Raw genomic sequence first — 60,948 nt, 5'->3', positions numbered from 1 at the left:
AGCATCATGTATGGGATGATATCTACACGTCTTGACGTGGCTTTCGCACTAAGTGTAGTGAGTAGATATCAATCGAACACTGGTCTTCCACACTGGAAAGCTGTGAAAGACATCCTCAAGTAGTTGAGAAGGACCAATAATGTGTTCTTGGTCTATGGGGTGGAGAACTAAAATTGGAAGGCTATACCGACTCTAGCTTCCAAAGCGATATCGATGACTCGAAGTCAACCTCTGGTTTTGTATTCATGCTCAATGGTGCTGCAGTCTCTTGGAAGAGTTCCAAGCAAGACAATATTACGGATTCCAGCACAGAGGCCGAATACGTTGCTGCATCAGATGCAGCAAGGGAGGCTGTTTGGATAAGGAATTTCGTCCAAGAGTTGGGCGTCATTCCTAATGGAGTTGCTCCTATCCCGGTGTTGTGTGACAACACGGGAGCTATAGCTCAAGCAAAGGAGCCTAGGTCTCATCAGAAATCCAAACTAGTATTGAGAAAGTACCACATCCTCGGAGAGATTGTGGAAAGAGGAGAAGTGTCTTTTGACACAGTCGGCTCCGCCGATAATGTTGATTGATCCACTAGCTAAGCCTTTACCTAGACCATTATTCGACAAGCATCGCGAATCAATGGGTTTAAAGCATGGGTAGTTGGCTCTAGTGCAAGTGGGAGATTGTTAGACTAGGTGCCCGTCGAGCCAAGTGTTGGCCGAGTGTTCACAATGAAACTCTATGTATAAGCAATCTTTATTTTAATAATATTTGAAATTATTACTTTGGCACATCTTTATCTGTATACCCATGCTAGTTGCATAGATAAAGCCCTTGAATATACAAATAGTAGAAAGAATATGAGATGCTCATATGATGAGTATCATGAAACTCATATTTGTAATACTGTATATTCTAAACGGTTCCTAGTCGATTCAGCCGCCACTAAGAAGGATATAGGCCGCTCGAGTTAGAGACTAGTATCTGCGATGTGAGTACCATGTTTCATTGGTAGGGGACATTGTGATGTCCGAGCATGCAGATAGGTGCTCCTTGTAGAGTGCACTGAACAACCCTCCATAAAAGGACTTTCCAAGTGGTTCTCACTTATCGAGTGGAAATGTCCTAGTTTATGGTTGTACAGAATTAGTCCTTATGACCCGGGACAACATTGAGACTCTATGTGCTAGAATTACACTTTGACTTGTTTACCGACTCTCATGGGGTCATTAGGTGGCAAGGTTGGGTGTTCTGTCGAAACGCATAGGAGTCGATGCATTGTAGTCGGGGATTCACCGCTTACCTTCGGGTATGGATATCCTATGTGTTATCATGTGTATGTAGATCGAAATCTCTGGCCAGAGTATGGTGGTAATTATGAAAGGGTTTCATAGATTACACCATCGATGCAACTACGACATGACACATAGTATCGATTCATTGACAACTCTCGATAAACCAATGGTTTTCGAATCGATCGGGATATATGAGTTGAAGGTACCGTACTGTACGCTAACCATAATTGAATAGTTCTTGCAGGCACTATCATGTGATACCTAGGGAATCACGTAAGCGATGCTGCTAGGCGTTTAACGTGATTGGTTGGGTACTATCAGACTTGAGTTCTGACGTTCTTATTATCAAGGTGTTGATAAATAAGAATGGAGCAATTGGGGTATGCTCATATCAGGACATGTTTAGTCCGAATCACATAGAGATGTGAACCCACGGCTAGTTGTATCAATGAACCATTGAGGGCCACACAAGTACTAGCTTTCTAGATCCCGTTGAGAAGTAAAAATAGTTCAATGTGTTGAACGGCTTATAAAGGAGTTTATAAGCGTGAGGAAAATTAGAAGTATGACTTCTATAAAGGAGAAATTAGTTCAATGTGTTGAACGACTTATAAATGAGTTTATAAGTGTAAATGAAATAGAAGTATGACTTCTATGAGAAAAATGTAAATTTTAATTTATGGAAGTGTTCCTAAATTAAAATTTGGCCAAGTAAATAATGTATTTGAAAATTGTGATTTTCATAAACATTATTGTGGACTAAATTAAATTAATTCAAGTGTTGAATTAATTAAACACTAGTGGACCTAGTAGAGTCCAAATAATTAAATTAATTCAAGTGTTGGATTAATTAAATTATATTGAGTCTTGTAGAGCTCAATTAAAATAATTATTTAACTAGTGTGACTTGGGTAAATTCAAGTAATGTTTAATTAGTCTCAAATATATTTGAGATAATTAAATTTAGTCCATGGTTTTTAATTTGTTAAAACCATATATTATATGCATGGGGAGGTGAAAGGTTGGGAGACAACTTTTGCAAGAAACTAGGCATGTCTTGCACATGCTAGAACACACTTTTTCCTCAACCAAGAAAATGCTCTTCCCTCTCTCCTCCCCTCACCATGGCCGAAATTTCTTCCCCCTTTCTCCTCCAATTTTGTTCTTCAATTTGTTGAAGCAACAACTCACTTCTCAAAGAAAAATGCCCTACATTTTCTAGTGCAAGTGTAAGGTGGATCTTTTAAGTTGGTGGTGGGCTTGATGGGAAGAAAGGAGTCCAAAAGAAAGGAGGAGCTTGTAGATCTTCATCCATCAAGAGCTAAAGTGTATATACTTTAGTTGGAGCCATAAAATCAATCCTTGTGATTGATAGGTAATTTTCTCAACACCCTATGCTTGAAAGTTGAGTTTTTGTATATGCTACACTAGTACACATGGTGGCTGAAAATTTCCTTGCAAGAAAATGTGATTTTCGAAAATTTTATAGCTTCCGTTGTGTTTTTCGGTCACCTTATTCGATCCCTTTCACTATCAGACCAACTCCAATCTCATATGTTTTGGTCAACAAGGTACTGCCATGTTTCAAGATCTTTGAAACCAGTATTACCTCTAATAACTCTGGATTACCGCAGATTGATCCAAAAGAAAAAGGCAAAGGTATTCTAGTGGAACTAACTAAGCCATTGTCAGCAGTACAAACTGGAATGCAAGAAAAAGAAAATACAGTACAAATTCAACCAAAGAAGTTTGACAAATGGGTAGACAATAAAACATTTATCCATTATTCAAATATCAAAATGTTGGAAAAATTGGATAAATTTCATAACAATAATATCAAATTATGGAATGGAATAAGGCGAACGTGATTCGAATAACAATCAAGAGAAGAGAATTTTTGGAAATAATAGTAAGAGAAAGCGGTCTAAAATTGATACTAACCGAGAAAGGGAAAACTTCAATCCACATGGTCCAACAGCTTATGATGATGTTTTTGTGATAATTCAATTGGAAATTGATGCACTTAAGTTGTCCATGAATGTGAAGGCCATGAGAGAATATCTGTAAGGACCGTGTATCGTATTATCGTAAATCCTACGTGATTATCGATAGTTTATGAAATTGTTATATGATTATGTAATTGATGTATATTATGACAATGAATTGAGAAATGAATATTGAATATGAATTGACGTTATATGAGTTGAGTGGATTGGCCGAGCGCCAAAGTATGAAAAGATAGTGTTCGGGCAGAACACTCCGCGCCCGAGCGGTAACTTTTGACCGCTCGAGCGCGGCGTAAATAAAATCCGGGGGCAGAATGTCTCGCGCTCGGGCGCAAGAATTCTACCGCCCGAGCGCGAGATCGGTGGAGATAAGAATAAGTTCTTTTCCTCTTTTTCTTCATTTCATTCGATAACTTCGAGAGGAAGTTCGAGATTTTGAAATTTCTTTCTTCCAAATCGACTTTGAAACGCCGTCTAAACGCGAAACAAATTATATATTTGTAATCTGCGCGTCGAGGGCTTCAGACTGAGGTAATTTTCTTCTAGTTCCAGCAGCTTGAAATATTAAAGTGCTGGAATAGCATGTATTTGAAGTTGAATTTCTGATATGTAGTAGAATAACCGACAATAAACGTATATTCGAAGTCGGAATTGAATTATGATATGATTTGAATTTGATATGAATTATTGAAGTTTCAAATGATTTTTGAAACTCATATTATTGATTTTGGACCATGTTATTGATTGGAATGAGTATGTTATTGATGTAGATAAAGTGTCATATCAATATCTTCAGGCTACATCAACTGGAAACGAAGAATTGAGGTATGTTGCGACCGGGTAACATACGATAGGTATCTGTATTATATGATATATGATTGGATTGGATTGGAATACGTGTCTATGTGCCTATTTGATGATTTGATGTGGCATACATGACATTGAGATTTGAGTATCGATGTACAAAATAAATGTTTTGTTAACACACATCATTTTATGCATACATCGATACATGACATGCATGTTGAGCTATGATCCTTGGATACCCTGATATGATTGGATTGGATTCCGGGGTTTGTGAACACAATCGCTATGCCGGTATTATATGACCCGTAAATCATAGACAATTGTGACCCCATATGATTGGATATGAGATGTGGGATTGATGGCGCTTCGTCGACGCTATCATATGTGTATTCCCATATCGGCTGGTGTGCCAGCTCGAGCATTGATTTGATTTGATAGCGAGTCGATTGATTCTGATATGTGCTCAGTGGATGGGCATTTGACCTGATACCTCCACGACATACATGCATTGCATACCATATATCATTGTTTAGATATATGTGGTATATATGATTGGTTGTTCCATACGGAGCTTTGCTCACCCCCAAGGGGGGCTGTTGTTGTCTTTGTGTGTGGACAATGGCAGGTACTCCAGGATTTCAGGAGGCCAGAGAGGGTACTTCTGGAGGGAGCCAAAGCTTGGGCTGATGTTTTTGTTTATGTATTGTTCCCAGTATATATATGTATATGTATCTATATACCGGGGCATTTCCCGAGGATATGAGATGTTTGTATGTGATTGGTTGTGATTACGTGTGGGCGTGTTTTATGAATTAAGATTAAATACTATTTTTAGTATTATAAATCTAGAAGAGATGTTTTGGGCTCGTCGTAAAAGAAATTTTAAACCCGTTTTCCGCTGTGATTAATTAAACCCTAATCTGATTGCATTGTAATAACGATTAGGAGCTAAGGGCCCCACACAGAGTGGTATCAGAGCATAACTGGGAATGCTCTATTGAGTCTTGTGTACACTGGAATAGGCACAAATGAATTGTGCGTATGTGTTTGACTTATTTGTATTACTTGCTCTTATGTGATTTGATTTGAGTAAGTATCTGATGAGATTGATGATATGAGGTGATGATATGAGACGATGAGATTATGAAATTGATATGAAATTGTGATATTCATCTTTTGATTTGTAGATGGACCACACAAATGAAACTGCGAGTAGCAGTACTGAGAGGATTGTTGGGCAATTTGAAGGATTGTCCATGGATGTTGTGATGGCTCGATTTCAGGATTTGAAACCACCGAAGTTCTTTGGTACTGAGAGTGCTGAAAGAGCTGAGGTCTGGCTAAAGGATATCGAGCACTTGTTTAATATTGTTGAGTATTCCACGGCTCGGAGACTGAAACTTGCTTTGTATTAGCTGAAAGACCGAGCTAAATCTTGGTGGGAAGCCGCTGAGATTGGATTGAAAGAGGCCGGGACTGAAGTCACCTGGGATGTCTTCAAGGCCCAATTTCTGGAGCAGTATTCTCCTCCTTCTTATTATACTGCTCAGGAGAATGAATTTAATAATCTGCAGCAGGGAACGATGACTGTTGCAGAGTATGCTTCTAAATTTTCTACTTTGTTGAAGTATGCACCTCACGTGGCTGGGAATGCGAGGGCAAAATATAACAGGTTTGTAAATGGTTTACATCCTGTTTTATATACATATGTTGTTTCTGGATTGCCTACCAGCTACGCAGAGGCAGTTGAACGAGCTAAGGCAGCCGAGGCTGGACTTAGACGGGGAGGTCCACAGTATACTCCTCCACCACCGGTGTCAGCTCAGCAGCCTACCTTGCGACCGAGGGGTAAGAAGTTCAAGAAGACTGGCTCTGTTTCTTCGTCTTCTTCGAGTTCTAGTGGATCCCAGAGAGGGAGTCCTGTGATTGCTCCCTACTGTAGCCATTGTGGGGGTAAACATACTATCGAGCAATGTCGAGGTATGTCTGGTACTTGTTATCAATGTGGGCAGGAAGGCAATTTCTCTCGAGTATGTCCGAACAGGGGTACGACTTCTGCTCAACCCCAGTCAGGATTTAGAGGTGGCCCTGGTATGATGAGACCTGCTGTTCCTGTTCCATCTTTTCAGCAGTCGAGTGTCCCACGATATCGAGGACCGGGTGGTCAGAGTGCCCAAGTTCGTCCTCAAGTGAGAGTGTATGCCATGACTGAGGATCAGGCAAGAGAAGCTCCTGGTGGCGTGATTGCATGTATTTGCACGCTTTGCGATTATCCTGCACGTGTTTTATTTGATACAGGAGCATCTCATTCATTCATATCTCATGCATTTGTTGCATATCACGATATTGAGTGTACCCCGTTGTATGATACTTTGTCGATAGCCACGCCAGCAGGGAAGATTATATTGTCTGAGAAAGTTGTGCATAATTGTGTATTGATATATGAGGATAATGTGATATTTCTGAATCTGATTGTCCTCCTTATGCACGACTTTGATTGTATTGTTGGCATGGATATCTTGATGACGAATAGCGCTACTGTTGATTGTTGTCATGGAGTGGTTCGATTTCGACCGATTGATGGACCCAAGTGGAATTTTTATGGCAAGGGTTCCCAAGCCAAAATTCCATTGGTATCTTCCTTGGAGATGTCTCGATTGTTGACTAGCAGAGATGAGGGTTATCTTATCTACGCTATTGATATGTCGAAGAAGGAGTCTTCCTTGTCTGAGATTCCTGTTGCGAAAGAGTTTCCAGATGTGTTTCCCGATGAGATTCCTGATTTTCCTCCTCATCGAGAAGTTGAGTTTAGTATTGATCTTGTGCCGGGGACTGCACCTATATCTAAAGCTCCCTATCGCATGGCACCATTGGAATTGAAAGAATTGAAAGAACAATTACAGGATCTTCTCGATAAGGGATATATTCGACCGAGTGTATCACCTTGGGGAGCTCCAGTTTTAATTGTTCGAAAGAAAGATGGTACGATGCGAATGTGTATCGACTATAGACAACTGAATCGGGCTACTGTGAAAAACAAGTACCCACTTCCTCGTATTGATGATTTATTTGATCAGCTTCAGGGTACTTCTGTATACTCGAAGATTGATCTTCGTTCTGGGTATCATCAAGTACGTGTTCGAGACGAAGATGTACCCAAAACTGCTTTTCGTACGAGGTATGGCCACTATGAATTCCTGGTTATGCCTTTTGGTCTTACGAATGCTCCTGCTATCTTTATGGATTTAATGAATCGTGTCTTCCGAGATTATCTGGACCGATTCGTTATTGTGTTTATTGATGATATTCTTGTCTATTCGAAATCGAAAAAGGAGCATGCTGAACATCTGAGACTGGTACTTCAAACTCTTCGTACTAGTCATTTGTATGCCAAGTTGTCCAAATGTGAATTCTGGATGGACAAAGTGGTATTTCTGGGCCACGTCATTTCGAGACATGGCATATCTGTTGATCCTGCGAAGGTCGAAACTGTATTGAATTGGCCAAGACCTACGAATGTTCCTGAGGTCCGTAGCTTCATGGGTTTAGCTGGATATTATCGTCGTTTTATTGAAGGATTTTCGAAGATAGCTAAACCTATTACTCAACTGACACAGAAGAATCAACGATTCATTTGGTCAGATGAATGTGAAGCTAGTTTTCTTGAATTGAAGACGAGATTGACCACTGCACCTATGCTTACTATTCCCTCAGGTACCGGAGGATTTGTGGTGTGTACAGATGCGTCTGGTAAAGGTTTGGGCTGTGTTCTGATGCAACATGGCAAGGTGGTTGCTTATGCGTCTCGTCAATTGAAATCTCATGAAACTCGTTATCCTGTTCATGATCTTGAATTGGCTGCCATTGTGTTTGCTTTGAAGATTTGGCGCCATTACTTGTATGGAGAAAAGTTTGTTATCTATTCGGACCACAAAATTCTGAAATATCTCTTTTCTCAATCTGATCTGAATATGAGACAACGCAGGTGGATGGATCTCCTGAAAGATTTTGATTGTGAGATTCAATATCACCCTGGATCGGTGAATGTTACTGCGGATGCCCTGAGCCGGAAAGTTTATGATTCTGTTCTAGCTTCTGTTAGTGTCGCCAAGGTACATGATGATATATGTACTTCTGGTTGGACTTTTCACTCGAATTGGAATTCTGTCACTGTTTCAGCATTGCAAATTGAGCCGAATTTGATATCGAAGATTCGAAAGGCCCAACGAAGCGATGCTCAGATTCAAAAGTCGAAAGAACTTGTATCTGCAGGACATCAGTCTGGATTTCAGATTTCTTCTGATGGTTCTTTACGACTTAATGGTCGGCTGGTAGTTCCTGACGACTCTGATTTGAAATCTGCCCTTCTTCGAGAAGCACATTGTAGCAAATACAGTATTCACCCTGGAGGTCGGAAGATGTATTTGACATTGAGACCTCAATTCTGGTGGAGACGTATGAAGAAGGACATTGCTGAGTTTATTTCTAAATGTATTGTCTGCCAGCAAGTGAAAGCCGAGAGAATGAAACCTGGAGGATTACTCCATAGTCTTGAAATACCGAAATGGAATTGGGAACATATCGCTATGAATTTTGTGACTCATTTACCTCGTTCGCCCAAGGGCTGTGATGCTATTTGGGTGATTATTGATCGGCTTTCGAAATCTGCACATTTTATTCCGTATGAGCGGACTTATCCTTATAAGAGAATGGCCCGTTTATACATTGAGAATGTTGTGAGACTGCACGGTGTGCCAGTCTCCATTGTATCTGATCGTGATCCCAGATTTGCTTCTAAATTCTGGGGTAGTTTTCAGGAAGTGATGGGTACGCGTTTGGCTATGAATACTGCTTATCATCCTCAAACTGATGGCCAGACTGAGCGTACGATTCAGACTCTAGAGGATATGTTACGTGCGATTGTGATGGACTTCAGAATGGGATGGCAAGATGCCTTACCATTGGTTGAATTTTCGTATAATAATAGCTTTCAGACGAGTATCGGTATGGCACTGTTTGAAGCTCTATATGGGAGACGATGTAGATCACCGCTATTCTGGGATGAGATTGGTGAGAGACAATTGACTGGACCTGAAATGATACAGGAAATGAACGATAAGGTTCAGCTAATTTGGCAGCGGATGAAAGCTGCTCAGGATCGTCAAACGAGTTATGCGAAACGACGACGACCCTTAGAATTCCAGAAAGCTGACAGAGTGTTTTTGAAAATATCTCCCTTTAGAGGCACTGTTCGATTTGGCATGCGAGGAAAGTTATCTCCTCGTTATGTTGGTCCGTATGAGATTCTGGATCGAGTTGGTGATCTTGCGTATCGATTGGCATTGCCACCAGCTTTATCTGCCATTCACGATGTGTTTCATGTTTCTATGTTGAGGAAATATGAACCAGATCCATCACATGTACTTGCACCTGATGAAGTTGAATTGGATCCTTCTCTTTCCTATGTCGAACAACATGTTCGTATTATGGATCGGAAGGAGAAGATATTGAGAAACAAATCGATTCCGCTAGTTCGAGTGCAATGGACACGGCATGGTGTTGAAGAATCAATGTGGGAGTTAGAAAGCAAAATGCGAGATACATATCCGCATTTATTTGATATTGATCCATCTGTTCCATTGTACTCTATGTATTCGGATTCCTATTCTGATTTTAGTTTTGATATGTACTATAACTGGTGACATATGTATGTTTACCCATGTTATGTATATAGAGATGTTTGAGATTTCGAGGACGAAATCTTTTAAGAGGGGGAGAAATGTAAGGACCGTGTATCGTATTATCGTAAATCCTACGTGATTATCGATAGTTTATGAAATTGTCATATGATTATGTAATTGATGTATATTATGACAATGAATTGAGAAATGAATATTGAATATGAATTGACGTTATATGAGTTGAGTGGATTGGCCGAGCGCCAAAGTATGAAAAGATAGTGTTCGGGCAGAACACTCCGCGCCCGAGCGGTAACTTTTGACCGCTCGAGCGCGGCGTAAATAAAATCCGGGGGCAGAATGTCTCGCGCTCGGGCGCGAGAATTCTACCGCCCGAGCGCGAGATCGGTGGAGATAAGAATAAGTTCTTTTCCTCTTTTTCTTCATTTCATTCGATAACTTCGAGATGAAGTTCGAGATTTTGAAATTTCTTTCTTCCAAATCGACTTTGAAACGCCGTCTAAACGCGAAACAAATTATATATTTGTAATCTGCGCGTCGAGGGCTTCAGACTGAGGTAATTTTCTTCTAGTTCCAGCAGCTTGAAATATTAAAGTGCTGGAATAGCATGTATTTGAAGTTGAATTTCTGATATGTAGTAGAATAACCGACAATAAACGTATATTCGAAGTCGGAATTGAATTATGATATGATTTGAATTTGATATGAATTATTGAAGTTTCAAATGATTTTTGAAACTCATATTATTGATTTTGGACCATGTTATTGATTGGAATGAGTATGTTATTGATGTAGATAAAGTGTCATATCAATATCTTCAGGCTACATCAACTGGAAACGAAGAATTGAGGTATGTTGCGACCGGGTAACATACGACATGTATCTGTATTATATGATATATGATTGGATTGGATTGGAATACGTGTCTATGTGCCTATTTGATGATTTGATGTGGCATACATGACATTGAGATTTGAGTATCGATGTACAAAATAAATGTTTTGTTAACACACATCATTTTATGCATACATCGATACATGACATGCATGTTGAGCTATGATCCTTGGATACCCTGATATGATTGGATTGGATTCCGGGGTTTGTGAACACAATCGCTATGCCGGTATTATATGACCCGTAAAGCATAGACAATTGTGGCCCCATATGATTGGATATGAGATGTGGGATTGATGGCGCTTCGTCGACGCTATCATATGTGTATTCCCATATCGGCCGGTGTGCCAGCTCGAACATTGATTTGATTTGATAGCGAGTCTATTGATTCTGACATGTGCTCAGTGGATGGGCATTTGACCTGATACCTCCACGACATACATGCATTACATGCCATATATCATTGTTTAGATATCTGTGGTATATATGATTGGTTGTTCCATACGGAGCTTTGCTCACCCCCAAGGGGGGCTGTTGTTGTCTTTGTGTGTGGACAATGGCAGGTACTCCAGGATTTCAGGAGGCCAGAGAGGGTACTTCTGGAGGGAGCCAAAGCTTGGGCTGAGGTTTTTGTTTATGTATTGTTCCCAGTATATATATGTATATGTATCTATATACCGGGGCATGTCCCGAGGATATGAGATGTTTGTATGTGATTGGTTGTGATTACGTGTGGGCGTGTTTTATGAATTAAGATTAAATACTATTTTTAGTATTATAAATCTAGAAGAGATGTTTTGGGCTCGTCGTAAAAGAAATTTTAAACCCATTTTCCGCCGTGATTAATTAAATCCTAATCTGATTGCATTGTAATAACGATTAGGAGCTAAGGGCCCCACATCTCAGGTTGCCTATTCCTCTAACAAGGTCAACAGGAGATGTCCCATCTGACTAGATGGTATTAGAATAACAAATCAAGCAGCTAGATCAGTCAGAAGACCCAATTCCTCCACATCAAAAAATATTGATTGATCCTATTTCAACTCAAGTTTCAACAGTTCAACAACCTGGTGGCAAACAACTAGAAGAAATACAAGTGCCTCTGCACTTCTCTGAGACCTTCCAGAAATTTCTTTGTCTACCACAGCTGAGATTCTGCAATCTTTGGATAGAACAACTGTTTAATAACAACTAACTTAAGTCTCTTCCTCTCCGACAACAGAATCAATCAATATCACTATTATTTCTCTCCAAAAAAATTAGCACAGTAGAGTATGCACATGTTATGTCCTCTTTAGTTCCACCAAAGCACACAGAAACAGAATCAGAACGACAAAATATTTCTTTCCTCATCTGATGCCATATATCAATGATTTAATCTACAATATGTTTCAAGATCATTCTCATCCATGCCCAGAGAAGCTTCAACCTAAATATGGTGTTCAACATGTTGAGAATATCAGTTCAGAACATTGGTTTTTACTCAGAACAAAATGAATTGCATATTGAACCACCCCCAACTCTTTGATTCAATCGCCACCACAAATTAACTTCGTAGAATAGGAAAATGCTTCTCAAAATACCGATGACATCGACATTTTTCATTCATATTTGTCAAATATTCACAATGAGATAGCTGGACTACGAACGGATCGAATGACCATTTCACTGGATCTTGACTATTCAAAACAAGATAAATACTCAATTCACGGATGTTCTCTGAATTCTGAGTCAAAATCTTAGTCAAGTATATGATTTTAAAGAAATTTTTTTAGAGATCCAATGTTTATTTAATCTGCAAAATCAAGAAACAAGAAGTTGTACTGACAGTTCACATTGAAACACTTGGTGAACAACTTTATGAAGTCATTGACTACCTTCAGGGAGGGAAGGGTGATGTCAAAAAAGAGAAAAGCCCAAAGAACCAGAAAACCTAAGCCCCTCTACCTCCTTGTCTCAGCACAAAAAACCACCTGATGGAAGTTCTAGTGGTGGTCATCACAACAATTCAAGTGATGGATGCAAACCAAGCCACACTTCTCATCAATCGTTCCACGGGAGATAATTTTATTTTTGTATTTACTTGTTTTGTTATTAATCCTTAATGCACATTATCGTTTTAATCTATAAAAAGTTCAGTTTCTGCTAAACTTGTAGAACAACTTAATTTTGAGATCATCGAAAAGGAGAAATTGTTAAATAAATATTTGAATATAAATTTTGATTATTACAAAATAAACTGATCTGACTTAGTTAAAAATGCAGATCATCTATAAAGCTTATTGAACTGAACTGAAAAGACTATAGTTGAAAGGCCGTGAAGCTAAATCGAACATGTGTTGATCAGCTAAGCTGATACAAGATGAGACACACAGACAAACCGTGCTGTCTAATTAAACTGATCTAACGAAAATGTCTAAAGAAAACTATTAGTTATCTCTTTGAAAGATTTGGTTGTTATCAGCAAGGACAAAATAAATGACATGTTGGTTACACCTTTTAGCTAGTGTCCAAGAAATTTAAATTGGCCGTTACTATTTCGGAAACACGACAATGACATGTGGCACCTTCTGCATAACTATCGGGTGTCCAATACATTTGTAAATATCATCTCTATTTATTAACGTTGGGGACCTACACCTATAAAAGATTATGCATTAGAATTGAATAAGATGATTGTTATATTGATCAACGTCAAGCATTCTCAAAGTACTCACCATATCTTAAACATATTTATTATATGCTGATTTGCGCACAAAGTTCTGTCAGATCGATTAAAGATCATCTTGTGCACCATCGTTCTCACTTATCATTTGTATGCACGAACTTAGCTTATTAGTGAGAATTATTGTAACTGTCAAAAACCTATTTCTGAACTGATTGAGTTAAGACATAGTTACTAGGAGTTTCAACTCAGTAGGGTTGATGAACCGAGCTGAAGTATATTTGTACAAGAGTTGTACCGATCAAATCTTCTAGTGAATTCTTTCTAGAAACAAAAAAAAAAAGAGACTTATAAGCTTAGCCTTTGAACTTGTATAAACAAATTATCGTCTTTTTTTAATTATCAGTCAACTTAACTGTATTTATTATTTGTTATTACTTACACTACTTTTATGTTCACTTAAACTAATATGTTGCACTTGCGTATATCTTATTCATTTAGTATTTTGGAGTTGTTTTCGTACTTAGTATTTTGGCAGCTCATTTTACTCAATTTGATTGGAATATTAATTTGAGCCGTTAACGTAGTTTAAGTTTTGCATTAGTTGTCATATTTGTATAACAATTTATTTTCACATCTTATAAATTCTATAATCATGTGTATCAATTTCAGAAAATTATGCAATTTCAGCATCATAATAAAAAGATTTTATAATACCAAATATACCATCTATAAGCTCAATTATCTTATTTAATCCAAATACTTCAATAGCTTATTTTTAAAATAAGAACACAAACTTTATAAACCCATAAAATAACTTATATCTATATGAGAGCTTATATTATATTTTAAATAGGTTTAGAGAGTATTTGGTTGAGCTTATAAGTTCCACAAAAGAGTTTATAAGCTCTTTAAATTTGTTTAAAAAAAATCTTATTTTAACATTTTACTTTTCTAAAATAGCCTTATATATTTGTATAAATCCCCACCACTTCCTCCCCCCATTAAATTCACTATTTTTTAAAAAAAAATAGTTTTCCAAAAATTGATAAAAAAATAGTTTTCCAAAAAATATATAAAAATATAGTTTTCCAAAAATTGATAAAAAAAAATAGTTTTCCAAAAATATCAATTTTCTAACAATGGATAGATTTTAATCAAGATAAATATTTAAGTCTAAACCCAGTTAGACTCAACTTAATTTTGGCAAAAACTTGTGTGACACGGGTCGTATTTGTGAGACGGATCTTTTATTCGGGTCACCCATGAAAAAGTATTATTTTTTATGCTAAGAGTATTATTTTTTATTGTGAATATGAATAGGGTTGACCCGCCTCACGGATTATTACCCGTGAGACGGTCTCACATGACACTCACTCCTTAATTTTTGTCGAATCGGACAACCCCAAGTACGAATCAATCCGACCCATTTAGCATCCTAACAGGATGAAAAAACTCATCTCCATTATTTCGCTTCAAATATTTGTTTTTGATATCTTTGAAGGAAGATAATTATAATGAACTGGTCAAAAAATAGTGCAGTATAAGCAAGGGAAAAAATATACAATGCAGCTGGCTTGATGTACTCAACTCAACAGAAATTAATTAAAATGGAACTAAATCCAAGAAAAAAAAAGCATCTCAATTTAATCTTCTCAAAATTTTCCATTTAATTGCACCATTAAGAACATTTTGCTTGTATCTTCTATATTTGGCAAAAACTTGTGTGAGACAGTCTCACAGATCGTATTTTGTGAGACGAATCTTTTATTTGGGTCATCCATGAAAAAGTATCACTTTTTATGTTAAAAAAATTACTTTTTATTGTGAATATCGGTAGGTTGACCGTCTCACAGATAAAGATTCGTGGACCGTCTCACAAGCTTGAATTTGATTTAAATATATGAGATAACATACTCTCTTAACTTTTCTTGTAATTGATGAATTCTATAAAATAAAATCTTCAGAAAAAAAAAATGTAAAATAGCGTGCAAAAACTTCACGTGACTACAAAAATTTACACAGGAGGTACAAGAAGACAACTTTTCCAATGTAAGCCCGTGAGTGTCTTCCACAATGGCTCGAAGAACAACAAACAAGATCTAGTGGATTGTGAAAAAAGGAAGGAAATTTAAATGCCCATCAAATTTATTGTATTTTGGTCAAGATTTTCACATGGAAATGTATTTTGATTAGGATTATAGTTTGTTTTTAAATATTTTATTTCTTAACAAACTCAATGTTATAGGCTATAATTAGCACTATATAAAATAATCAATCAATGGGAAAGCAGCACCTTGCAAGACATCTGTGTGTAAATATTATTCAAGACGTGTAGGAGAGAGAGAGAGAGAGAGAGGGAGAGAGAGAGAGAGAGGAAGAAACAAGAATTCGGTGGCTTTTGTATTATTCTAGTAGATCGTGCTGCCAACTTTTTGTGAGAACGGGTACACAAAAAATATTCAGAAATGGGCACAAGATTCTTAAGGAATTCTTCTTCTCCTTAATATTATTAATACCGATGAGATTGACAGAGAAAATGTTTTAAGAAAACCTTAAATGAGAGGTGAAGAAAAGGGTCGTTTGTCTTCATATTGATAAAGACAAAGCCTTTTTTATCCGGGCTTTTGGCTTTTATTTTTCCTTTTAAAAGAGTTGGGGTTGATATAGAAGCAAGAAAGGATGAAAACGTTGACAGCGGTGGTGTTGCTTGTTAGCATTCTGAGTTGTGCAGATGCAGAAACAGATCCATCTGATGGTCAGTGTTTCTTTTAGAATATAACTTTGTGCATGTTGTGGGCTCTTGACTTATTTGAATGGCACCTTGCTTGCATTAGATTTGGATTACAAAGTTATCTAATATATTCAGATGTGTTGGATATAATTTGGTGGGGGTAGGGCTTCAAATTTTAGCTCTTGTGGTGCTAAAGAAGAAATCTTTATTCCGTTTAGGTGAATCTACAACCGCCAAATTGTCTATTTGCATTTGGGCATCTTCTGCTTCTGTGTAGTCAGTCGTTTAAACTAGCTAGGTGCAAATTAAATCTTTTTGGTCAATTTATTTCAAGAATAGAGTATATTTATACTTCTTTTTAGATAGGTTGAGTTTGATTAGGTAAAGTTTTACAGATTTGATTTAGTAATTTTGCAATATGATGTCTTGATTAATGCTTCTATGTCATAGTTTTGTTTAGACAGTAGTGATGGGAATATGGCAAAACAATTTTTATGAATGATCAAACGATTGGGAACTACCTAAATTCAACTTGTGTGAGAATTCATTTCTTTCTTACGAATTCTCTGCTTACTTTTTAATCATGTGTTGCATGCAGCATGCTAGTTGCTATTCGGGCATATAAACAAGTTATTATCTTGTTATTGCATATGTGATATTGACTTATCATCATTTGGAGACAGCTTCTATTCTCAATGCGTTGTACATCAGTTTGAATTCACCACCACAACTTACCAAATGGAGCTCGAATGCTGGGGATCCTTGCGGAGATTCCTGGATGGGTATTACCTGCGCAGGCTCAAGAGTGACTAAAATGTGAATTCATACAAACACTTGAAAATTCTTTATCATGTTTGCCCATTACCTTAAATGCTTACCAGACTCTGGCATGTATTTGTCAGAAAGATATCCGGGTTAGGACTCTCTGGAAATATGGGATACCAGCTAGATAAATTGACCTCTGTTACTGATTTGTAAGTTACTAGCTTCCGAGTTTGTTTGGTCTATTTCTTGTGTCGAGTTTTTTTTCATGATATGACCTGTGCATTTTGCAGTGATATAAGTAACAATAATCTTGGAAACCAGATTCCTTATCAACTTCCTCCGAACATGGAAAGCCTGTATGCTTTCATTTATCATTATATAGGAGATGACATTCCAATTTTTCTTGTTTTTATCTCATCCTCACTGTTCCGTTATGTTGCAGAAACCTTGCTGGTAATGGCTTCACTGATGGCCTTCCCTATTCCATATCACTGATGACTTATCTAAAATACCTGTTAGTCATCCCTCGAACTGAAAACCTCCCAAAAACCTCGATAATTTTTTAATGTTCTTCATACTTGCAAATATTTGACGTTTCTTTGTAATTTCAGTGACGTGAGTCACAATCACATTCAGGGCGAAGTGAATCTCATGTTCAGCTCACTTACCAATCTGTCAACATTGTAAGATTCATCTCGTCATGCAACCCGTACCTCGTTCAATAAGCTAAATTTTCATGCTTCTGCTTTCTCCTTGACTTAGGCTACAATCTTTCTTTTTTTTTTGGGTTTTTATTTTGGTTGAAGCGCCACCTATTTAATTGACACTCATGCTTCAGGGATTTCTCTTTTAACGCCCTGACTGGCAATCTTCCTCAAAGTATGCAGTCGCTGACGAGTATATCTAATATGTGAGGGAATAAACTAAATTTATTTTATTTGATTCTCTCAAATGAATACTTAATGACCAGTTTAAGCAATCAGGTATTTGCAAAATAATCAGTTTACGGGAACCATCGATGTGCTTGCTAATCTTCCACTTACAAATTTGTGAGTGCTATTTCAAATTTGCTTCCACACTCACGCACTTGCTCACTCGACATATACATTATTTCACATATACACTATTTATGGGCCGCTATTCAGTTTATATTGATCTATACTTATCTTTTCTAGAAATATAGAAAACAACCATTTCAGTGGGTGGATACCACAACAATTGAAAAGCATAAATCTGCAGTAAGCATCTCATGATATATATACATTAACAAGCATTATGTATTCCCGTATGGAGATCTTGAAAGGCTTGTCATTTTGATGTGATTCAATTAACAGATCAAATGGAAACTCATTTGACTCTGGACCTGCGCCTCCACCTCCACCAGGCACTCCTCCTGCCAGCACACCCAACCCAAATCACAAATCTGGAGGGAATAGTGACTCATCTAATGGGGGTGGTAGTGGAACTGGCGGACATAAATCTGGTGTAGGAGCTGGAGCTGTGGCTGGAATTATAATATCCATTTTTGTTGTAGCAGCAATAGTAATATTTGTTATTATGAAAAGACGATCCAGAAAGTCAACAACTGACATTGAAAAGCTCAACAATCAACCATTCGCTCCTCTTACTTCACAAGAAGTGCGAGGTAGTTATAAGTCTTATTTTCATATGTATTATGAAATATTTATGCTGTCATGCAACCCTATTAATTTTGTGTGTTTTACTTTTTTTACTGCAGATGAGAAGTATGTTGAAAATTCGGCAAAAACCAACACAAAATATTTCGAAACTCTTCCCATGATAAATCTCAAACCTCCTCGTGTTGTTCTTCACAAGACTGAGGAAGATATTGTCTCATTGAAGCCTATTAGTCCGCCAAAGAAAGTTCCTACGGTTCCATTAAATGCTAAACCGTATTCAATAGCGGACTTACAGGTAGTTACAAATAGTTTCAGTGTGGAAAACCTTCTTGGTGAGGGAACCGTTGGGCGTGTTTATCTGGCTCAATCTAATGATGGAAAGGTACTACGCGTCTTTCGTAACCGTGTTGTGGCTAAATCTACTTGTGAATTAATAACTTTGGAGTTTCTGATTGTCCATTTGTTTTTTGTTTTTTGTTTTTTGTTTTTTTATCTGGAACTACTTACATTTTGGCTTGTTAGAAGAGTTGACATAAAATCACATACAAATGGGATACTTGGAGCTTTTGTTGTTTCCCTATTCAAGTGATTTTCGCTGTCTAATAATCTGCTATGCATGGTGTTTGGTAACATATAGGCTCTTGCTGTGAAGAAAATAAATTCATCTGCTCTGTCCAATTCTGAAGAATTTCTGAACATCGTATCAGATATCTCACATTTGCATCACCCAAATATAACCGAGTTGGTAGGGTATTGCTCAGAGCACGGACAGCACCTGCTAGTTTACGAGTTCCATAAAAATGGATCCCTATATGAATTTCTGCACCTCTCTGATGAATATAGCAAGCCATTAACATGGAATACTCGAGTCAAGATTGCGTTAGGGACTGCGCGAGCATTGGAGTAAGTTTTATAAGTAGTTCAGGAAAACAACATGTTGATTTCCACTAGTTAAACAGAAATCAATTAAGTTTTTCTTTTTTCCCATAAAGTTTAGCATGATTTTGCATACGGGTTCACCTTGCTGTCATCTGTAGGTACCTACACGAAGTCTGCTCACCTTCAGTTATCCATAAAAATTTTAAATCGGCAAACATCATACTCGACTTGGAGTTCAATCCTCACCTTTCTGATTGTGGTTTAGCTAGCCTTGTCCAAGAACCAGATCAGGTATCTCTTTGAACGTCTTGTTACGGCCTTTTTTCATCTTATTATTTATCTGACATAAATAGTGATTGAAGAAAATGTTTTATCATCACCACCATATTCAACACTTAACATTTGCAGGCATCTGGCTACAGTGCACCAGAGGTTGCCTTGTGTGGCAAATATACCTTAAAGAGTGACATATACAGTTTTGGGGTTGTGATGTTGGAACTTCTCAGTGGTCGTAAACCTTTTGACAGGTATATGTTTCATCTCTGCATGATACTATGTGATAGGAACTAATGCCCTTTTTGTTTGTGCATAGCTCAAGGGCAAGATCAGAGCAATCTTTAGTTCGATGGGCAACACCTCAGCTTCATGATATTGACGCCCTGTCCAAGATGGTTGATCCCCTTCTAAGAGGGCTTTATCCTGTCAAATCTCTCTCACGTTTTGCGGATGTAATTGCCCTTTGTGTTCAGGTATTCGTCACGTGTGAAAAGAGATCAATTAACTTGAGCTTGATTATTACCTAACTGTGTTCATTTACCTTTGTCCAGCCGGAGCCAGAGTTCAGACCACCAATGTCAGAAGTTGTTCAGGCATTGGTACGGTTAGTACAACGAGCAAACATGAGTAGAAGGACTACAGGAAAAGAAGATGCAGTTCGGGATGAAAGAGGTGAAGATAGCGATGACAATAATTCTTAGCTTCAGCGAATATTTAAGTTCCAGTTCAATATCCGGCATCTACACGTTGAGCTTGAAATTGAAGATTGTTCGGCTTTATCAAATCAACCCACTCTTCGGCTAACATTTTTTTTTTTTGGTCACATCCTCCTTGTATCGTAGTCGAGAGTGATTTGACAGATTTTCCTTGGATCTGTGTGATTAACAAATATTTATTCGTATTCGAGCATTGTTGTAACGTTTCAGACAATAATTTCTCAAAACTCCTACCGTGCAAACACGAGTTTCCCTGCAATGATCGTGTTTTGTCTACCAAAAATGCCAAAATTTGAAGTTAGTGGCCAATTAGATATGTTAACCAGATATCTAACTTGTGAGAATAGATCAGCTCAACTGCCATTCTTTCTCAAAATAGCATGAACCTTCGGTCAAAATATAATGATAATAATAGCATGAATCTGATTTAACAGCTCCATGCTATAGATTCAATCAAGTGGAAAATATAGTATAAAATGTGATGCCAAACTTATCATCAAAGTAAAGATATTCATTACAGAATAGCACAACACTCAAGGTTTGCTCAGAATGTTTTAAGTAAAATAGATGTAACCACAGACATGGATACAATTGGTCAGCAATGCAAAAAGTTCCAGCATATGAAACAAGAACGAAAGAGAAGATAGAGTCCCAATTCCTGCTGGCTGCTGCATTTGACACCACCCTAAAACTTGACGCTGATAAAGCACTCAATTGTAAACCATGTACTTTGGTGTGGCGCTAAATTTCTGATAGCCTTTGATGACTTTGTTGACAGCATCCAAGAAATCTTTTTCTGTGACAGTCTTCCTTCTTGCTCTAATAGCATACATTCCAGCTTCAGTGCACACACTTCTAATGTCGGCTCCTGATAATTGAAGTCATAGACAATAAGGATGATTTTCAAGGTAAAATATGGAGTTAGATATGGAGTTGCGTTTTTTTTTTTCTAATATTTCCCAGTCTTAACCAAACCAAGGGTATATGATAACAGAAATTAAAAGAACGAGTGAAGACGAAACTTTATGCATCATCTATCACATCTAATTACATAGCAAAACAAGTAAATTACCAGTGGAATTTGGGCAAAGTCGTGCAAGAAGTTCAAACCGAATGTCCCTCTCACAGTTCATTGTGCGGGTATGAATCTTGAATATTTGAGTCCTACTTTCCAGATCAGGCAGTCCAAACTCTACTTTGCGATCTAGCCGCCCGGGACGTAATAGCGCTGGATCAAGTGTATCAGGTCTAGACAGTAGAAGCGAACCATTAATATCACACACAACTTTGTTAGCAACCACGAAGCTTTGGTAATAAAGGTTTTATCAGCAAATATTTTTAAAAAACAAGGAAAAGTACAATTCTGAGTTCAATAACTAAAAAACTCACCCTCCCCACACCGAGGATTATAGTGCACACAAAAAAATCCTCCTTAAACAAGTCAACCATGGACATAGTGTAAAGAAAATATGTACAAGGGTCTGTAAGCAATCAATTCATAGACTTTGAACCGGTAGTGTCCCAACTCCCAACATATATAGTAGCAAAAGTAAAAGAGAAATAAAATAGAACACATAATTTGACAAGGTAAAACAACAAATGTGTTGTTCATGGATATACTTATTCATGCATTCAACTGGGAAAAAACTTCACGTGTGAGTAACCACCTAGAAATTAGGTCATTTAACTGATAAAAATATAATGTGCAAGATGAGCCTCCATATAAGAACTTGTTCTACCTGATGAATCATCTTATGTGGCTAAAGCAGATATCATCAATAAACATTTGTACAGAAAAAGGGTGCAAAAAACAAAAGGAAAACTCACCTATTGGTCGCCATTAGAACTTTAATATTGCCACGGGCATCAAACCCATCGAGCTGATTCACAATTTCAAGCATGGTGCGCTGAACCTCATTATCTCCACCGACTCCATCATCGAACCGTGCACCCCCGATGGCATCCACTTCATCAAAAAACACGATGCAAGCTTTTTTAGAGCGAGCCATCTGCCAGTGTAAAGAAAGTGAATTTTTAGCTGATTCACATTACGACAGGATTAGTTGAAAGCTAGTACACAGAGGAGAATTGAACCTGAAAGAGTTCACGAACCATCCGAGCCCCCTCACCAACATATTTCTGGACAAGCTCACTCCCAATTACACGAATAAAACATGCATCGGTTCTGTTAGCCACGGCTCTGGCTAGCAGAGTTTTACCTGTACCAGGAGGACCATAGCAAAGAACGCCTTTTGGAGGATCAATCCCCAGCTTAACAAATTTTTCAGGATGAAGCATGGGTAACTCAACCACCTAGCAAGATCCATAATGCATAAGTAGAAATTCCAGTTAAATATAGGAAAATTTAAAAAATTTGAAAAGAGCCGGGAGAATAAAAAACACAGAGCAACAAATTGCGCATTGTATGCGAAGACACAAATATAATAAACCTCTCGCATCTTTTCAATCTGCTCTTTACATCCTCCAACATCATTATATGTAACATCGGGCTTTTCTTCAACTGTCATCATTGTAACACTTGGGTCAATTTTTGGAGGCAAAGGAATCTGAATTTGGTATTTATTTCTGTCAACGCTGCAACAAAAACAAAATATCAAACTACATATAAGAACAGATAAATATTTGCAACAAGAAGCTAAAGCCTCCTATATCATGATTTACACAGCTTGTGCAATCTGATATTATTCGATAATGGACAACAGATAAACAGGTTAGTTGATAAAATGCTTCATGTTGAATCAGGCAAATAAATGAATCGCGAGACTACCCAAATATATTCTCTTTTGTACATTATATATTTATATAAAGAAAAAATTTAAAATTAATTTCCAAGTTGCTCAACATAATCACTTCTTTAGGATAAGTACTATTAAAACATAAAAAAGTAACACATTAATTAGGATAAGACAAAAAATAAGTGCACAGTTACAGCTAATCATCATATCTATACCATTGGAAAACAAGAATTTTTTGCTGGCTCGATGATAAATCAAGACAAGAAAGCTTACCCGACACGCATCCCTTCTTCAATATCAGTAGGTGAAACCTTATCGCCCAAGCCAACAACAAACTGCGACATGTGCACATGCCCAAGAGTTTAAAAAAATATACTGCCAAATCAAAGATATCCAAATTGTATGAAATCTACTGACAGTCATGTCATATGCGTGTGTACATGTGCAATTATCCCTGAATAGCACTACTTGCTTTTTTCGTGTCCGAAAGTTTAATGATGTGGAGTAACCATGTTCACATGTTCTTATAAAGTTGTCCAGAAGAAAGAGAAACCAACTTACTTTTGCAATTTGCTTGACATTTATAACATACTTTGCATCATCAGTATTTGGACTAATTATCTTTGTGCATCTTGCAACCTAGTCGAAAAAACCATTGATATATTTGTGTGATAAGAATAAGATGGAGAAAAAATAAATTTAGAGATTATCGTAAAAAACACCTGAAGAGGTTGTTCCTCCTGCATCATTTGCTTATCAGACACAAGATCCCATTGGCTGGGAGCAGCTAAACCAGTGTCAGATTCCTTGATACCTAAAATAGTCAATATTTAAAAATTTTAACGTAGAAAGACATGTAGGAACATGAATGGAGCAAACCTACCATGTTAGATAAAATAATGATATCATTTATCAATCCATAAAATTAAATTAGCAGTATGTTTCTACATTATTTTCTCGGAATTCAGGCTAATTATTGCTGAACTAATAAAATAAGTGTTTTTCTTTGTTGAAGAGAAATTTACGCAGTACACTTAACATACCACATAAATCATTAATCTTCTTTGCCATGTCCTTGATTTCCTTTTCAGCTTTCTTTATGCTTGTAGAATAAGGTCCCAAGCCCTGCATCCATCAGCTGATTATTACAATCGAAGCATATTTCACAATCCCTAAAGATCAACTCTCAAACACCTTGAATTTCCATCTAATATTATGACATTAGAATAGTTGTTCAATCATTTAAACCAAACTTGGAGTCTGGCTAAACAGAGAACGCCTAATAATTTCATAAGAAGAACCCGCGAATACAAATTCAAACAATCAGAGCCAGAAACCAAATATAAAGAAACTTTTATGCCAAAGACTGGATGTTTCTCAGACCCTACATGCTCCCTTCGATTCCAAAGAAGTAATGCTTTGTCTTTTTACATTTTGGATCTCGCTGAGCATCCTAGGCCCTATTAGGGAGCATATAAAATTCAGCAGACAATAAAGACTAGTTAAAGACAACAAACGGCAGCGAGAGGGAGGAGAACCAGTAGGGTGCCCGACCGCTTCCTCCCACATGTACTCGCCAAGCAGCTGATCCCCGTTCAAATCGTATTTCCACTACGGACCTAATTTTTCTTGGCTCAAATCAACAGTAAATGAACTACGGAAACTTTATGGTACACAAAAATACGGCATTCGCAACCAAACTGCAGATTTTCAAATCCACAATTCAGTGTATCCTTGTTCAAAAATTAGGACAACTAAATAACACACATCATTAAAATCCAAGATCTAATTTTCAGCACTTGGGCAAAATAAAACCCGACCCGACTACTGAACCCATCACCCCCACAGATTAGAACTCTTAATCCGCCCAATTCCCATGTAAAAAGTTCCAAAAAAGGGAGAAAAACAGCTCAAATTAAGGGTCAAACAAAAAATAGAGACACATAAAAAAATACATATGTTTTGAGGAGGGCAATATCATCTTCATCGAGTGGCCTAGGGTTCTTCTCGTCCTTGATCTCATCTTCAGGCTCCGGTGCCATCGCCAATGATTCCTTTCCCTTTCAGTGGAAAACTAACCTTGCTTGAAGAAGAGGTTAGATATATACGAAAAAGCGGTCGGACGCGCTCTGCATCTGCTTATTAGTTATCGGTGCTAGGTCATACGTGCCAGCCCAATATCCACAAATGGGCCCATCAGTTGAATCATTTTTCAGCCCAGGCCCAAGCCCAGGATAAAAAATATGGATAGGGACACGCAACGTTTATGAAGATTAAGGGAGCGTTTGGTACGCGTGATTAGGCGGGATTATTTTTTTTATCCTGCCTATTCAGCTGTTTGGTATACGTGATTATTTAATCAAGTCAATCCCTCCTATGAATGATTAGGTTATATTAGGTAGGTTAAAATAATACCTCTTCACCCCCTAGGATTATTTATCCAACTCTTAAAACCTCATATTTTTCCAATTTTACCCTTTTCTTATATTCAAACTCGCCGCCACGACCGCCGCTGCCGCCGCCGACGGACCGCCGGCCGAGCGCCGACGTCGATCATTTCCGTTGCCGGCCGGTCGTTTCCGGCCGCCGCCCCCGTCAGCCGTTTCCGGCCGACCATTTCCGGCCGGCCGCCGCCGCGAAGGGAAAGGGCAATTTTGTCTTTTCATCAAAAAATTCAAAATTATCCTACACTTAAAAATCTTACCAAACATAATATTATTTTACACCATTTATTACAATCCTACCACAATCATTTTCTTTATCATTTACATACTAATCATTAGTTTATCTTATCCTTCCAACCAAACGTAGCCTAATAGTCAATGACAATAGCTCACTGGATACCTATTTAGTTGTGAGTACGATCTCACGAATCTTTATCTATGAGATAGATAATATATTTTTTTCATGAAATAACCTAAATAAGAGATAATACGACCCGTAAGACCGTCTCACATAATAACTTAGTTGATTAATTTAGTATATTTGTCAACATCGCTATTAAATTTATAAACTTTAATCGTTTTCATTGGTCCAGCTGGAATATAGACATGAATAAATAAAAAGAAAAGACTCCCAATCCCACACGATTTGAGTTTTAACAAAAGAAATCAAATATGCAAAGTTACTTATTCAATGGGCAATTCCTCACCACCAAATTGTCAAAAATGTATGTGAATCAGAAAGTGGGTTGATTCTAAAAGAAGCTACATCAAATTTCGATATTTGACAACATCTGCATTGTTTAAAAAAAAATTCTGGCAAATTTTTGATATGGTGCTGTCATCAAGCCCTTCACCTGCGCCATCTTTATGATCAAGAAGCTTTTCAAGTTCCGCCGACGGTTGAAAAACCTGATCACACAATACAATAGGTGCTTCAGGTAAAAGCATCAAATATGATGAAAAAATAGCTGGGAAAATATGTAAAAGTATACATGATAGATCATGAAGTTCAGGATTAGAATAGCTCAGTGAGCTCTAGCAGACAACCCTATTTAACTAACGTAACTAGTGCCGACGAAAATACGTAGAACAAATAAAGTTAACACTAATGAGTTGGGAATCTTAATTACCCATGAAGAAACAATTGAATCTTTGCTTTCTTTGATGGAAATTGGTGTTGAACTCTCCCTTACTTTCACCTTCTCAACGGAATCGGTGACCAAATGCAGAAGCTTCTCACTTCCCTGAATTCATGCGAGTAAAAATGAAATACATTCCAGGTTAGTTCTTTTCCATTTATTAATTTATATTCAAATTCCAGGTTTATGTTGCATTTTGATTGATAGATTTGAAGGGAGATATCTCAAATGCATAATAACAAAGTCATTGGTTTCAAATCTCAAATAATTATTTTTTGAATCATAACAACTGATTTCAAATCCATCCCGGAATCATTTCAAATCTTCATCTAAAATACTTCATGAAACTCAAACAACCTATTGATTTTTAGAAGTTTGTTTTTAACCTGTGAAGCTCTCCAATGGGAGTAAGTCCGGAACAAGATCCAAAAGAATGGGACGTTAGGCAAAGGAAGAACCTGCATAATATTTTAGTGAGTTCAAGTATCAGATAAAATAAAATGGAGTCATCCAAACTTAAAGAATGCATATGTGAGAATATGAAGATTCGGAATCCTTTGATGAAAAAATTGTGTGCATACCATGAAAACTGATGTCAGGGGCAGCAAGATGGCCGATTTGTAAAAGTACTGCTTATGAATAACTGATCCCCTGGGAATGGATCACATTACATTATATAAGGATTGGTCCATAAATAAACAAATATTATTTAATCTTAAACAAAGCGTGGGATACCATTACAAGCTTACATTAAAGAGGGATTAATGCATAAAAATAAAATATAATCTAATCTAAAAAGGTATCAAAAAATAATACTCGGTCCTTTGAGATGCTGTAGAGCTTATCTTAAACCATGATATGACCCGATCCAGTCGTAGAAGAATTTGATCATAAATTAATTTATTTTCATAAAATCGTACGCCACTGACCTAAGCATGCTATAGCAAAATGAGCTCTCTTACACCTTTGCCCGAGGCCCGAGCTATGAGTGAGACAATATCAACTAGACGAAATTGAAATTTGTCGAGGTGTCACAGTGAGCTGATGGAAATTAAAAGCATGGACCGCCCTTGTTAAACTAACCTCCCTACGTGGCCACTTCATCCCAATAAATGTGATCAAAGTAGTTGATGATGCAAGCACAGATAGACCATGAAGTTCAGACTCAGTAACAAATGGTAGATATTACACAGATGATACAAGGAATATCAATTAAATGAAGTAATGAAATATCACCTGAAGGCTATGTGCCGTAATCTTCGGCGGACAAGTCGCGAATTCAAACTGTGATATTTCAAAGAGAAAAAAATAATTTAAAGACCTGCCTTGAGGAAACAAAACAAACATCCATCCTGCCCATATTGTTATTTGGAATCATTTATTCCAAGCCAAGACATTTTCATTTATTTCAATTCAAGATTTTTTTCCATCAATTTACATCCCTAAAGTTTCAGAACTTCCGTAATTCCCTTTAACATCAGGCATTCAATAATCCACTAAGATTAACAGCTCGCTAGTTTAAAAAATGAGCCAAGTTAAACCTCTTTTATTTTTTACTATAGAGCGTTTCACATATGGCCAAATCTTATAAATAAGTATTTCAAAAAAAACAAGAAAATCTAGTCATACTAACAACTTATAATCCATCAAACCAACACAATCTAACAATAACTTCATTTATGGATGGGTATTATTCAAATTTTCATTCTTACTTGATTTGCAATATGTATTCGTTCATTTAGTATGAACATAGTATAATAGAAGAGATAGCAGCACCTAGATGGGTATGTGATTTCCACACTGTCAATCTCCTTTGGAATAGATTTGAAGAAGATTTCTGATGGCTTCACACGTGACAGCAGCATTAATCCAAATCTAGGCATAAGCACCATCAATCAACACGTGGAAACAATACAAGTCCAGCACATTTGTTTTCTTCACTATTATTTTATAATTATCTCAAAAGAAGATGTTGATAATCTTCACGCAAACTGTTAAATATCAAACAAAAATGTCATAAACATGAGGAAGATGTAAATACCCATGAATCTTGTTCTTTATAGTCCCTTGAGGTGCCTTCTCCAGATTAATCCAAGCAACATTCATCTAAAGAAAACACATAAAATTACTTAAATACATACACAACATAGATACACATCGATCCCATAGCTGCAACATCATATATATGTACACACACACACAAACTCCTACACAAATCTAAACAAAAATATTTTTGAGTACTTGTTCAGACTCCATAATCAGCACCAACCTTCGGGCACTACTCAGGAATAAATAGGAATAGACATTTTCATTTGAGAGCAGAAAAAAATGTCGTCGATTCATGGGCGGGGTGACTGCCCTGCTGATCAATGCATTGAAAATAAATACTACAAAAACTTAACGAGGGCCTGACCCAGATTTAACAGCAATAAGCAAGAGAAATGCATACATTGATGAAAGAGTTGTCACCTTGTTCGCGACAAAATCAACCACAAGTTCAACTTTAGACGACGCCTCGGAGGCTTGAAATCCGTTTACAGGAGATGGGTTCGAAGAAAAAAGCATGCTGTAGAGTTCTCTGAACGTGGAAGGAGTGTTGGGAGACTGAGCGCCGGGCGCTGAAGGGTCAATCATTCGGCTGAAGCACCAGCTTCTTCCTCTGATCGGAAACACCACAAGTTTAGCCCTCATCTTTGAACAACCTCAAATCAATGATATCGACTGATTTCTTCTATATATCTTCGGAGAGAAAAATTTCAAGAAAACTGGGGATGAAAAATCAAGAAGGTGGGGGGTTCTTGATCGCTTCAGAATGTGACTGTGTCAAGGCCCGTCGCGAGAGCATAGTTTCCAAGATTATGCTGCGGCGGGGTCCGAGGTTTAGAGCGTTTTACGGTGAAATTTCTATAGCAAGGACGACTCAGCTTTAACCGCTACCCATATCTGTGTGAAGTATCAGTGCCATTTGGATGGGCCATTTGACAGGCCCAACTCGGAACTTAGGCCCAGCTAATAGATGGGCTTCTTAAATCCAAGTATTATTTGAATATGTTTCTTATTTCTTTGGGTTTCCATCCATCCAAAGGAAAATTCAGTTTGTAATTTCCTCTATTTTTTAACGAAACACATTACATTCCAACATTAAATTTTAAAATTTATGTAAAGTGTAATAATGGATAATGAGTTGATTTGATTTAGAAAAAACCGGTAAATAAAATTATCAAATTAGAAGTTTCAAGAAGCTGGAACTCAAATTAGTCAAGCCGGAAATAATGTGTAGCTAATTTTGTTGTGCATATCTCATAAAAACCTGTTATCCAAATGACAAGCAGTCAAAATGGTTGGAAATCAAACTTAACTCTCTACAAGTCATATTTCAATCTGACTCGAGGAGTTCGGATATTATATATGCTAACCGGATCTCTCAATGTCCAGCTAGATGATATGAATACAACATCCGACTTTACATGAGCAGTTCTGATAATTTGGCCATATATCTAAGCTATATTATCGAAATTGAATTTTTCATCATGATTATGAAGGTAATATGATCTACAAATTATTTTCCAAAGTTGACGCCAATATATGATATCAAGATGGTGAAAACCGCGATAAAATTGTTGATTTCGCATTGAATATAGAATAAGTTCTAACTTGTATATATTATAGTATTTCGAGCATATATTTCTCATACAAGATCGAAATTGAGTGATTCTTGATTTATAAAAATTTAAGAGAGATGACTACAACTTTTATGTTCATCACTTTGTTTAGAAATCTACGAATCAAAAATTATAATAATATAAATAGACCAAATCGACTTGGTCCAGCTAGACATCTACAACCACATCTAGCATAAATCCAGCTTTATATCAAAAAGTGGCCAGCAACTTGAATATGACCATTTAAATTTCAGAAATCGTACAGAATATTTCAAAACGGTCATATTATTGGTTTTAACGTTCATATCATTATTGGATGCCATAAATACAACATTTAAGAAGAACAAACAAGAGCTTTTGATGGGTATTAAAAGTATGGACATATTATACAAAAAAAAAAAAATTAGAATTATAGGCTTATAGCAAGCCCAAAAAGTGAGATCTGATAAACAAAAAGAACCTAAGTTTTAAAAGATAAATCATCTACATCAAATCAAATTTGCAGAACACTCTTCCATGTTCAAGTATTGAAGAATAGATCATTAGAGAAGAGCTCACTCACACAAAAGAATGATGTGTTTCAAAGAATAGATTAATGACCGTCTTTACATAAAGATGATAAAGATGTTAAATATTATGTTTGTAGTATTAGTATAAGATACATCAAACGTTATATGGGTTGTGAGATTGTGACCTATTGTGGGGCCCTTAGCTCCTAATCGTTATTACAACACAATTTGATTAGGGTTAAGTAATCACAGCGGAAAACGAGTTTAAAATTTCTTTACAATGAGCCCAAAATATCTCTTCTGATATTTAAATACTAAAAATAGTATCTAAATTCAAATCATAAAACATGCCTCACGAAATCAAATCCATTCACATACAAGCAACTCATATCTTCGGGACATACCCCGGTATATAGATACATATACATATATACTGGGAACAATACATAAACATAAACCTCAGCCTAAGCTGTGGCTTCCTCCAGAAGTGCCCTTCCTGGTCTCCTGATATCCTGGAGTACCTGCCATTGTCCACACACAAAGACAACAACAGCCCCCCTTGGGGGTGAGCAAAGCTCCGTATGGAACAACCAATCATATATACCACATATATCTAAACAATGATATATGGTATGCAATGCATGTATGTCGTGGAGGTATCAGGTCAAATGCTCATCCACTGAGCACATGTCAGAATCAATCGAATCGATATCAAATCAAATCAATGCTCGAGCTATCACACCGACCTATATGGGAATACACATATGATAGCGTCGACGAAGCGCCATCAATCCCACATCTCATATCCAATCATATGGGGCCACAATTGTCTATGCTTTACGGGTCACATAATACCGGCATAGCGATTGTGTTCACAAACCCCGGAATCCAATCAAATCATATCAGGGTATCCAAGGATCATAGCTCAACGTACATGTCATGTATCGATGTATGCATAAAATGATGTGTGTTAACAAAACATTTATTTTGTACATCGATACTCAAATCTCAATCTCATGTATGCCACATCAAATCATCAAATAGGCACATAGACATGTATTCCAATCCAATCCAATCAATCGAATCATTTATCATATAATACAGATACCTGTCGTATGTTACCCGGTCGCAACATACCTCAATTCTTCGTTTCCGATTGATGTAGCCTGAAGATACTGATAGTACACTTTATCTACATCAATAACATACTCATTCCAATCAATAACATACTAATATGAGTTTCAAATATCATTTGAAACTTCAAAAATTCATATCAAATCAAAATCATATCATAATTCAATTCCGACTTCGAATATGAGTTTTTTGTCGGTTATTCTACTACATATCAGAAATTCAACTTCAAATACATGCTATTCCAGCACTTTGATATTTAAAGCTGCTGAAATCAGAAGAAAATTACCTCAGTCAGAAGCCCTCAACGCGACGATCACAATTATATAATTTGTTTCGTGTTTAGACAACGTTTCAAAGTCGATTTGGAAGAAAGAAAATCGAATTCTTTCAACTTTCTCGAAAGTTGATACCGGTGAAATGAAAGGAGAAAGAACAAAATTCTGATTCTTATCCTTACCGCCATCGCGCTCGGGCGTTAGAATTCTCGCGCCCGAGCGCGAGACATTCTGCCCCCGACTTCAATATGTACCGCGCTCGAGCGGTCAAATATTACCGCTCGGGCGCGAGGTGTTCTGCCCGAATACTCATTTCAAATATCCTGGCGCTCGGGCGGTAATTTTCTACCGCTCGGGCGCCACATGTTCTGTACAAATTGTTGGTTTTGTACTATATTGGCGTCCGGCCTATCCAATCGAGCTCTTACAACGTCAATTCATATACAATATTCATTTTCTCAATTCCTTATCATGTTATACATCAAATACATAATCATATGACAATTTCATAAATTATCGATAATCACGTAGGATTTACGATAATACGATACACGGTCCTTACACCTATAATCTAGAGTGTTCTAAGAGTTTCGATTTGACGATGGATAGGTTATAAATTGAAGTAGGTTTGTACAAAGATATGTACCAATCAAAGCCTTCTAGTATATATATCTTCCTTAGTAGAATAAATGGTGACATAGGAGTTTTTAATATCTGAATATCTATAAACAAATTTTTAAATCTGAATATCTATAAACAAGAAGAACAAATCAAAGTCTTACTATATTGAAATTATTTATTGTTGTTGTTTTGATAAGCATTGTTGATGAATTTTATATGTTGTTTTTAAATATCAAAATGTTGCATACAAACTATTTGATAAAATACTTCAACCAAATTGTTTTATACGTTCAACTTGCATTATTTTCAAATCAATAAAAAAATGTTTAATGGTTTTTAAAAGGTTATTTTGAGTTTCTTCTACCCGATTTTGGTCTTCTAAGAAGCATATTTCTATACTTCTTGAAAGAAAAAATGTTGGATTAAGCATACATGAGTGAGAGTAATATTGGGAAGTTCCAGTGTGTCAAGCCGCTGAAATTGCGTCATTTGATATAGTTGGCTAGTTAGGTCATAAAAAAGTGACGTCAGATCTTAATGGGTATCAATATATCTTTTGGGGATAGGACCGATGACAAGCAAAGAGTAAGATTGATATTTAAATGATATGAGACAACACCAACAGAAAGACATGTGCCTCTCTAGAATCATTAGCCTGACATCACAACCTATTCGCAATCATATAGGTGCGCTCCACGATGCCACAAATATAAGAAAATAAAGTTGCATCTTGGCTAACAATTATAGCTTTTGGCCTAGCATTTCTTTTTGTGTTGGCATGCTTTGCAATTCCCTTACCTTTGTGATTGTGCATAGTGACTAATAAGAGAATCTTTTCAATGTTTAACAAATATTTGAGTTGGCAAATTTATCTTTATTTTGTATCGCTTGAAAATTTTGGATTTAAATTATCTATTCTTATTAAAACTTAATTACTCAATATATGTATCTATCTGTTGAATATTTCATAGATATCATATGTAACATCCAACCTTTTATCATGCTATTGTCAATAATGTTATTCATGGTTTATAGTGATAAGGTATGGAAGTGGATATTTTATATGGTTTGATAGTTGAGATATAAAGAATGGTTATTATTTTTGGTTGGGTATTTAGGAAATATGTTTATTGAAATGGTTAAAATATGGTTAAAGAATAGGGCGGTATTTTGTGACCGCCCGAGCGCCCAGCAAGTGTAAAACACGTTTTTTTAGGAAATGAAGGCTTATATACCCATTTCTAGATTCTTCTCCACACTTCTCTCATTTTCCCTCATTCTCCATCGGTTCTAGCTTATTTCTTTTCAAGGTTTTCTTCCTTTCAATCCTCCACTCCAAGTTCAAGGATTTTAGTATAAATTTTTAGTGTCTCCTACCTTAGACTTCAAGCTTCAAGGTAAGGGTTCTATCTTTTGAGCTTATAAGGGTTTGAAGTAATGAAGGTTTAAGTTGAATTTATTGATTTATATGGTTATGGGTGATGATTGTTGGTTGTTATTATGTAGTGTGTTGTAGGAATTCATTCAAGGTGACCTTAGCAACCAAATTGCTTGTTGGGTTGTAAGTAGAAGCTTTTCCTTCTAATGCTCACATGATATATATGTATATAAGTCATGTTTATTGATGTCTAGCTCCTTCCGTTGTTAGATTATTGATGTATGTATTGTTATTTGTTCATTGAGCCAAGAATATCATTGAATTCATTGATAAGGAGCTAGTACTCTATTGTTGCTTACCAAGTGTTTGCTAAAATGTCCCAATGAAGTTTCCTATGATTAAAGCCAATGTATGATAGTAATTCATGCATGTCATTAGCCAATCACATGATTATGAGTATCTCTCACAGTTTTGATATATTTATATATCAAAGAGATACTATCCACAGGTCACAGATCACAGAACTATCATTTCCTTTCCTTTAATTCATGCCATGTTGTACCATCTATATTGCCTTGATTATGTATTGTTCATTGAAGATGGTATTGTTCGATTTTCATTGCTATTTCCATAGCCATGTTTCAAGCCAAGCCATGTATATGTCTTTTTTATGTACAGCTTTCTGCTTAATGAGTTTTATCTCATTCCAGTTAATGTCATGTGATGCAGGTGAAAAAAAGGATTGAAGTGGATTGTCCGAGGGGGGAAGGAGTCATATAGCAAGTCGAAGGGGAAGACTTTTGAACTTTTGTTATGTAACCATTATTTTGGTGAACATTGAAAGTTTAAAATATCATGTGTTTGGTAACTTGAATCTTGTGAGAAAATGTGGGGTGTTTTTTGAAAATATGTTGATGATGGTTTTGTAAATGGTTATGGTTAAAAGTATGAAATGCTTTGGTGCAAATAGTATTCTTTCCTTTAAATTGTAATGCTTCCGCGGATTTTAATTATTTAAATTAATGTTCATGGGAGTGGGGTTGTTTCAATTGGTATCAGAGCAAAAGTTCTTCGGACCATATATGACTTCTTCTACCTAGGACAATCCGGTATGTTTTCGATCTTGAATCTATTGATTTTAACATTGATAGTTGATTCCATTTCATTGCCATTGATGTATCCTTTCCTCCTATCTATGTTAAAGTGAGCATTTGTGTAGGATATGCCTCCCAAGAGAAAGAATATTGAAGGGGATGATAGGACCCCTGATAAGACTGCAAAGGTGGTAGATGAATTCAGTAAGTTATTGAAGGAGCAAGCAAAGGTCCATGACGAACAAATTCAACAGCTATTGAGCATGCATACCTCGAGCCAGGGTCGTGGTAGTGGAAGAGGCCAAAGTACAACTGAAAGTTCTGTTGAGGGTGCTTATGATCGTTTCAGACGTATGAACCCTCCTGATTTTATTGGAGGCCCTGATCCCTTAGTGGCTCTTGAATGGATCAAATCTTTGGAAACCATATTCGATTATTTGAAGTTCACTGACCAAGAAAAGGTAAGTTGTGCTGTGTTTATGTTGGTCAAAGCTGCTCGTATTTGGTGGGAAGCCACCAAGGTGACAGTTAATGTTCAATAATTAAAGTGGAACGAGTTTAAAGATTTTTTCTACGCCAAATATTTCTCGAGCGAAGTAAAAGCCAAGAAGGTGAAAGAATTTCTGGAATTGAGGCAGGATGCTTTGTCTGTTACTGAATATACGTTGAAGTTTGAGGAAGGATGTGTTTTTGTTCCTTTTATTGATGAGAACGATAAGGATAAAGGAGAACATTTCCTTCGGGGTTTGAAGCCAGATATTCGAAGAGATGTTCATATGTCCAAGGTGGTCAAATATCAAGATATCGTGGAGAGAGCCTTGCTAGCTAAGCATGATGAGAAAGATATAGAGAAAGAGAGGCAATTAAGAAGACAAGCTTTCCAAGCTAGAGGACAAGGAGCAAGTGCAAATGTTCGTGGTGGCCACAAAGGTAAGGGTAAGATAGAGCAGTGCTCTAAACCTTCTGTGCCTTCTTTTGATACTGAACGACAGGTATGTCCTAAGTGTGGAAAGCCACACAAGGGTGAGTGTTTGGTGGGTAGTGGACGATGTTTTAGATGCAAGGAGATGGGGCACACGACATTGAAATGTCCTCTCTCCTCAGGCAAAGGAAAAGTCCAAGGTAGAATTTTTGCTATGACGAAGGAAAGTGTTAATCCTGATTCTTCTGTGATATCAGGTAATATTTTAATCTACGGCAAAGAAGAAATTACATTGATTGACACTGGTGCAACCCATTCTTTTATGTCTGAAGTGTTTATGCATTCTATATCTGTTGAACCTACTGTTATGCCATTACACTTCAATATTGTGTTGCCCTCTGGGGATGAAATTTGCGTCACTAATATTATCAAGGCATGTCCCATACAAGTGGGTAATAGATTACTGTTTCCTGATCTTATTGTTATTCCAGTGGTTGCATTTGATGTTATTTTTGGGATGGATTGGTTATCTGCGTATCGTGCGGTAATTGATTGCGTGGGCAAAACAGTGAAGTTTTTAGCTGATGACCATGATAGTGATGTGTTTGTGGGTCTAGGATCTTCGATGGGTATTCCTATTATTTCTTTCCTTCAAGCTAATAAGTTGTTGCACAAAGGTTGTATGGGTTTTCTAGCTTCAGTGGTTGATGTGCGAAAGGAAAGTAATTTTCAATTACAGGATATTGATGTGGTTCAGGATTATCCTGACGTGTTTTCTGATGATGTGCCTGGATTACCACCTGCTCGAGATGTGGAGTTTGTTATTGATTTAATTTCAGGTACAGCTCCAATTTCCAAGGCTCCATACAGAATGGCTCCTACTGAAATGAAAGAATTGAAGACTCAATTGCAGGAGCTATTAGATAAAGGTTTTATTCGACCTAGTTCCTCACCGTGGGGAGCTCCAGTTTTGTTCGTAAAGAAGAAAGATGGATCATTGCGATTATGCATTGACTACCGAGAACTCAACAAGGTAACACTGAAGAACAAATATCCTTTGCCACGTATTGATGATCTCTTTGATCAATTGCAAGGAGCAACAATATTTTCGAAGATTGACCTTCGGTCTGGTTACCATCAACTGAAGGTGAAAAAGGAGGACATACCAAAGACTGCATTTAGAACGAGGTATGGCCATTTTGAATTTTTGGTGATGTCGTTTGGGCTAACCAATGCTCCCTCAGTTTTTATGGATTTGATGAATCGTGTCTTTAGGCCGTATTTGGATACTTTTGTCATTGTTTTCATTGATGACATCTTGATCTATTCAAAGACACGAGATCTTCATCGTGAGCATTTGAGGATTGTGTTGCAGATGTTGAGGGATAAGCAATTGTATGCCAGGTTAAAGTAATGTGAGTTCTGGTTGGAGCAGGTGGCATTTTTGGGCCACATCGTTTCGAAAGAAGGAATATCTGTTGATCCATCCAAAGTTGAGTCCATAAAGCAATGGTCCATGCCAAAGACAGTTTCAGAGATACGGATTTTTTTTGGTTTGGCATGGTATTACCGACGGTTCATAGCCGACTTTTCAAAGATAGCTTTGCCATTGACAAGTTTGACACGGAAATCTACCAAGTTCGAATGGACCATAGAGTGCCAACAAGCATTTCAAACATTGAAAGATAAGTTGACTCTACCCCTATATTAGTACTTCTTTGTGGTACAGAAGATTTTGTTGTATATACAGATGCCGCAAAGCAGGGTTAGGTGCCGTATTGATGCAGCGTGAGAAAGTGATAGTATATGCTTCTCGTCTGTTGAAGGACTACAAGAAGAATTACCCTACTCATGATTTGGAGTTGGCGGCTGTGGTTTTCGTCTTAAAGATTTGGCGGCACTATCTTTATGGTGAGAAATGTGAAATATTTACAGATCACAAAAGTTTGAGTTATTTGTTTTCGCAGAAGGAATTGAATATGTGGCAGCGGAGATGGTTGGAACTGGTTAAAGACTATGATTGCACCATTAGCTATCATCCTGGTAAAGCTAATGTGGTTGCAGATGCTTTGAGTCGCAAGTCGAGTTCTTTATTGAGTTCTATGATTTCTAAACCTTTGTTGCTTGATTTGCAAAAAAAAATGAGATCAATTTGGTATCTTCAGGTACAATTGCTCGATTGTCTGCTCTAATTCTTCACTCAACTTTATTTGATCGAATTTTGAAGGAACAACAGTTGGATGCTCAGTTATTAGAGTTGAAGAGGAAAAGTGATCTGGCAGGAGTTTCTGAGTTTGGGTCGAATCGTGATGGGTTGATGACATTCGAAAAGAGGTACTTCTTGAAGCTCGTACAACGTCATATTCTGTACATCTCGGTAGTACCAAGATGTACCAAGATCTTCGACGTCTTTACTGGTGGCCAGGTATGAAGAAAGATATCATGTTATTTGTTTCTGAATGTCTAACCTGTCAACAGGTTAAGATTGAGCACCAAAGACCGGCGGGATTGTTGCAATCTTTGCCTATACCGCAATGGAAGTGGAAGCACATAACTATGGATTTTTTTTTTGGGTTACCAAGGACGCAGAAAGGCTTCAATTCTATTTGGGTGATCGTGGATCGATTGAACAAGTCATCACATTTTCTTTCTGTCAAGACGACGTATTATATGAATCAATATGCCGATGCTTATATTCAGGAGATTGTGAGACTTCATGGGGTACCGGTGTCGATAGTTTCAGATCGTGATCCAAGGTTTACATCCGAGTTTTGTAAGAGTTTGCACAGAGCTTTGGGCACGAAGTTAGCCTTTAGTAGTGCTTACCATCCTCAAAGTGACGGTCAATCAGAAAGGGTAATCCTAATTCTGGAGGATATGTTAAGAGCTTGCATGATTGATTTTCCAGGAAGTTGGGATTCCAAGTTGCCTCTTGTCGAGTTCACGTATAATAACAGCTATCAATCTTCAATCGGCATGGCACCTTATGAAGCTTAATATGGAAGAAAGTGCCTATCTCCTTTGCATTTGGGAAGAGGTAGGTGAAAGGAAGATGTTGGGACCAGAGTTAGTTCAACAAACAGCAGATGTTGTGGCACTAATCCAAGAAAGAATGAAGACAGCTCAGTCTCGACAGAAGAGTTATGCTGATGTTCGGCGACGACCTTTAGCATTCGAGGTTGGTGATCATGTATTTATCAAACTAGCTCCTCTCAAGGGAGTTATGCGATTTGGCAAGAAAGGTAAGTTAAGTCCTCGATACATTGGATCGTTCGAGGTTCTTGATAAGATTGGAGACCGAGCCTATTGTCTTGCATTGCCACGGGACTTGGATCGAGTTCACAACGTATTTCATGTTTCTATGCTACGTAAGTACCTTTCTAATCCATCTCATGTCCTTCTGTACAACTCATTGGATCTTTTGCCTAACCTAAGCTACGAGGAAATGCCGGTTCAAATTCTTGATCGCAAAGTTAAAGTGTTGAAGAACAAGGAAATTGGCCTTGTCAAAGTTCTTTGGAGGAATCATGTGATTGAAGAGGCCACATGGGAACCGAAAGAGGAGATGAAACATCGTTATCCGAATTTATTTGACGGCAAGCAAATTTCGAGGACAAAATTTTTATAAGGAGGGGAGATTGTAACATCCCAACCTTTTATCATGCTATTGTCAATAATGTTATTCATGGTTTATAGTGATAAGGTATGGAAGTGGATATTTTATATGGTTTGATAGTTGAGATATAAAGAATGGTTATTATTTTTGGTTGGGTGTTTAGGAAATATGTTTATTGAAATGGTTAAAATATGGTTATTGTTTTGGTATTTTATTGGTATTGATTATGGAAATGAATGGGTAGAATAGAAAGTTGATTTTGAGCCAAATAAGTAATGGAAGTGCTGAAACGGCATGAAAACTGTGGCAGTAGTTGTGGTTTTTAGCAAAATGTTTTGAATATTGATCCAAATGGTGTGAGGCCACTTCCATTAGAAAGATAAGATATAAGACTATAACTTTCATGTTTTGAGTTTTGTTCAAATCATTGTGAAAGACAAGCCAAAAGCGCCCCGAAGTGTGTCGTGTGTATCGTTGCTCTTGTATTGACACATTTTGGGAGAATGGGCATAACTTTTTACTCCGACCTCCAAATTACCTGAAACCAGTGGGAGATGCAAGCCAAGAGATAGAGCTACAACTTTGTAGTTACCACTTTTCCTAATTATGAATGGAAGAGGTGTTTCGGAAGCGATCTTTGAAGGGACTGTGGGCAGAGTGGCGCCCGAGCGGTAAGAAATGGCCGCCTGAGCGCCACTCATTCGGGATTTTGGGCAGCAAGGTCCGCACTAGGGCGGTATTTTGTGACCGCCCGAGCGCCCAGCAAGTGTAAAACACGTTTTTTTAGGAAATGAAGGCTTATATACCCATTTCTAGATTCTTCTCCACACTTCTCTCATTTTACCTCATTCTCCATCGGTTCTAGCTTATTTCTTTTCAAGGTTTTCTTCCTTTCAATCCTCCACTCCAAGTTCAAGGATTTTAGTATAAATTTTTAGTGTCTCCTACCTTAGACTTCAAGCTTCAAGGTAAGGGTTCTATCTTTTGAGCTTAGAAGGGTTTGAAGTAATGAAGGTTTAAGTTGAATTTATTGATTTATATGGTTATGGGTGATGATTGTTGGTTGTTATTATGTAGTGTGTTGTAGGAATTCATTCAAGGTGACCTTAGCAACCAAATTGCTTGTTGGGTTGTAAGTAGAAGCTTTTCCTTCTAATGCTCACATGATATATATGTATATAAGTCATGTTTATTGATGTCTAGCTCCTTCCGTTGTTAGATTATTGATGTATGTATTGTTATTTGTTCATTGAGCCAAGAATATCATTGAATTCATTGATAAGGAGCTAGTACTCTATTGTTGCTTACCAAGTGTTTGCTAAAATGTCCCAATGAAGTTTCCTATGATTAAAGCCAATGTATGATAGTAATTCATGCATGTCATTAGCCAATCACATGATTATGAGTATCTCTCACAGTTTTGATATATTTATATATCAAAGAGATACTATCCACAGGTCACAGATCACAGAACTATCATTTCCTTTCCTTTAATTCATGCCATGTTGTACCATCTATATTGCCTTGATTATGTATTGTTCATTGAAGATGGTATTGTTCGATTTTCATTGCTATTTCCATAGCCATGTTTCAAGCCAAGCCATGTATATGTCTTTTTTATGTACAGCTTTCTGCTTAATGAGTTTTATCTCATTCCAGTTAATGTCATGTGATGCAGGTGAAAAAAAGGATTGAAGTGGATTGTCCGAGGGGGGAAGGAGTCATATAGCAAGTCGAAGGGGAAGACTTTTGAACTTTTGTTATGTAACCATTATTTTGGTGAACATTGAAAGTTTAAAATATCATGTATTTGGTAACTTGAATCTTGTGAGAAAATGTGGGGTGTTTTTTTGAAAATATGTTGATGATAGTTTTGTAAATGGTTATAGTTAAAAGTATGAAATGCTTTGGTGCAAATAGTATTCTTTCCTCTAAATTGTAATGCTTCCGTGTATGTTATTTATTTAAATTAATTGGCATGGGAATGGGATTGTTTCATCATATATTTAGATTGAGTTGAAAAATTAATATTTATGTTATTATTGTGCATTATTTTAGTAAAATTTCTGTTTTTGTCAATTTTCAAGCTTTCAAAAGTACATGGGATAGCTAATTAGAATTTTAAGGGAGATATTTAATTTTAATCTTGAAGAGAAAAAAAATTGTGCTTAATGTGTTTTAAAAAAAAAAAAACAGTCCTTTTAATTCTCTAAAATGGGAGAAATATATTAGATAAAAATCATTCTTGTTATTATCTAAGTTATGTGATACCAAAAAAATATGGTTTGACTAACAATCATGAGTAACCTTGATTTTAATAATAAAAAAACTTGTTTTATATTTCTAATATATATACTTAATGTAACGTCAAAAAACCCGAACACGCTAACCACATGCATGCATGAAATTAATTAAATGAATGGTTTAGAAGCATGTTTACGTATATTTGTATGATTTATTGATCATTTAACTTAATGTTATGGATGTAAACTTTACTCAATCGAATACGCGATGCACGGCAGAAGGCAAGAGAATTGGGGACGATTTTGATAAAGTCTCTATTTTTAGAAATTTATAAATAGAAACTCTAAATTTAGTAAGTCCAAAATAGGAAAGCGGCAATCTATTTATAGTAAGGGACGAACTTAATCGATAACAAACTTTTGCTAGAAAATGACCAGTTTCAAGCATGCGATACTAGAAAATAGTGACACCAAATATTTTTAAATATTGTTGGGACTTTTTAGTGGATTAATTATGGGATAATTAATTCCTTAATGGACTTAGATTAATAAAGATTTAATTAAATAATTAGGGTCCTTAACTACACCTAAAGCCCAATTAGCAATCTATTAACTTAATTAAATAAAACCTAGCCTACATCACCCCACAAACACACGCCAATTTCACCTTCAGCACATACAAATACACACGGACACACTAGGACTCTAGGTGGCCATGAGTTTCATAGCAAGGGAGGAAAAGTCTTACGTCGTTCGTCTTTCGTCGCGCCGTCTCTCGTATCTCGTAAGAATAAAGGAACAAGGCATGTTTTCAAACCCTTTTTCAAGCACCATTCAATCCATAATATTGCAGGTATGCTGATTTTGTGCGAAAAGTTTACAAAAGTGATTGTTTTAATCTCATGCATATGTATCTCTTGTTTCTATCAAAAACTTGCTAACGTTTTGAAATTGTTGAGGGAATTAAGCAAACCAAGGGTTCCAAGAGCTGGTCTAGACGTTTAGGAAGAGAATTGAAGGGAAAAAAGATAAAACAAGAGCCGCAAGGGGCTGTCCAAACCTGCCCACCAAAGGTGTGCATGCCGAGAGGGGAGAAGGGCGCGGCTTGGGCTTCACTGGTCAAGGGGGGCTGCATGATTCCTTAGCCATGGTTTGGAGGGTTTTTTTAGAATCCTAGGTAGGTCTTGGTGGGATTCGTATAGGGCCTGGATGAGCTGGTTAAGCACAACGGCCATGACCCCATAGGGCATGCGTGTTGGCTTGTGTTGGAGCGTGGGGGTTCCTAGGGCTAAGGGGTTGGTTTAAGGGCTGGTCCAGGGGCAAGGGACGTGCCTTATGGTCCTGGTGAGAGTCTAGGGTGAGCCAAAAGTCGAGTCAAGGGCAGCCACAGCCGCTGAAGTGTTTGTTCCTCGACTGCACGCGAAGAGCCATTCGACATGCTGTTGTTGTGAGGGGTTTGGAGCCTTGAGCGTCTGGTCTGTGTTTGAAAGGGCATGTTTTTTTAAGGTCTAAGGAAGGGATCTAGAGCCTGGTTCGGGGTCGTTTTGATCCGTGGTCCGTTCAGGGTCGTAAATTGCCCGAACATGTCAAAAAAGGGGAGAATTGAGCTTAGGTTAAAAGTGAAATCCATGTCTCGGTTTTGGCTTGAGCTTGGGGACTTCAAGCAACTTATATTGAGTCTTAGGATGTTAATAAAGGTCTGGTATCAGTTGGTTCTAATCGGAAGGGTAGTTTGGTCATTTGTTTGCCTGAAAACGTGAAAACGGTGGTAAACGAGTCACCTGGCAAGCGAATTTAGTCATTTTTGAAATATAAGTCTTAAGATTGAATTTCCAGGAAGTTACTGAATATTTTTGGGTGTTTTTAATGTTTTGAAATCGAATCTTCTCCTTGAGTCAAATTTTAAGGTCGTCCGGGTACGTTTAGTATTGAATTTTGTGCGGTCGGTTCGAGGAAAGTCGATGACGGTTCGCAACTTCCTAAAACAATTTCAAATCATGTTAAATGTTAATTTTATAAGTTTTAAAGTATATGCATGATATATGTTATTTTCAGAAGTTTTACGTATTTGCTCTTTTAACAATCTCGAGGTATATGAATGATATAAAACATATTTTTTGAAATTTTAAAGAATATGAAAAGTTGCGAATTTTTTATGAAATTATAAAGTAAAAGAAAATATTTTGAGGAATGTGAATTGATCATGACGCAAATGTAGTAAGGGATCCGTGAAAACAAGAACGGTGAACTTACAATGACAGTGAGAGTGAACCGCCGAAAATGAGGGTGTTAATCTCAATGATAATGGATCTCTTGAAAAAATGAACGGTGAAGTTATTTTTATGATAGTCGGTGGGATCGTCGAAGAAGTGGACGTTGAACCTGGCGACCTAGTACTATGGTTTGCAGATTGATCGATCGAATGAATGTTGCCACTTTCGAGGATCGCACTTCACCAAAATATTATAATTGTAAGTGAAAAATGTTCATATTTAAGTATGATTTCAAAATTTGCATGTTTTGAAGGTTTCATGTTTGCATGAAAAATCTATTTTTAGTAAAAATAATTTTTATGCATGTGATTGTATATTTATGTACTTGTTATATATGAGCATGCTGAGTCATTAGACTCACTAGATTTGAATAATTACAGGTGAGGATGATGTTGAGTTGTGAGGTGCAGAATATTGAGTCATCCGGAAGGCACAGTGCATACTCGAGGACCTAGAAATTCTGCATATTTTAAAGACTTTTGATGATTTTATGGATTATCAGTTTTATTTATAGACTGTTAAGATGCTATAATTTATTGAATTGAATTTTAGACTTTTACTAATTTATTTAATTACTATGTATGAAAGGTTTTTGATATTATAAAATTCATTTATTGGTTTATTTATTCTAGTTTATTTATGATTAATTAATTATGCACGGTCTAGAAAAAAATAGTGTAAATTAAATGAATTTAAAAGTAGGTCGTTTCACTTAAGTTTGTTTGATAGATATAAGTTGGAAGTTTTGAGAAACTGAAACTCATATTAGTCAAGATGGAAATCATCAGCATCGGATTATTTTGAGCATATCTCACAAACAATTGATCCAAATGACCCGTGGACAAAATTTTTGGAAAGTTAACGTAAATATGTATAAGTAATATCGTAATTATGTATAGGTAATATTTTCAGGCTGACTAGATGAATTCTGAATTTATCTATGCTAACTGGATGCTGCAATGTTCATCTAGATGCATAGATACACCATCCGTCTTGACATATGCAGTTATAATATTTTGATCATATCTCTCAACTCGATTATTTACAAGAAATGATTTAGTATGCATTAAAAATATAACATAATGATCTACAAATCATCTTCCAAAGTGGACGCCCAGATCTGAATTTAAATGGTGAAAAACCGCGATGAAGTTGCTGGTTTTGCACTGATTCTGTATTGAATGAAGAACAAGTTCTAACTTGCATCTAGTCTAGTGTTTCGAGCATATATTTTTCATAAGAACTTGAAATCGAGTGATTTTTGATTTTATGAAAAGCTAAGAGAAATGACTATAATTTTACCTTTACCTAAAATTCAACGAATCAAAGTTATAATCAAGATAATATACCAGCTCGATTTAGTATAGCTAGAATTATTCTAGCTAGACATCTCCAGCCGCATCCATAATAGAACCAGCTCGATATCATAAAGTGTCCAACAACGTAAATATGACCGCTTAAATGTTAGAAACCATGCAGAACGTTTCCAAACGATCTTATTATTGTTTATGATGTTCGTATCATTCTTGGAGGTAATAAATATAACATTTTAGAAAATCAAACATGAGATTTTGATTGAGATTAAAATCATGGCCAAAATATATAATAAAAAAAATCTAGAATGAGAGCAAACAAAAAAAAGTGAGATGTGAGGAACAAAAAGAGATATTTTCTTTCTTATATAAATCTTCTACATCAAATTAAGCTTGTAGAACACTGTCATGTTCAAGTATTGAAGAATACATAATTTGAAGAGAGCTCACTCACACAAAAAAGAACTATATTTCACATGATAGACGAGTGATGATGTTTACACAAAAAAACATTAGATATTGTGTTTGTATTCTTGGTATATGATATATTAAATATTATGTAGATTGTAAGGTTGTGACCTATATATAAAGTGTTCTAGAAGTTTCAATTAGGAAATTGATAAGTCTTAACTCCAAGTGAGTTTATATAAATGTTATATTAATCAAAGTTTTCTAGTAGATACATTCCTTAGTGAAAGAAGATGTGATATAGCGGTTGTTGATTTTCGAACATTTATAAACAAATTTATATATACTTTACTCTATCACATTTATTTATTGTTGTTTTTTTGATAGGTATTGTTGAAAAATTTTATATGTTATTTCAAATACCAAAAATTTGTATATAAATTGTTGGATATAATGATTCTACCGAACTATTTTTTTACATTCAATTTGCATTATTTTCAAATCATTTATAAAATATTTAATCGGTTTTAAGAGGACTGTATTGAATTTCTTTCACTCAGTTTAGAACCAAACTCAGTATAATTTCTCGATGTTTTGTAGCTCTTTTTAATCTCAAAATATTGAAGTGTTTATTCACGCTCTTAAACTCATTTCCAATCTCAGTGCAATAATTTACAACTCTAATTTTTTTTTTCTTTTTGCAAAATTTGAGTTAAATCTTAGATGAACAAGGATGTCAATTAATTAAAGCTAGGGTGTAAACGAATCGAGTCAGTCGAAAAATATTTGATTGATATTATAAATTATCGAATTTAAGCCAAACTCGAATCCAAATTATATTATTCGATAGATAAACAATTTTTTAATATTGATTTTTGTAATTTGCTTGATATTTTATTTGGTTAAATTTAAAAATTAGGAATTTTCAAAAAAAAAATAATAATTCTAGTTATATATCTTAAATTGGTGAAAAATTTAAATAATTATGATTTTTATTTTCCTAACAATATTTTTAAACCAATAATGTTAGAACATTTCATGTTCGCAATCTTGATTTTGATGATTAACATCACTTGTTATTTTGTTTCTAACGAATTTACTTAAGTGTGCAAAAGCTAAACCAATCAAAATTCGAACTGATCAGTTATCGAGCCAAAACTGAAGCTATCGAGACTCAAACTAAAAGCGCCAACTGTCGCCAAAACTGAACCAGTTCAACTGATTGTCAAGCTGATAGGTTGTTCAGCAGAAGAACTTCAGAAGCCCGGTCAGATGATGAAGAGCTCAACTGATGAAGATCCCAACTGACTAGTTCAACTGAAGCAACGAAATCAGTTCAGTTGATGAGCCAAATGATTTCACCAAATCAATTCAAGATCAGTTCAACTGACCAATTCAAAACATCAGTTAGGAATCAATCAGTTTGAAGAACACGAAAAGCTTATTCAAATGGAATCCAGCTGTGCGCATTGAGTAAAAGCTTTTGTCCAGTCAAAGGACAATAATAGATGTTGCAACAGAGTTTAAAAACAAAATGTTCCAGAATGGCTGTCGGAAAGTACAGACACATTTCGATGAATTAATTCAAATTTCAACGAGCATATTTGATGGGTCTTGTTGCACGGTCTCATTCTCTCTATAAATACCAGATTAAGATCATCCATATACAAGTGTGGAAAATACACATGTGTGCGGAAAACAAGAGAGAAGAAGAAGGGCACGATCAACTCATATCTGCTTACAGAAGCAATCAGCTCAGATTTGAGAGAACACTTCAAAGTGTTATCTGCTCAATTTAGGAGCATTTTTCTCTCTGTGTGTGAGAACACTTTCGTTTTGTAATCATATCAGTTCTCACACACACACACACACAATCACTCACATATACAGGGAGTAGAGCTTATTGAATAGCTGAGTGAGTCTTGCACAAAGACAATAAACTTGTGTATGTAGTCTTTGACACATAGACGTTAAACAAGTGCTGCCTGGAAGGTATTGTTTTCAGTCTAGGCTAGGAGTTCAGTTAGGCAGTAGTGTAAGTCCTAAGCTGAGTGAGTTTGTACAAAACTTTGTATAAATCAAATTCTTATAGTGGATCCTACCCGAGGTGGTAGAAGGGGTGACGTAGAAGCAGTTGAAGTCTCCGAACATTCATAAACATATCTTGTGTACTTGATTGTTTAACTATTTTTTTCCAACTGATTTGATCAGTTCGAGCTGTTGTCAGTTCAGTTATGGTTTTGTGCACTTGACTGTTTAACTATTTTTTCAAACTGATTTGATCAATTCGAGTTGTTGTTTTTTCAGTTCTCACCATAACTGAACTAATATATGCAAGAACTAATCTCCCTTATAGCAGTTAATCAGTTTACACAAGTTAAAAGCTTTAAACTGATTAGCTTTCTTGACAAAATATTACTTCGAGTATTTTCCGCTTGGTTTATAACCAAACTCGATTTAATTTATCGGTGTTTACATTCTTAGAACACGAGCTAATGCAGCTTATTGAGAATATTGTGTTTGAATCACCGTAACAGGTGTCAGAACCGATCCATCTGACAATATTAATAAGATGACTTATTTTTCTATTTGAGTTAAATTTATTTTCGGAACTATTTTTTAGATGTTTTGTAATGCCCGAGAATTTGATTATAATAATCTGTAATTATTAATTTATAATTTGCCATGATTATAAGAGGATTAATCGGGAAACGGTTTGAATTCGATATAAAAATATGTTTGTGCGAGGACGAAGCTCTCGCGCATATGCACGGCCCGGCAGAGCGCATATGCGCGAAATGTCCAGAGGACCTCGCGCATATGCGCGACCTGAACCCGCGCATGTGCGCGAGGGTGGCAGAGAGTTGGGAAGAAAATTTGAGTACCTCGCGCATATGCGCCGAATGAGGGCGCGCATATGCGCGAGGCACTGTGCACAGCACGCGCCGAGACATATAGTCTCGCGCATATGCGCCGGTAGATGTCGCGCATATGCGCGAGACGTGTTGCACGAAGAGCGAGCCATTTGCCTTGCTGCATGTGCGTGGATGTACTTGTTCTCTTGATTTATAGATAGCAGGTATTAGAAGAGTAATCTTATGACAGATGTGCCTAATAGTGGTGGGATCGCCACGGGCACATTGCATGATGTCATGAGATAGTGTATTGGCGATAGTGCCATAGTCTGTCACTGGATAATTGGCTATCGATATGGATAGAATTATAGCTCCTTCTATTACTGGTGATCGGTACTGTATCGATGTGGATAGAATTATAACTTCTTCTATTACTGATGATCGATGTCATATCGATGTGGATAGAATCGGAGTTTTCTTCTATTACTGGTGATCGATACTATACCGATGTGGATAGAATCAGAGCTTCTTCTATTACTGGTGATCGATGCCATATCAACGTGGATAGAACTGGAGTCTTTTCTATTACTGTTGGTTGATATGGAATGCCAATGTCTGGAAACCGGGATCCCTAGGCTAGGATTGAGTCTAGTCTGAGTCGTGGAATTACGAGTATTGTCGATAGTTTGATATTGGTTATATTTCTGCTTTTGATATATATTGCTGTTATCTGTCCATGCTTTTATGTTTATCATATGATTGCATGTTTCGTTGATTTATACTGGGGTTTATTCTCACCGGAGTTATCCGGCTGTTGTCTTGTTTGTATGTGTACTTGACAACAGGTGGGGCAGGTTCAGGGTCCAGGAGATGAAAGAGATCGTGATTAGAGTGGAGGCTCCGGACTTGGATTAGAGATAGGGTTGGAAACTTGACATTAGATGTGAAACCTCAGTTGAATAAATGTATGTGGTACAGGACTTGTACTTTTATATACTGAGATGTATATATATGTGTTTATGTCACTACATTCCGTATTATAAAAGAAAAAAAAATTTAGACCCTGTTTATTATAATTGATTAATTAGTCCCAATTAAGAACATGATTAGCGTCCGGGCCCCCACATGTTTACTACTATATAATTAAACCTTTGAATGATAGAAAATAAAATTAGGAAGGGATTGATAAAAAAATATTTTTTATTCTAAAACTAATAAATTCTTATTTTTTATTTCCACTTAATACTTACTTTTTTAAAAAAATATCTAAAGCAAAACAAATTTATTAGTTGATATAACCTAGAAAATTAAGTCATTAGTTAATCTATGATGCATAAAATTAATTTTTTGCACTTTATTTTATTTAATTTTTTTATTTCGTTCACCCATTTCAAGGATTTGAATTTTTGAATTATATATGTGTTTGTACTTAAGAGTGATTATTTTATCAAAATAACATTTCATAAAAGATAATGTTTGATTCGAACTAAATTCGAATAAAAAATATTTAATTTTCAAATTAATTCAAATATATTTATTTTGAATCGAATTCAAACTTTAATTTTTTTCATAATCAACTCGATTCAATTTATTTGCACTGATGATTATTATAAAAGTAGGTCTCTTGTGATGCGGTTTAACGAATCTTTATCTGTGAAACGGATCAATCGTACTGGTATTCACAAGAAAATGTAATACTCTTAGCACAAAAGTAATATTTTTCATAAATGACTCAAATAAAATAACTGTCTCACCAAATATGACCTATAAAAACATCTCACACGAATTTTTATCTTATTATAATATTGGTCACGATGAAGAATGGTCATAATTAAATTATTTAAAACTCGAGTGAATTATTTAATAATATATAGAAGAGAATAGACTGATTTATGAAAAAGTGGGATCAGCCCCCGTTGAGAAGACGCCACGTTACTTGTAGGAAAGGCCACGCAGCTGCTTCTCCAACATTCCAGCGGCCTTCGTAAAACCTTAATAAATCGTGCAACTTAGAAACCAAAAAGTCATTCGAATTCTTAACTAATTGAATTAAGTCTCAAAATGAATGGAAGACTCGCTGGAATTCTGGGGAAAAATCAAAGGGAAGTACTTCCCGAGTACTTTCGCCGGGAGCTGCGGCGAAGCATGGTCGGCAAACCACCAACCAGGGCAGCGGTGCATGGCTTAAAACTACCCGTCTCCGAGACTATACCCGTATGTTTAATCTGTCCATAATAACATTTTTTTTTTGGAAATTAGAAACTCTTTCTAAATTAATTCATGAATGACAGTATTATATATATATTCTTTCAATATCCCTTTTTTTCCCCTAAAAAAATAATTATAAATAACAGAAGGAGGAATTGACGAGTGATTTGAAGAGGAGTATAGAGGAGAAGGACAGGAAACGAAGGGAAATCGAAGAGGCTGTGGATTCCCATCTCAAGAATTGGCGTGTGTTGTATGTTGAAAAAATCATCTGTTCCCGGTAATTATTTTTTTACGGCAAGTTTAATTCCTAACTTGTTATATCAGAGGGCCAAATTAATTAAGAAATCTTTGTAAAGTACGATATAACAAGTATATCTGGTAGTTAATGTTTGATTTTAGTGTAATTTTCTTTCGATTTAAATATAGTTTTTTATGTGCAACCATTCTTCATATGTTACTTGTTTGTGACGAAGTTAGTCAAGTGGGTGGTTTCGTGTAAATCATCATATACGTACCATGATTCGTGAAAAGCTTCCAAGTTCTTATTGCATACCCGTTAATGAAAATTATGATAGAAATATTTTTCAGACAAATCATAATTATTTTTTGTTGTAATATTGAGGAAAATGGGATATGAAATTGTCTCATATTGGAAACCAAACCAACTCTTTTCTTGTTCTATAGTTCTAAGTTTGAACTATGTTATTTGGTCCTTAGTGACACCAGAATTTTTTAGAAAGGATGACGTTAATATACCGAGTTTCGGTGAAATAAACACACACGAGCGCGTGTGGCATGTCGTCTCGGCTCAGTGTGGTGAGGTCTCTTGATCGTATTAATATTTATTATTTTTCGAAAATTATCTGGAATTTGCACACATTCGAACAAACTTTATGTCCCTTGGCTTATCACAGAATGTTGTGTTCGGAAAATATGCATTCGGACCAAACATTGTGTCCCCTAGCTTATCACAGAAGGTTGCGTTTGGATCCAGAAGGTTGTGTTCTTTATCCGCAATCGATGAATCATTTTTTTTCTTTCGTACATATACTTGAAAGCTTCTGCATATTATCTTTCGCTGATATCGAGAAATTTTTGTGCTGCACTTTCTCAATTTCAAGCCATTGTATCATAGAGATGATTGTTATCATCGTAAAGCATTATTATGCGGACAATATTGTTTTGCAGATAAATGATACATTCTTGACTCGACTTTACAGTATGGTGGTGTTGTCTTATTCCAGAATCATAAATCAGGATAAATAACAATCGCAAGATGAAATTTGTATACATTCTGGATATGTCGACAGTGTCATTCACTCAATTGGCTACTACTCTCTCTCACCCGCTCACGGTGAAAAGCCATCCAAATTTTTTAGTGCTGACTTCAAACGTTGGCAGCATAAAATTCTCTTTTATCTCACAACACTAAGCATGTCTTGATTCATGAAGGAGGATCCCAATATTGTCACATAAGGCGAGATTGACACCCAACGAAGAACTAATGTTGATGCTTGGAACTGCAGTGATTTCCTCCGCATCATTTATATACTGAATGGACTCAATGACACACAATACATTGTCTATTGTTCTGTCAAGACTACCAAGGAATTGTTGGACTTTTTGGAAAATAAATACAAGATAGAGGACGCGGTAATTAAAAAGTTTGTTGTTGGAAGGTTTTTGGACTTCAAGATGGTTGACACCAAAACAATAATGAGCTTCACATTGTATTATATAACCTTGAGATTCATCAAATTGATGTAAAAATAACTTTCTTGAATGGAGAATTGGAAGAAGAGTTTGTCGTACTCGAACAAGAGAAAAAGTTGTGAAGTTGTCAAGCTATTGTACAGACTCGAATAAGCAGTTAGACAATGACTTGAAAAATTTGACACTGCATGATGTCAAATGGTTTTTAAAATCAACAAATGTGACAAGTGTGTCTGCATTAAAGGTACTACAAATACCTTTGTAATTGTATGTCTTTATGTAGATAACATGTTAATTATAGTAAATAATCATGAGTTAGATAGTGAATACTAAGAAAATTTTGAAAAAGAATTAGACATGAAAGATTTGGGGTTATGTGATATTATATTAAAGATTAAAATTTTCATAACATCTAATCGAATTGTATGATCACAAACTCATTATATTGAAAAGGTTCTTGAAATATTTAATGTTAAAAACACTCCTCTAGCTAGAACGTCTATAGTTTTAGACGATCATTTGGCCAAAAATCGAGAACCTGTTTCACTACTGTAATATGCTAGGATAATAGACAGTATAATGTACTTAACTAACTGAACCTATCGAGACTTTGCATATACATTAAACAAGTTAAGTATGTTCATAAGTAATCCAAGCAGGATTCATTTAAAAGCCTTAACGACGGTGATTTGATATTTAAAATACAAATTGAATTATGGATTGATATATGCAAAATATCCAGAAGTTTTGGAAAGATACTGTGACGCAAATTGGATATTTGACACAAAAGACTCTTAAGTTCACTAGCGAATATGTGTTCACGATAGGTAGAGGTCAGGTGTTGTGAAAATCTTCTAGGCAAACATGTATAGCTGGCTCTATCCAAGATGCAATCCGAGTCATTGCTTTGGATAAAGCTGTAAAGAAGCAGAGTGACTAAGAAATTTCTTAAAAGACATTCTTTGTTGGAATAAATCAGTGTCTTTGATTATTATTCACAGTGATAGTCTATCATCAATAGAAAGTACACAAAGTAGTATGTACAATGGTAAGTCTCAACATATTCGGCGAATACATAATATAATAAGACAATTAATCTTAAATGATGTTATTTATGATGAATATGTTCAAAGGAAAATTTGGCTGATCCATTTATTAAAAAAATAAATCCAGCTCAAATGTACAAATTAATATGAGGAATGAGCTTAAAACCAATAAATTAAAATGTTTATAGCGGTAATCGAACTTTGTGAGTTGGAGACCCCAAGACATTGGTCCAATGAAAAACTAAGTTATAAGTATTAATTTGAGAACTTGGAATATGCGCCGGCTCATGCCTACAAGCATTCAAGTAGAAAAGACCTGCAACATGTGGTGATGTTAAGTTTTCTTTTAATGATTTCTTTAACTAAGAGATATAGTGTGATATGATACTCTAGATATGAGATTACATATGTAAGTGCGAAGTAATGGAATATGCGTCGGCTCATGCCTACAAGCATTCAAGTAGAAAAGACCTGCAACATGTGGTGATGTTAAGTTTTCTTTTAATGATTTCTATAACTAAGAGGTATAGTGTGATATGATACTCTAGATAGGAGATTACATATGTAAGTGCAAAGTAATGACCGCTTCAAAAAGAACACTTGAGAAACTAAAATATGGATCCATGACCGAAATGGAAACAACATGAGAACAAAATATGTTAGAATTATTGTTGTGTAAATAATGTTGACTGGGTTTACGTAAATGGTTGACTATGTCAAGACATCACGTCACTAAGCAACTAGCAAATCCGATAGTATATTACTAAAGAAGGTTCAAAGTTACAAACTACCTATCTTGATTCAATAACAATTCACAAATACTTTCAAGAGAGTCTGCATACATGCATTAATTTCATTCATGTGTGAGATTGTTGGAATATTTAATAAAATGTGATATGAAGTTGTCTCACATTGGAAGTCAAGCCAAGTCTTCCTTTCTTTATCAGTTCCAAGTTTGAACAATGTGATTGAGCTCTTAGGGGCACCAGAAGTTTTTGGATGAGAGAAGATGTTAATAGGCTGGGGTCTCGGTTAAATAAACACACACGTGTGCACGGCCTGTTGGTTCTGCTTGATGTGATGTGTGCTAAGGAGAGGTTAGGTCTATTAACCGTATTGTCTTTTTTGGACAAATTTTATTTTTAAAAATAATTTTTATTATTCTTTATTATTTTTTGAAAATTATGTCGGAAAGTGTGCACCTATTTGATCCAAACTTTGCGTCCTGCATTCCAACCAAACATTGTGTCCCGTGACTTATAACATAAGGTTGTTGTGATGCAATCTATCTATTCGAAGTTGCTGTATTTTAGAGATGGTTTTCGTTTCCATATCGGTTGGATTAAATTTTTAAAGTTTGTATATATGAATTTGAACAATTTAAAATATCAAAAACTAACTCGAAATATTATTCAAGTTAATATATAAAAATAAAAAATAATAATTCAAATAAATGTGGGGTAAATTGGTTTTAAATCCCCAAATCCAAACTCAAATTTATCCTAATTTCCTACACCTCAAAAACTTTGTCCAAACCACCTAATAAGTTAAAAATTAACAAAAATACCATTATATATTATAATGATCGATTTTCCTGGGAGAAATGGTATCAGAGCCTAGGTAAAATTATTTCAAACAGTCAAAATTATTATTATCAAGTAATTAAATGTTTGAGGAGGAGAATTTTCTCAAATTACATGAATCCAAACCCAGGTTCGCGATTAATTTTTTACATGAACTATTCCAAAAATTTGGAATTAACTTGCAACAAGAAGATCTAACTAAGGTTATCAAGAAAGAATATATCAGAGTCCTAAGGTAAGCTAATGATTCAAAATAACATGTTCTTAAAAATAGTACCGGATTCCTCTAAACTATCCGAAGATATTAGAGAAATTCAAAAAACATTACAAAATTATGGTGATATTCTGTATTATGCACCACAACATTTGGAGAAAATCCTTGAAAACAAGAAATAAATTCTGAGAATATAAAAGGATATTCAAACGAGGATTCAAAACCTAGAACAACAACCAAGTCCTAGTAAGAGGACTTTACAAGGAAGGTTACCACCATCATTTGGCACTGAACCCTTATTACATCAAAGGGGGAAGACCAAAGTGATGTCAAAACCTTAGACTGAAGAAGAAAAATTGATCAATCTAATTAATTTTGTCTCAGAAAATAAATCAATCCGATGACAACTTTAGAAAGGATTGGTCTAGAGGATCTTTAAGAGCTTGCAGAATCTTTCGCAAATTACAAAGTTGTAGATCTGAAGATGAACACAACGGGAGAGGAACCACCTTCAAGATCAAAGAAAATTACAATGATGATCCTTTGGCATTATGGGACAAAAATCAACTCAAAACTTGCCTTAAAATTAAGGAAGGCCAGGAGTATGAATTTGTCTGTTGCAAGCCTATCCCAATTAACATAATTGATCAAAGGGATATGCTGATTATAATCAAGGAACATTTGGACATTGGTTTGATCAAAACAGGAATATCACCATACGGTAGCCCAGGATTTCTTGTAAGAAATCATGGTGAAATAAAAAGAAATAAACTCATACTGGTTATTAATTATCAAGAGATTAATAATATTCTGGAGTTTGATGGGTATTTTATATCTAGCAGAGAACATTTAATCAGTTGCATACGTAATGCAATGATATTCTCAAAGTTCGATTGTAAGTCTGATTTTTATCAAATTCGAATGGATGACGAAAGCAAGAAATTCACAGTTTTCTCCACACCATAAGCTATATATGGGAGATATTACCAATGATATTGGCTAATTCACCACAGATATTTCAAAGAAAGATGGATAATCTATTTAAAAATTATTTCAAATTTATGTTTGTCTATATTGATGATGTTTAATTGCATCTAAAAATATGGAATAACATATTAAACATTTAGAGATTTTCTCTGATGAAATCTCTGATGTTTGTAAAAAGGAAGGACTAGTTCTATTAGAAAAGAAATCATTCATTGCCACAAGAAAGATTGAATTCCTCGGAATAGAAATCGATGAGTGTGGAATAATTTTGCAAGATCATATAGTAGAAAAGGTGCAAAATTTTCCAAACGAATTAAAAGAAAAGAAACAACTTCAGAGTTTGCTAGGAGTTGTTAATTTTGCTAGGATGTTTATAAAAAACTAGCAAAACACAGGAATGTCTTTAGTCCATTATTAAAGAAAGATGCAAGATTTATATGGACAAAAGAACAGATAGAATGACTTGTCCAGTTAAAGAAGATTTGTAAAAATCTTCCGAAAATGGTTATTCGTCAAGATGAAGATGATCTGGTATTATATACGGATGCAAGTAATCATTGGTGGGCGGTAGTCCCAAACATAGCTGGATGGCAACAAAGAAAAGCTATGGCAAGAATTGAAATCCGGGATTCAAATTCGTCAGGGGCTTCTGTAAATAAGTAGGCAGAAAGAAAAATAATGCATCATTCAACCTCTTTTTTTCTTCAAAAATAATTTGTAATATTTTTTTCAAGTTTATGTGTGTTGGAAGTTCAGCTACTATTATTAGCTAAATAAATTTCTCCTCCTCTATAGGAGGTTACTATGTAATAATAATTTGTTAGGTACGAATAAAAGAACCAAGGCTTTTGCCCCTCTCATGTATTGTTTCAAATTGAGCTTTTTACTATACACTTTGAGGTATGAAACGAAAATGGTTGTGCCAAGTATTGTTGAAGGAATCTGCGTCAGGAACCATCTGTTGCGACTGCGTGGTTAGGCTGTGAGGAACAGTCTGTAAAACCCGGTGGATATAACCCGACGATACTCCAGTCAAAGAGGTAAACGGTTCAATTCATTATACGGAAGCATGATGTGCCTTTTATTTTAAAAAAATCGATTATTTGAATATGGTATATATGCTGGAAATTTTGCGTAGCTGTATGTCTTAAAGTTATATGTTTTTAAGAACATGTTTGATAGGTGTAACAATTTCACGTACCAAAATTTTAAAAGAAAAGAAAGTTTTTGAAAATTTTAGAAAAATTGAGGAGTTAAAACAAAGAAATAAAGAGATTGAGAGTACGGAGAAAGTTGAGAATGATAACGAGGAGTAAAAGCGAATTTCCCTATAAACGTGAAACATAGCACCATGCTTGTACTCATCTGTAAGTACTAGCGATCACCCATTTACCACATAAAAAGAATCTTGAGAAACAGATAAAGAAAGACTTCCAAGTGGGGAGAATGTAGACAAATGAATTCTGGATTTGAATTAATTCTCACTTTCTTCTTTTTTGTTTTTTTTCGTTGGGTTATCGTTACATTTCATTTATGCCTAAAAATTGTAAGAACTATGTGCTTTTAACTTTATGTTGTATTTTTTAATTAGGTCACCAAAATGTAATTAAAATATCGCATAAATTTGAAATAATTTCTCTTATATTAACGAGTAGGTCTCTTATAAGACGATTTCACAAATCTTTATCTGTGAGACGAGTTAACTCTACTGATATCACAATAAAAAATAATACTCTTAGCATAAAAAATAATATTTTTTGATAGCTGACTCAAATAAAATATATGTCTCACAAAATATGACTCGCGAAACCGTTCTACACAAGTCTTTGTCTATATTAAGATGATATTAAACATATTTTCCGAATGTTAAATTATTCTCTCATAAACACAATATTTTTAAGAATAATATATGATCCCAAAAAAACAATAATATTTATTTTAAATATTTTAAAAGAAACAAAATTCGACGCATCTTTTTGACGGAAATCTGAATCATGTGATGTATATTTGCTAGAGGCAGCACGGTATTAGTTGACAACATGTTGTTAAGTTGAATATGCAGGATATGTGGCGTGATCGGTGGAATTTTGAAAGGACTACAAAACTGAATTTAAAGAAAAAAAAAAAGAAAAGTATGGGAAGTAAAATGATGGCCGGAGATGATATATAAAATAAAGGCAAAAATTTATGTGAGATGGTCTCACGGGTAGTATTTGTGATCGGACGTTGTGTTAATAAGTTTGTTGTTATAAAAAATTATCATGTATGAAATTATTTTATTTTTATTGAATTAATGTTGTTCTATAATTTTTGTTCTTATAATAATGTTTAACTTTGACATGTTATTTCATACAAGGGAATCCTAAGAGGTAACTTTATCTGGAATTAATTTTTTTGTAACGTTATTTTTTTGATTTATTATTTTTTGGGAATTAATTCCCAAAATTTATTATTGTTAGTGAATCTTAATTATTTGGGAATTTAGAAGTTACGGTAACTGTTTTTAACATTTTGGGAATTAAACCAATTAAGATTTTCATATTCCTCTTCAAAATATGAAAATAATTATTTATAACTAAAAAAGAATTTAGAATTATTTTAACATTTTGGGAATTAAACAAATTAAAAAATTACATTATTTGTATTAATGACCGTAATTTAAATATATTTATTTATAATTATTAAATTTAGATAATAATATTATTAATTGTGTACTAATTTTTGCATCCACGTTTAAACAAATTTAGAATTCAACGTAGAATATTAATGTATTATGATATTAATTATTTAATTAATCATTTATATTTAGATTAATAATGGTCTTAAATTGCAGTAGTTTTAAGTAATAACAATAGTAATAATAATAATTATAATTATTTTAATTACACTAACTAGAATATTTGTAGTATTAGTATAATTAAAATATTTATAGTTATTCATATTATTATTGTTATTAGTATAATTATTTGTTACTATTATAAGTAAAACAATATAATTATTTACGATAAGTAGTTTATTTACGCATTATAAATTATTATTTAATTATTTTAATTACTATAACTAGAATATTTGTAGTATTAGTATAATTAAAATATTTATAGTTATTCATATTACTATTGTTATTAGTATAATTATTTGTTACTATTATAAGTAAAACAATATAATTTTTTACTATAAGTAGTTTATTTACGTATTATAAATTACTAATTATATTTTAAAAAAACTTATCACCTTTATAACATTTACCAATTTATCATCAACATTTACGTTTTATTATTTATATATGAAAATTGCAAATAAATTTCGTTTACTATAAAATATGTAATTACATTTTGTTGATAAAAAATATAATATTTGTTATATAATGATTTTTTATTTGCAAGATGGCTGAAAATACGGATAATGTGTTGTATCTGCGGGGTAGACACATATCAAATAATATCAACGTTGAAAACATGAATGCACTAATTCCGCCACCCGGTCTGACAAATGTCTTTGGAGATTGCTTAATGCTGGGATTCACCTTCGTGTGCGCCTATGTCTAACACGCATGAGTTTCTATGGTGTCATTCAATGTGGTCCTATTAAAAATTATGATAATCATTTGCTTACAGCCATCGTTGAGAGATTGAGTCGTGAGACACATACATTTCACCTTACAGTCGGCGAGGCAACAATCATCCTACAGGACGTTACCCTTATTTGGGGGTTGAATATTGATGGCATGCCCATCATTGGTGTAGATACCGCATACAACAAACATATTTTACAACAGCGCTGCGCAACTTGGTTGGGTTTTACGCCTACATTTTCTCAGATTAAAGATGCACGCCTTTACCTGACCGCTTTGCGCGACCATTGTCTAAATAATATGATTACTGATCAAAGCACTGAAGAGGACGTGACACAATATTCCCGTTGTGTTGCTTTATTGATCATTGGTGGCTGTATGTTTTCGGACTCGGAAGATGCTGTTGTGAAACTTATGTATTTGCAGTTTCTTGAGGACATAGAAATGGTGAATACGTTTAGCTGGGGTTTTGTTGTGTTGGCATATCTTTATAGAGAGCTGTGCGACACATCAATGGGATTAAAGATCGATTTGTGTGGTCCTGTTCAGATAGTGCGGGTATTTTTACACTTCTCCGGTCATTATATTTGTTGTACTTAATTTTTCTTATGATTTGA

At 35.6% G+C, this 60,948-nt stretch overlaps 5 protein-coding genes and 1 long non-coding RNA gene across 9 annotated transcripts in view; 4 read left to right on the top strand and 2 right to left on the bottom strand.

Moving 5' to 3' along the window:
• The first annotated feature begins 15,712 nt into the window (after window positions 1–15,712).
• Window positions 15,713–20,623, top strand: LOC140841214 (protein STRUBBELIG-RECEPTOR FAMILY 6-like). The gene is made up of 16 exons (XM_073208477.1): window positions 15,713–16,112; window positions 16,772–16,904; window positions 16,991–17,062; window positions 17,144–17,209; window positions 17,296–17,367; window positions 17,465–17,536; window positions 17,692–17,763; window positions 17,837–17,902; window positions 18,029–18,091; window positions 18,188–18,498; window positions 18,592–18,875; window positions 19,131–19,396; window positions 19,531–19,663; window positions 19,781–19,899; window positions 19,965–20,121; window positions 20,200–20,623. The coding sequence occupies exons 1-16, from the start codon at window positions 16,037–16,039 to the stop codon at window positions 20,347–20,349; spliced, it is 2,112 nt and encodes a 703-aa protein (XP_073064578.1). The 5' UTR covers window positions 15,713–16,036; the 3' UTR covers window positions 20,350–20,623.
• Window positions 20,624–20,831: 208 nt separating this feature from the next.
• On the bottom strand, window positions 20,832–25,244 carry LOC140841213 (26S proteasome regulatory subunit 7A). Its single transcript, XM_073208476.1, has 10 exons — window positions 25,076–25,244; window positions 24,164–24,245; window positions 23,843–23,934; window positions 23,682–23,759; window positions 23,394–23,455; window positions 22,815–22,959; window positions 22,459–22,677; window positions 22,192–22,373; window positions 21,437–21,612; window positions 20,832–21,232 (listed from the first exon to the last, which is right to left on the bottom strand). Exons 1-10 carry the CDS (start codon window positions 25,160–25,162, stop codon window positions 21,075–21,077), a joined length of 1,281 nt encoding a protein of 426 aa, XP_073064577.1. The 5' UTR covers window positions 25,163–25,244; the 3' UTR covers window positions 20,832–21,074.
• Window positions 25,245–26,235: 991 nt separating this feature from the next.
• On the bottom strand, window positions 26,236–29,629 carry LOC140841212 (uncharacterized protein C23H3.12c). Its single transcript, XM_073208475.1, has 8 exons — window positions 29,173–29,629; window positions 28,745–28,809; window positions 28,480–28,578; window positions 27,940–27,987; window positions 27,285–27,354; window positions 27,090–27,161; window positions 26,695–26,808; window positions 26,236–26,473 (listed from the first exon to the last, which is right to left on the bottom strand). The coding sequence occupies exons 1-8, from the start codon at window positions 29,392–29,394 to the stop codon at window positions 26,327–26,329; spliced, it is 837 nt and encodes a 278-aa protein (XP_073064576.1). The 5' UTR covers window positions 29,395–29,629; the 3' UTR covers window positions 26,236–26,326.
• A 5,875-nt stretch (window positions 29,630–35,504) lies between these two features.
• On the top strand, window positions 35,505–39,926 carry LOC140840684 (uncharacterized). Its single transcript, XM_073207857.1, has 7 exons — window positions 35,505–35,837; window positions 35,925–37,331; window positions 37,413–37,486; window positions 38,049–38,341; window positions 38,464–38,723; window positions 38,777–39,154; window positions 39,516–39,926. Exons 1-7 carry the CDS (start codon window positions 35,505–35,507, stop codon window positions 39,924–39,926), a joined length of 3,156 nt encoding a protein of 1,051 aa, XP_073063958.1.
• Window positions 39,927–50,924: 10,998 nt separating this feature from the next.
• LOC140840407 (uncharacterized) lies at window positions 50,925–53,065 on the top strand. Of its 4 annotated transcripts, none has more exons than XR_012119962.1 (3): window positions 50,925–51,220; window positions 51,361–51,494; window positions 52,462–52,663. XR_012119962.1 is itself a non-coding variant. In XM_073207609.1 (3 exons), the coding sequence occupies exons 1-3, from the start codon at window positions 51,068–51,070 to the stop codon at window positions 52,770–52,772; spliced, it is 390 nt and encodes a 129-aa protein (XP_073063710.1). In that variant the 5' UTR covers window positions 50,925–51,067; the 3' UTR covers window positions 52,773–53,065. The 4 variants fall into 4 exon arrangements, 2 of the variants coding, with proteins under 2 accessions (XP_073063710.1, XP_073063711.1); XR_012119963.1 differs by having other exon boundaries at window positions 52,438–52,663; XM_073207609.1 differs by lacking the exon at window positions 52,462–52,663 and adding an exon at window positions 52,670–53,065.
• A 6,908-nt stretch (window positions 53,066–59,973) lies between these two features.
• The window catches only part of LOC140840406 (uncharacterized), a 1,830-nt gene continuing 855 nt past the window's right edge, over window positions 59,974–60,948 (top strand). The window contains exon 1 of the long non-coding RNA XR_012119961.1: window positions 59,974–60,889. This is a non-coding gene — a long non-coding RNA (uncharacterized lncRNA). The remainder of the gene's footprint in view (window positions 60,890–60,948) is intronic.

The sequence above is a fragment of the Primulina eburnea genome, chromosome 9 (assembly GCF_022965805.1).
Source record: "Primulina eburnea isolate SZY01 chromosome 9, ASM2296580v1, whole genome shotgun sequence".
Lineage (NCBI taxonomy): Eukaryota > Viridiplantae > Streptophyta > Magnoliopsida > Lamiales > Gesneriaceae > Primulina > Primulina eburnea.
Note: the sequence above shows the minus strand (reverse complement) of the source record. Positions and strands in the feature narration are given on the sequence as shown.

Excerpts from the sequence above, each read along its gene's own strand:
- LOC140840684 (XM_073207857.1), top strand. The coding sequence starts at position 35,505 with ATGCCTCCCAAGAGAAAGAATATTGAAGGGGATGATAGGACCCCTGAT. Across the intron at positions 37,332-37,412 it reads ACTACCGAGAACTCAACAAG|ATTGACCTTCGGTCTGGTTA; the intron begins GTAACACTGAAG and ends ATATTTTCGAAG. Across the intron at positions 38,724-38,776 it reads ACGTCTTTACTGGTGGCCAG|GTTAAGATTGAGCACCAAAG; the intron begins GTATGAAGAAAG and ends ACCTGTCAACAG.
- LOC140841214 (XM_073208477.1), top strand. The coding sequence starts at position 16,037 with ATGAAAACGTTGACAGCGGTGGTGTTGCTTGTTAGCATTCTGAGTTGT. Across the intron at positions 19,397-19,530 it reads GGGACTGCGCGAGCATTGGA|GTACCTACACGAAGTCTGCT; the intron begins GTAAGTTTTATA and ends TGTCATCTGTAG. Across the intron at positions 20,122-20,199 it reads TAATTGCCCTTTGTGTTCAG|CCGGAGCCAGAGTTCAGACC; the intron begins GTATTCGTCACG and ends ACCTTTGTCCAG.
- LOC140840407 (XM_073207609.1), top strand. The coding sequence starts at position 51,068 with ATGAATGGAAGACTCGCTGGAATTCTGGGGAAAAATCAAAGGGAAGTA. Across the intron at positions 51,221-51,360 it reads CCGTCTCCGAGACTATACCC|AAGGAGGAATTGACGAGTGA; the intron begins GTATGTTTAATC and ends TATAAATAACAG. Across the intron at positions 51,495-52,669 it reads GAAAAAATCATCTGTTCCCG|GAGGATCCCAATATTGTCAC; the intron begins GTAATTATTTTT and ends TGATTCATGAAG.
- LOC140841212 (XM_073208475.1), bottom strand. The coding sequence starts at position 29,394 with ATGAGGGCTAAACTTGTGGTGTTTCCGATCAGAGGAAGAAGCTGGTGC. Across the intron at positions 27,162-27,284 it reads CCCTGACATCAGTTTTCATG|GTTCTTCCTTTGCCTAACGT; the intron begins GTATGCACACAA and ends AATATTATGCAG. Across the intron at positions 26,474-26,694 it reads ATTCAATTGTTTCTTCATGG|GTTTTTCAACCGTCGGCGGA; the intron begins GTAATTAAGATT and ends TTGTGTGATCAG.
- LOC140841213 (XM_073208476.1), bottom strand. The coding sequence starts at position 25,162 with ATGGCACCGGAGCCTGAAGATGAGATCAAGGACGAGAAGAACCCTAGG. Across the intron at positions 24,246-25,075 it reads TTGCCCTCCTCAAAACATAT|GGCTTGGGACCTTATTCTAC; the intron begins GTATTTTTTTAT and ends TGATGGATGCAG. Across the intron at positions 22,960-23,393 it reads GAAGAAGGGATGCGTGTCGG|CGTTGACAGAAATAAATACC; the intron begins GTAAGCTTTCTT and ends TTTTTGTTGCAG.